Raw genomic sequence first — 72089 nt, forward strand, 5'->3', positions numbered from 1 at the left:
CCTCTGGCATTCATTCCATACGTGCACCATCCTCAGAGAGAAAAAGTTGCCCCTCAGGTCCATTTTAAATCTTTCCCCTCTTACCTTAAAACTATGCCCTCTAGTTTTTTAGACTCCCCCACCTCAGAGAAAAGACCTTGATTATTTATCCTATCTATGCCCCTCGTGATTTTATAAACCTCTAAAGAGTCACCTCTCAGCCTCCAACGCTCCTGCGAAAACAGTCCCAGCCTATTCAGCCTCTCCCTGTTGCTCAAATCCTCCAACCCTGGCAACATCCTTGTAAATCCTTTCTGAATCCTTTCAAGTTTAACAACATATTTTGTACAGCAGGGAGACCAGAATTGAATGCAGTATTCCAACACTGGCCGAAACAATGTCCTATGCAACTCCAGCTTATTCAGCCATGACTTACTAAATTACAAGTGTTAGCACATAAGTAAATATGCAAAGAGGCTATGTGCGTTCTTTACGGTATATTAAAGGGTAAAACAGGATGGAGAGCCGCTGAGAGATATCCAAACTCTTAATTGTAGTTTACAATGGGTGAATAAACGACCTGAATCACTGAGATCATGATGTATGTAACACTCCTGCCAGTGACAGAATGGCTGACTCCAGGATAGGGACACACTGATGCAAGGTGTTAGCAATGGAATAACAATCTGCAGCTGCTGTTCCAGGAAGATGGCTATCATCCGAGCTTCATCACAGCAAACACTTGCCAAGAAGGCAAAGGAAACACTTCAAAGGCTCTCTTAAAGTTTCCCTGATTAAAAATGCAACATCTTCACCCAAGATGGCCCAAACTGGAGAAGAGGCACCCATGAAGATGTCAACAATTTTGAGCATCTCCGAGAGGCCCAGATACAAACTCTGGAAAGAGGGTGAGTAAACCCTAGCATCCAAGCAATCCAGCTCCTCAAACATTACCTACTGCACATGCAGCAGAGTCTGAGGAACCAGCATTTGACTGTTTCGTTAGCTCAGGACCCACAACATGCTGGAGTGAAGAAAGGCAACCAGATGAAGAAGATGGTGAGCAACATTTCTGACTAATTCCTTATCCCTGACATTCTGAAGAAGGACCCTGAAACCTTAATTCTGTTTCTCTTTCCACAGACACTGCCACAGCTTTGGGTTTCTCCACTGATTTCAGCTTTCATTCTAACATCTGCAGTATTTTGCTTCTGTAAACACAAGAGGTATGGTTAGTAAGTTCGCAGATGACACCAAAATTAGAGGTGTAATGGACAGTGAAGAAGGTTACCTCAGACTACAACAGGATCTTGATCAGATAGGCCAATGGGATGAGGAGTGGCAGATGGATTTTAATTTAGATAAATGTGACATGCTGCATTTTGGAAAAGCAGGAGTTATATCCTAAATGGTAAAGTCCTGAGGAGTGTTGCTGAACAAAGAGACCTTGGAGTGCAGGTTCATAGTTCCTTGAAAGTGGAGTCTCAGGTAGTTAGGATAGTGAAGAAGGCATTTGGTATGCTTTCCTTTATTGGTCAGAGCATTGAATATAGGAGTTGGGAGGTCACGTTGAGGACATAGGTTAAGCCACTGTTGTAATATTGTATGCAGTTCTGGTCTCCTTCCAGTCAGGGGGATGTTGTGAATCTTGAAAGGGTTCAGAAAAGATTTACAAGGATGTTGCCAGGGTTGGAGGATCTGAGCTACAGGGAGAAGTTGAATAGGCTGGGACTGTTTTCCCTGGAGCGTCGGAGGCTAAGGGGTGACCGTATAGAGGTTTATAAAATCATGAGGGGCATAGATAGGATAAATAATCAAGGTCTTTTCCCTGAGGTGGGGGAGTCCAGAACTAGAGGGCATAGGTTTCAGATGAGAGGGGCAAGATTTAAAAGGGACCAAGGGGCAACGTTTTCACGTAGAGAGTGGTACGTGTATGGAATGAGCTGCCAGAGGAAGTGGTGGAGGCTGGTACAAAAGCAGCACTGAAAAGGATCTTGTTGGGTCTATGAATAGGAGAAAGTGAGAACTGCGAATACTGGAGATCAGAGTCGAAGAGTGTGGTGTTGGAAAAGCACAGCCAGTCAAGCAGCATCTGAGGCACAGGAGAGTCGACGCTTCATGCATAAGCTCTTCATCAGGAATGAGGGGCTGGCTCAAGGGGGCTGAGAGATAAATGGGAGGGGGGTGGAGCTGGGGCAAAGGTGGCTAGGAATTGTGATAGGTAGATGAAGGTGGGGGATGATGGTGATAGGTCGGAGAGGAGGGTGGAGCTGATAGGTGGGAAGGAAGGTGGACAGTTCAAGAAGGCGGTGCTGAGTTGGAAGGTTGAATTTGGGACAAGGTGGGGGGAGGGGAAATGAGGAAACTGGTGAAGTCCATATTGATCCCGTGTGAACAGAAAGCTCCTGCAACAAACATTGGCCAATAATATTCTTTTGCGATGTTGGTTTGGGAATAATTATGGGATGGAACACTGGGGATAACTTCTCTGTTCTTCCTCAAAATAATACCACCAGAAACGTTTACATTTACCCAAGCAAGCAGACAGCTTAACGTCTCACCCAGAGATAGCTGCTCTGATAGAGCTGTGCTCCCTTAGCACTGGATGGTTAGTCTTGATATTTGGGCTCAATCCCTGGAGTGGAATTTGAACCCAGAAACTTGTGCTGTAGGGGTAAGAGCCACACCTAACAAGTGCAAGTGTCAGTTCTCGCCCCACCATAGCTGAATGTCTGACTCAGTAAAACCACTCGAACTTGAACAAACCATGTTTCTGCTAAGTATTAACTAGCTACTCACAGGGTATGGCAAGAAAGCAAGAATATCACATTGAGACAGAAGATCAGCCACGATCATCTTGTATAGCAGACCAGATGCTATTCAAAAGCCTTTCTCTCCATTCACAATCTTCCCAGTGCCTTAAATCTCCACTTTGCATTTAACTCCCCATCTCATTACATGCAAGTGCATTTCTTGTGCATGTTTCATATTAAAGCCATTCAATTCAGATTCTGAGACTGCAATTCACTTGTTGTCCCACTCCCAACACTTGGCCATCCTGCCTGCCAACTTGCCCACTGCCTCCCTCCCGCTCATCACCCTAGCCTCTTGCTGTTTGCCATGAGCAAGGGGACAGGGTGGCAAGAAGAATGGAGGCTACTAAGGACTGAGGAGTGGGAAGGCCAGGAGATAGCAAACAGGGCAGTGAATGTGGCTGAGTTACATCAAGTCACCATAGTAATGTTGATGCTGACTTCCTGTCCCAATGCACTGACAGGGGCTATCTTGAAATGGGGTACACAGACAGATTCTACATATATGAATACAATTAAACATCTAATTGATATAAAATTAACAAACGATATCAGGGATCTTCTTTGAAATAAATCCATGTAAGCTTTGTGTTCCCAAGGGAAATAAGTTGCGATATATGGAACCTCCAACAATGGACCACTCCCTTCCTAATGTATTGAAGTACCAGTTAATTATGGGGTTAAATCGCTGGAATCCCCATTTTCTGGTTCAGAAACAGGAATGCAGCCAAACTCAGGAAATAATGGTGGCAATATTGAAGAAGGTAACTGTTAACAGCTCCTTCCCTGAGCAAGGTCTGGCACCGAAGGGAACTTCATTTATAAAATGTCTAATGATCGTAATTAATTTTTTGGGGGGGAGAACTAACAAATGTGTTGGCTAAGAAAGTGACCTTTAGATGTATCGTGTGCCTCTGATCTTGAAGTGAGGTGTCAGCCTTGTGGTATTAGCACTGTACTGTTAATCAAAGATCCAGGTAATGTTCTGGGGACCTGGGACCAAACCCCTCACGGCAGTTGGTGAAATTTGAATTCAATTTAAAAGAATTTGGAATTAAGAGTTTAATCATGGCTATGAATCCATTGTTGATTTTTGGAAAAACTCATCTGGTTCACTAATGTCCTTCAGGGAAGGAAATTTGCCATCTTTACCTTGTCTGACTGCAGACCCACAGCAATGTGGGTGACTCTGAAGTGCTCTCTGGGTAATTAGGGATGGGTATTAAATGCTGGCCGCATCCCATGAATGAATAATTTTAAAAAAAAGACCTCCAGAATTTATTTGACAAGGTTGCAGATGAGAGAATTTCAAGATGAAGTTGTGGAATCAGAGGCTGCGAGTGACAGGAGTTGGGGAATTGGTTTCTGGTAGGAGACAGTGAGTAGTTCCAATGGACATTACGCCCAACTGGTAGGATTTTTAATTGCCTAGGGAGGGTTGTGGCAGGGGAGGAGTAGGAAATGGCAATTAATTCACTAATGAGCTTTTAAAGATCTTGCTCATGGGCTGGGAGGGAAGCGAATGACATTTTCCAAAGTAGCAATGGAAAAGTAAATGTTCTGGGACTTGCTGGTGTACAGCAGGAAGCTGTTCCAAAGGGCAATGCCAATTCAAAATCTTGAAAGCATAATCAAAACTGAGGTGCTCATACAGTAACACATAGCGACTATTGTTTGAACAGAGTGGATCAAGCAGCTGTCTCTGGTTTAGACAATGAGGCTGCTAGCCTTCAGCTCTCCTGCTGTTCTGATCTTCAACCAATGGCCTCCATCTGCCTTTTGGAATCATTCTCTGGAAACAACACCAGCCTCAGGCAGCCCCTCATTGAATTTACCCCTTATCCAGTTCAGGCCTGTTGCTTATCACGGCTTCCAGACTGTCAGGGTAAGAGCCTTAAGTCAGATTCCCCACTCTGGTTTGAAAACTCAGCCCCATTGGCGTCCCCAGGAACTTAGACCAGGACCTCATTTCTCACTCCGCTTTAGAAACAGCTTAGAGAAAGGAGAAGATACTTACTGACAAGAGCAAATTCGGTGAAAACGGTAACTGGGAACAGAAAGTAACAAAGAGAAATTTGATGGGAGTCAGTGAATGAGGTGGACAGAGTTCAATGTGGGAAAGTGTAATGTTTTCTCCTTTGGAACCAGGAAAGATACATCGGATTGTTTAAAAAAGCCCCCTGACTGCAACTTTCTTCAATACTGTTACTCATTGTTCCCAAGCCATCACTTTCTCTGATACTATGACTCCTTATTTCTGACTTCCTTTCCATTGTCTACAATCACTCTTTCAGCTGTTAGATCTCTGCCTCCTGGAACCTGTCAAGGGATTTCCGATTTTAAAAAGGCTCTTGAAATCTCCTCTTTTCTTTTAACCCTGCCATTCTTGTTCCAATATTAACACCTTTCTCTATTTGAGCCCTACTTAACATTTGCTTTTACTCCCCTGTCCCATAAAGACATCATTTGATACTAGGAGCAGTACAGACACTCGCTATTGTTGTTCAAGAAGTTTTGTGAAAGAAACAAACGACTGGAGCACGCAATATAAAGAAGAGTTTATTTTTAACAGGAAAAAAAATGTAGCATTAAAATAGCAACATCCCCTCTGGTATAACACAGTCAACACAATTATCTAGATGTCTTGGATTTACCTTAGCATTTGTGTTTGGACACCTTTGTTGTCTGAGTAAATCCTAATTCATTTCATAACATTCGTGAAATGACTTCCTTTCAGAAACAAACTAGGATAACAGCTGAAAAATATATATTGCGGCTAGTCAAAACAATGACAGCAAAGGAATCCTCATGCATTCCCAGGAAAAAAAGATTAAATAACTCAGATACTCTGAACTTCACTCATCGTTGGATAAGGCTGCATTTCCATTATGGTCAGATAGACATAATGTGCAATCAGATCCACAATTCAAAAATGGAGTTTGCTGGAAGTAGCCAAAATGCTAAATTTAAAACGCAGTGATTCTATAGTACTATGCAAGACAAATATGGAGTCAGAGGCCAACTGGACTTTTTACAATTTGTTGGATTTTCAATCAGAAGTCTGAATTTGGGAGGGGAGACCTTTAATGTCATGGGATTGGGATTTGCTCCTCTTTATTTTCCTTACGATGGGGACAGAAGAGAAAAGATCCCTCAAGAATCAGGTTCTCAGCTGTTGAGTGATGGACTGCCATGTTTTACCTTTCTAATCATACCCAACATCAATAAGTACTGGTCAGGACACATGAGGGATAGGAGGGTGTGCTGAAAGTTATACCAAATAAGGTGGAAGGAAGCTCATGTAGAGCCAGTATCAATCAGTTGGGCCAAATGACCTTTCTCTGCGCTGTAACCCTTTGTAACTGCAAAGTCTATTCTAAGGGGAAGGGGCAATAGACAACTACTTTCATAACAATACAACATGGTGAAAGTAGAAATATATATGAATGTTACATTCTTACAAATACTCATACAGGATTACTGATCATGAGTTCAAAGATGAATGCAAGCTTGGAACTTCAGCGTGTGAGTGTGATCAGTCTACTGTGTGTAAACTTAACTGTAGGTTAACTGTGTAAAAATAAATACAAAAAGAAATCCAAAATCTGTTACACATCTTTCACATCCTCTAATTATCAGAAATGATTTACATATCCATCTGAATCTAAGCAATCTACATGAAAAACAGGGGGTGACCTTTACACTGATGCAACTTATTCCCCAGATTTTAACAGCAAAACATGCAATTAACATACCATTATTAAAATGTAACAAAATCTAATTATAAAACATGTAAAAAGCATAAGCACTAAATGCCACAGAACATATATCCACTGCTTAGAAAGTGTATTCTTTGGCTAACAGAGTAATATAAGGACTTAAATTGTTACAAACTGTTTCTACTCAACCAACTTCCATCAAATAAACCAACTTTTGAATTCACCAAAAAAAAAGAAAAATTATTGCTAAGCTCAAGTTATTTAAAAAATATAACCCGGTGAAAGGGCCATATTTCCCTCTTTTGCAGAGAATAGTAACGTCACAAAAACAGCAATTGGACAACTCTGTCATCAAAGTTAATTTACTCGATCAGGGATTGAAGGCAAGTTGCTAATCACAACATACCTATTTTGCTCCTATTTACATAATATGCAAACGTGCAAATCTCGAAAGCTTTTATTAGGAACTCACTCATGGGATGTGGGCATCGCTAACTAGGCCAGCATTTATTGCCCAACCCTAATTCCATACAGTAGCTAAGAGTCAACCACATTGGTCAAAATGACACAGCCAACATGGACCAGGCTAGGTTTCACTCTTGGCACACGCTAGGAGTGGATCTGATGCCCAGAGACAGGAATAGCACCAGTTGCTGCCTTACTGCTTACAAAAGTGTGAAGGCCGTGGTAAGTATACCAACAAAGCAGTGAGATATTTTTAGTTCTCTTCAGGCAGTGAATGACCTACGAGGAGAAGATCTTTGGAAGCAGGCAATGACAAACATATACTGGACACAGAGATTACAGCAGCAGGTCAGCATCACCAGTAATGACTGATTTATTGACCTCATGATAAATAAGATTTGGGAATATCCCTGTAACAGGTCCCATGATTTGAAAAAGCACAAAGAAAGGAGTACCATGATCAGCATAAAGGTCGAGATAAGGTTTAACAGTTACTTTTAACTGTGAAAGTCTCAAGATTGGATGCATTTTAGAATTCAGCCAAAGATTGGGAAAATAATGCGAGAGAGTTCATTGCCAGGGACATAGAAGCTGATGGTAAAAGCTTCTAAAATATACAAAGAGAAAAAGAGCAAAAATAAATGTGGGTCCTTCACTGGGGAATTATAAGGCAAGCAAAAAATTGCAAAACACATGCTTTGGTCGGGTTTCACAAATAATCTACCAGAAATCTTAGGGAAGCAGAGGTCCAGTGAGAGGGTGGAATGGAAGGAAATCAGTATTAATAAGAAAATGGTGCTGGGGAAATTAATATGGTTAAAGGCTGACAAGTCCCTACAGTCTGAGTACTGAAGGAAGTGGCCTTCGAAATTTGGATGCTTTGGTGGTCATCTTCCTTCCAAATTTCAATATACTTTGGAGCAGTTGCTACAGACTGGATGGGGACAAATGGAACCCCACAATTGGAAGGGGGAAGGGGAAAGAGGAAATAAAACACAGATTAGGTATAATACAGGCCATGTTGTAGTGAGAAAGTACATGCAGTGGTGGGGAAATGCTAGAGTCTATCATGATGTGGAGGTGTTAGACTAGGGTGGACAAAGTTAAAAATCACACAACAGCAGGTTATAATCCAACAGGTTTTTTTTTGGAACTACTAGCTTTCAGAGCACTGCTCCTTCATCAGATAGCTGTGGAGCAGGATCATAAAACACAGAATTTACAGCAAAAGCTCACAGTAGTGACACAAAACTAAGGAGGATTTTGAGGTGAGGAGGATGCAAGAAGGCCACATGGTAATGTAGACAAAACTTGTGAGTGGGCAAACGCATTACTGATGCATTACAACATAGCTAAATGTTACAAAGTACACCTCGGTGTGAAAAACAGAAAGGAAGAGTATTATTTAAATGGTGATATGTTGGGAAGTGTGATTGGAGAGTCCTTGTCAATGAAAGTAAACGGGCAGGTGCAACAAAACAATTAGGAAGGTAAATGGTACAGTGGCCTTCATCGTAAGAGTACATGTGTTCAGAAGTAAGGATGTCTTACTATAGTTGTACAGAGCTTTGATGAGACCACATCTGGAATTATGCACAGAGTTTTGAACTCCCTTCATAAGAAAGGATATACTTGCCATAGAGAAAGAGCAGGGAAGGTTTACTAAGCTTATACTAGGAATGGCAGGACTTTTGTGAGAGCAGAGATTTGTTCAACTCAGCCTGTAGTCACTCGAGTTTAGAAGGATGAGAGGGAGATCTGATTGAAATTCTAACAGGGCTGGACAGACTGGATGCAGGGAGGATGTCTTCACTGGCTGGGGAATGAAGGACCATCGGTTGCAGTCTCAGGATATGGAGATGACTTTTTAGGACTGAGATGAGGAAACATTTCTTCACTGAAAAGGTAGTGAACTGGTGAAATTCTGTACCACAGAAGGCTGTGGAGACCAAGTCACTGAGTATATTCAAGGAAGAGACAGACATGTTTAGATTTTAAAAGCATCAAGGGATACGGAGAAAAAGCCGGAAAATGGCATTGAGATAGAGCTTAGCCATGATCATATTAAAACAGCAAAGCTGGCTCGAAGGGCTCAATCATCTGCTCCCACTCCTAGTTTCCATGTTAATGCAGTAAAATTGGTTGTTAAATAAATAACTGCAATGACAGATGGCACACTGACTTAATGTGATATGCAAGAAAAACATAAGTGTCCAAATGATTAATAGATAAATGATCTATCATACAATACCCAAATGGAGGATTGCATTTAGACGCTAATAATGTCTTGCCATCTTCATGATAAAGGAAGAACCTGCTTGTTAGGGACCACATCTGTCACAGCAGCAACTATGACTCCTGTAATTCCTGCCTCGCTACAGGCATCTTTCTGATTGTGTTGCCCATGTGCAAGGACTCACTGATCAGGAGCTCAAGTCTGAAATCCTGAATGGAGCGTTTACCAGCTGACACACACAGCCCAGCATGTCCACAATTCAGATCAAGGAAGAAGTCAGCCCCAGTTATCAGTACTCAAGGTTTCCCTTTAAGGCTAACCATTTAAATTCATTTTAGCTTGGAAGCAAGATGCAGAATCAAAACAGAAGAGGAAATTGATATCTTCCTCTGCCCCGCTTTCACTCTACTATGATCTCACATAGCATTCCATTTTTATGTCTTACAGCCAGAGGAAAATATGGTCCTGAGAAGAGTCTAGAATCTCACAATTGTGTCTTCAATGATAGATTTTGCCTTTGAAGGCTATCCTCGTGTAACAGTACTGTTATAGCCTATTCTCATAGATAGTAGAGTAAAGCAGCATAGACAGTATCATCTTGTCACACATCCACATGATGCAAAGATGCTTACACTAATGAAAGATGTAATATGGTTTGCTAACAAAAATGAAGATATGTGTTTCAGACAGCGGGACTGTGCATTGAAACACATGCTTGTTTTTGGTTTGGTTCACTTTGATTGTTTCATGACCTACTTCTACATTTCTGTTACAGGCTTGGAGCCGTCACTGCAGAAATACGATGATTAATTCTCTACTAGTCTATAAAACGTAAGGAATAGCAATCCAAGTCTTGACACAGCGTGAGTTCAACCTGAAGCGACAAAGCCAATTCCTAAATGTGTGTTATATTCCTTCAGGTGGTCCATACGAAATAGATCATTTCAGTTTTATATCACAGGAATGAACAGTAGTCTGATTACAGAGCACACACATAACATTAAACCCATCTCCCTTTTACATGGTGAGAAACTGGTTTTCTTTTCAATCATAGCTTGTACCTCTTTATTGCGGTTTTCAAGGACAGCATATACTGCATCTCCCTCAACATCATTCAGGAGGCAGACAGCAGTACAGAGGTTGATGTAAGCAAATTTACAAGGCATTGCACTGCAGAGAAAATTAATATCCATCATGCTATCTACCTTTTAAAAAAAAATCACTTCTGGGATGTTGTTGTAGTAGCATTTATTGCTTTCATCTGTTATTGCCCAGGAGGATGTGGTAGTGAGCTGCCTTCTTGAATCACTGCAGTCTATGTGGTGCAGGGTCAAAGCTGTAAGAAATCTATCCAGCAGAGTTCAGAAAGACTTTAAAAGGCAATGCTTAAAGTAGACAGAGAACAAGTAGTGACAATGCAGTCTCCACCTTGCCTTGTATGGTCACCCACTCACTGGGGCTTGACTCAGTTGCTAAGCAGAATGCCTAAACCCAGTTGCATTCAGAAAACAATCCTTTTCATTTCCAGCTTAAATGCCACATCAACAGGACTTTCCTCCCACTGATCCAGTGTCACTCAGAGAATGGAAAACAATCTCAGCAAGTTGCAGTTTTTAAAAAGAAATTTGCAAACTGTTGGCAGAGAGACTCCTTTCACCACAGAGATCTTCCATATTGGGAGCTCACCTGTTTATATGAAGAGAAAAGATAGGTTATTAGGATTGGTATGATCGAAAATTAGGTGGAAAATCAACCATCCTCACTTTGCTAGAAGTGTTTTATAAAAGTAATCATTCATGTTAGTAACATGTTGCCATTTTCCCTATATTAGTTCAGAATGATCACTAGACAGAAAAAGTGAGAAATAATCTGTATAATATACACATATATTGCACAAAGTCTCTAGGTTAAGAATTCCTCAGATGTCTATTTGGTGTGGATCATTAGCTGCATTGTGAAGACTCTGCTCATTTCTCATAATGACATTCTAACGAAAGGAAGGGAAAATATTCACGAGTTTGTCAGCAGCAAGATCACACCAATCCCTTACATGTGTATTTATCTTAAACTTCTGATGAAACAGGAAAATATATCACTTAATCTTCACAAGCTCATTTATATTCTTTCCAACTATTACCAAAGGTTTCACACTGACTAACACCAATGCCAATGGCTTGCACGTTAGAAGCTTTAATAAGAAGATTTGAAAGTTTATGAGTTTGCAAAGTGGCACTGATCCTTATCTATCAGCTGTACAGTGTTCAAGTTTAGGGTAGTTAAACCCCCAACCCACACGGAGAGATGGATTGTTAAGTCCAGGGGATATGAAATGAAAAAAAATCCATAATTTTACCAGAAAAGTGTTCTATAAAATTAATTATTCATGTTAACAACATGTTGGAAAATAGATCACTGTGTCAACAAAGAGCTTTCATTTGAAACTTGTCATTCAATTTTTAACTGGGGGCAGTGGGGTGGAATCTGAATGTATGTTTTGGAAAACAGTCAATGGCCGAGTGGAAAACCAAGCCAACATCAATACAGGGACCCATTGGAAGTGTTACAGTTGCAGTTCAGAATACTAATTGAGCTGATAGTACAGTCCAAAATAAAACTGAGAATTTGAACTGAAATGTTCCATTTTACATAGAAATTGTAAAGAGTTGGTATCTGTGACTGGTAAATTGATTGTTTGTTGTCAGGTGGTTATGTACTTCTTGGAGTTTAAAAAACCTTCCAGAATCTATGACTCTATAAAACATGATCAGAGTATCACATAAACAGCATAAGGTACTCGGTAAAACTGGGAATGGGACGTTACGTGTAGTAACCCTTTTATAGTGATGACTGTCTCCTGCACGCTGTGAGCTGAACAACAGTTACAACACCATGTATTTTATTTTATCACGGATTGTGGCTGTCACTATGAGATCACCACTTATTGCCTATCCCCAAATGCCTATGAAATCTGTGCAGGGGCTTTAGAAGCATGAACATAGCTGGATTTTTGCCTGAAAAGTTTGATTCAGATCCACAAACGGGTCACGAGAGGAAATTGGGAAAAAAAAAGGACTGGAAAAAAATCCAAAGTCTTTAATTGATTGCAGATTTTCCAAAGATCCCACTCAGGTACAGTTAAATAATTTTAAAAAAACAAACTGTCTTAAGGTGCGGAGGCTTGGGGGGCCCCGCTTGGGTTTGCAAAAGTTTGATACACAGCCTGTGCTGCTCCTACTTCAACAAATTTGCAACACGTTGACAAAACAATGGAAGCCAGAATCGAACCCCTGTTTGTTTGGAGTGAGGCCTAAACTGTTTGCTGCAGGCTAGGTGCAGGCATCAGTGCTTTTGTATTAACTTATGGATATAGGTATCGCTGGCTCGGTCAGGATTTATTGCATGGCCCAATAATTTTCAAGAAGGTGGCAACAGTAACCTGCCTTCTCTAACTGTGAAGTCCATGTGGTGTGCATACAGTCACAAAGCTGTTGGAGTGGATACGACACAGGATAGTCGTGACATGGAAGCAAACTTCCAGGAGGTGATCCATGCATGCTTCTGTCATTCTAAGTGGCAGAGCTTGCAGGTTTGGAAGGTTCTGCCATTGGATTCTTGGTGAATTATTGCAGTACATCTTTGTAGTTGGTACCATTGATGCGTCAGTGGTAGGGACAGTAGACTCTTAAGGTGGTGAATGGGTTGACCATCAGGCTTTATCCTGGCTTGGGTATTACTGGAGCCCAACACATCCAGGCAAGTGGAGAGTTGTCCTGGTCATCCTTTGTAGATGTGGACAGGCTTTGGGACAATGGGAGGTGAGTTACTCATTACAACATTTCAGCCTCCAACCTGCCTGTGTTTCCACAGTGCTAATGTGGCTGGTCCAGGTTACATGAGAGAAACTGTGATGTGATCAGATGACACATAGAGCTTAGGTATTAGAAGCTTGCACGTTAGATTAGATTCCCTACAGTGTGGAAACAGGCCCCTTGGCCCAACCAGTCCACACAGACTCTCTGAAGAGTAATCCACCCAGACCCATTTTCCTCTGACTAATGCACCCAACACTACGGGCAATTTAGCATGGCCAATTCACCTGACCTGCGCATCTTTGGAGGAAACCGGAGAACCTGGAGGAAACCCACGCAGACACGGGGAGAATATGCAAACTCCACACAGTCAGTGGCCTGAGGCTGGAATCGAATCTGGGACCCTGGTGCTGTGAGGCAGCAGTGCTAACCGCTGAGTCACTGTGCCGCCATTGTTGGGGGAGGGGCAGTTTAAGGAATCCCAGATTTATTAATCTTGGAGGGAACAAGCTAACTTTTGAGTTGAAAAAAAAAAGTAGCTTGCCCTCAAAGAGAAAAACATAGCCAAGGAACAAGATATTCTTAGACCAAAAGCAAAGCATTGCATTTAAAGTGTTCGTGCCCAATGATGTACCCAGTGGCCTCCTCCATCTTGTCGTTTCTTGTCTGGCCATTATCAACAAGCATCGCTGGTACTACTTGACTAATTGTACATTGTCTAGGGCATCTCTAGGACAATTACAAACACATACACACATGGATTGAAAGCCATACATTTTGTCGGTGTTCTCTCTGCAGCCATGCAAGGTGTTAAAATGTCGGTCCATTGCTGCCATCTTGTTGGGCAGTCTGCCTGCTCTCAGCTGTAAATGCATCCTCTGCACGGAGGGTGGAGGCGTTACTGGAAAATGCCGACTGGTTAATGGTGACCCTCGGGATATAATGCTCATAGGGATTTTCTAACGACTTGAAGAACAAAACAAAAGCAGTGAGTAAAGACCGATTGATTAAGGAAAAGTTAAGAACATGCTGAGGTTACAGTGCAAAGGGAGTTGAGAGAAAATAAAACAATTTTGTAAACTGTTGGTTGTAAATAATTAATGCAAAACAATTATCCATGCACAAATTAAGCCTGCATTTTGTAAAACAATTGAAATTAAAACTATTTCAGCATACCTGTTATTTGTGATTTCTCTGTAAATCTGCATAGTTTAGTTACAGGTATTAAGCTGCCATTTTCTTCCTATGTTTACTTGTCAATTGATTCTCCTTAGAATGTAATGATTCCTTGCTGGCACAGACATCAAGAGATCTCACTTGGTTATTGCCCTGGTCTAATGCTGGACAGTTAGTAATCGCAGACATTCCATTGTAGAGAGTGGGAGGCTGAGATTCATCACAGCTAAGTGTCATCCTGCCCTTACCTGCTGTCCAAACTTGATCACTGCCAGCAGAGTTGGAACTCCGGTGTTTTATTCCTCTCCCTGAGACACTTGAGGAAACCCTCCCACCTCCACGGCAGGGGTGGTAGACACTGGCTGAAAACCAGATGTACACACAGCTACAAATGGGATTTTAAGGTGTACTGAACTATATGCTCCTTGAAACAGCACGGTGACTCAGTGGTCAGTGCTGCTGCCTCACAACAACGGGGAGCCAGGTTTGAATCCACCCTCAGGTGACTGTGTGGCATTTGCAGATTCTCCCCGTGTCTGCCGGGTTTCCTCCGGATGCTCCGGTTTCCTCCCAAGTACAAAGATGTGCAGGTTAGGCGGATTGGCCGTGCTAAATCACCCATTGTGTCCAGGGATGTGCAGGCTACCTAGGTTAGCCATGGGAAATGCAGGGATAGGGTAGTGGGATTGGTCTGAGTGGGACGCCCTTTGGAGGGTCAGTGTGGACTCGATGGGCCAAATGGACTGCCTCCATCCTGTAGGTGGAGAATTTCTACAGTTCTGACCCCGGCTTCAAAGAACGTAGGCTGTTGTTGCTGCTAAAGCCCTTTTACTGCTTACCCTCCCAGTCCAGACTGTGATTGGCACCATCTCTACACTGCACTCCCCACCACCAAATTGGTAGTGTCAATGCCTCCCTTACGCAAAGGCACATTCAATGTCAGCTGATCCTACACCTGTTGGTGTCACCACCTGGCCAACCTGATGACCAATACTGGTTGCCTCTCACTCACTGAGAACGCTTCCTGCTGCTGCATCGTCAAAATCCCAGCACCCAAATCTCCAGATTGGAACATCTGCTTGTCACACAAGGCACCAGTCTGCGCCCATCAAGTGTGAGATCAGAGCCCACTAATCCATCAGGCCTCTTTCAAGTCCTTCTCAGACAGGAAATCTAAACTTGTTTAAAAAAATAATCAAGACCAGTTTACTTCCAAACTGGTTACCATGGATAAACTACCCATACATTTGTAGTTAATAAATCGATTCAATTTATAAACAGTTGTGCACTTAAGCCAGCATGCACATTTATTCCAATATCCATTGAAAATGTAAAAAAAACTTACACTTTTTGTCTTTACTATGAAATGAAAAGGTGAACAATTGGCAGGGCCCCCATCTTTTGGGTCAACTAGAGCTACTGCTATTAACTGAAAACTGTGTTGGATGTAACTCTTGCTGCAGTGCTTAACATCAGATATAATCTGCTAGGTCAGAATCTCGGTGTACTAAGGTGAAACAGAGAGGAATACCTGAAAAAGCTGACATTAAGATTTTTTTAAGAATGGAAGCACTTGTTTTTTTGAGGTCGGATATCCGACACTAAATATTGAGACACGTTTGGGCTTCACTTTAACAGTATTTTTTTGTTCCTTGCTGGCAGGAGTGACATGGGGATGAAGGGTGAACAGAAAGGCAAAGAAACAACAGCCCAAATCAGGAAGAGTAACTCAAGCCTTTGTCAAAATAAGCAGGAAACATACAATTATCATTCTGCTGCATTAAAAAAAATCCTTGCAGAAATCTCAAACTGAGTTCTACACTGTCGCATAACACAAGCAAGAGCTCCCAGTGTGCCCATATGTTGATGCAGGCTTCTCCACTTTGTGCCTAGTTGTTGCTCTGTAGAATTTATCGTGAGATGCATACCCAAGATTCTGGTCAATGACAAAATGCTGTGCTACATCAACGCGCCTTTGGTCTTCAGCAGGTACATGGCCATCCTCAAAAGACAATGGTAGTATTTCAGGCTGAAGTGTCAACGTAAATAGTTACCACGACCTTCCCTCACTGCAAAGGTACATCAAACCCAAGGCTGGTCAAATAAACACAGCAAATAAGCACTTACCCAAGGTCATGTAAACCCTTCCAGCTCACAGCTATTCTATCAGTAGTACACCTGACTAAATATCTAATCCCACTGATGTTATATGCTTCGTTTAAAACAGCAGGGGAAAAAAAATGACAGACAAGTTTTTTGCTAAAAAGTTCTTTCCCTTGATAGAATAAATTCTAAGAAATTTCTGCAGGTGTACAAAATCTTGTAGCAGTTACATCTCAAGAGGGTGCAACATTGTAGCAGGGATACTTTTGGAGACTCATACTTGTATAGCTGTTCATGTTCTTGTTTGTTGCATAGCATTGCATTAAATATTGAATAGCAAGACAGAGAAACCTGCTCAATGTAATTGGTTAGATTACGAACTGTTCCCTTTATTGCTTTTTAATAGTGCTCCACCTCCAAATGTAAATAGCTTTGTGGGACTGCCTTTGGTTCCACTTCTATTGATTGAATTGTCATTCTTCTTCCTTCCTTCACTCTTCCTCACCTTCAAGAAACACTTTGGTGACAGTGTCAGCGATCAATGAATTGTGACTCACACATTTACATTGCCAGTGGCCAGTTCTATCTTCAATCCATCTTCTATCTTCTCTCATTACCCCTTCGCTGCCACAATCAGTCTCGTCCAAAAGCCACGTTTGGACAAGTTGAGACTACCTCCTGTTAAACGTCAAGAAGTCTCCAGCCAACTGCCTTTACTGCTAGCCAGGTACCTCCCACCATTTTCTTTTGGAAGACCTCTATCATATTTTACCATTTCTTTACTTGGCCTCAAGACAAGAAAACAGCCCCTCATCCTGCCCACACAAAGGCTGCTTAGACTGCAGTGCAATATCCCTTACCTTCCCACTTACCTCAGCTCACCAGCTACAATAACAGTCATCCACTCCTTTATCACTTCCAGGCTTAACCATTCCTGCCCACCTCTGTTTCCTTCAGCTCATCCAAACTCTTCCTGCCCACATTCTGCCTCCATCAAGACTTGGTCACCAATGACCAAGGGATGGTACGGTGGCTCCGGAGTTAGCACTGCTGCCTCACAGCACCAGGGACCTGGGTTGTATTCCAGCCTTGGGTGACTGTGTGGAGTTTGCACATTCTCCCCTTGTCTGCATGGGTTTCCTCCCGGGTGCTCCGGTTTCCTCCCACAATCCGAAGAAATGCAGGTTAGGTGGATTTGGCTATATTAAATTGACCATACAGCTTAGGGAGGTGTAGGTTGGGGGTAAATGTGGAGTATTAGGGTGAGTTACTCTTCAGAGAGTTGGTGTGGACTTGTTGGGCCAGATGGCCTGTTTCCACACTGTAGAGATTCTATGAATGACATATGACCTTACTGACGTGGACTGGCTTCAGTGCAAAAGCTCTCAGATTTCTTCACAGTCATACTAATGTCCTTTAGGGAAGGAAACTGCTACGATTACCTGGTCTGGGCGTACACGTAACTCCAGACCCACAGCAATGTGTTTGACTCTTAACTGCCCTTTGGGCAATTGGGATGGGCAATAAATGCTGGCTTAGCAAGCAATGCCCTCATTCTGTACATGAATTAAAAAAAATTCCTCTTCCCTACCTCAAGTCCTACAACTCTCCAACTCTCCAATCCTCTTGTGGCCTTTGTGGTTCACCTCATCCCTTCTGGTAAAACTCACCACTGACAGGTGCACCATTGTTCCTATAATCCCCATTCTGCTCACATTTCTGTTCTCATCCTCAATCCTTTCTCCTATAAGCTATTCATAAATCCCATCTCTTTAACCAAATATCAGGTCATCCCTCCCAATATCATCTGCTTCATCTTGGGGTCCATTTTCTCCTATCATTCACTTGTAACACATCTGTCTTTACAATGCTACCCAAGGAATAAATATTGATTATGGATAATTTCCCTGTTCTTCATTGAAATACAGCAAGTCAGCAGGTTCTTTCATATTGGCTCCCATAGGTGGATAGGGCTTTGATTTAAAGTCCATAACCAAGAGGCAATATTTCTGACAATGCATCATTGAAGTAAGACTGTGATGATTGTGCTCAGACTCTGGAGTAAGGATTAAACCAGGAATCTGACGCAAGTGTGTTATCTACTGAACCACAACAGACACTTAGGGGAGTGTCAGATGTTATTGACTTTTTCTTGTTTAGTGCCATTAAATTGAATTACTTCAAAAAAACTACAAAAATGAAACACAGCTGGAAACATTTCAAATTGTGATGACAGCATGACAGAGGATGCTATTTACAGAGGACAGTGCCGTTCCAAGACAACTTCAGAGGAAAGGAATTGCATCAATGAACCGACTACAGCTTCAAGATTAGAAGACAAAAGTCTCATCTTCCTACACACACCAGGTCAAACTTAACAACAAACCTCTGCAGCAAAGGTTCCTGACAAGTGCTGACAGATGATAAAGACACAGGAGTATCACAAGATGACAACAGCAGCTAGATGCCAACATTGATAATGTGGGGAGAGAAATAGATGAAAAAAAGCATAATTCTTGTGAACCATTAGAGTAAGTACAACTCATTGAAAAAGCATCAGTCTTCAACATTAACTCAAACACTGTCAAAGCCTGGCTCTTTCTGAAACAGTTAATTAAAGTCTGTAACTGGACTCTAAATTTGTTCAATCCCACAGATAATATACTGACATCATGCAAATTTCCTGTGTTTATGACAAAGACTCATTTTGTGGACACTATAAATATTTCAGTGAATGTTTTGATACAGATTTTGTTCCTAATTGAGAAAGTTTACTATGAATGTGGAGTTCTGTTCCAACATCAACCTGGTGTGCTGAACCGACCTGCTGCCAAATACAATTTATGAACCACAGTTGATGTTTGCTGTGACGCATTAATGGTTACATGCAGACAAACCTCCACCCCTCAATCATTTTATCTGTGAAATCCCATACATTCTCTGTTAATATATTTGGAACATTGAGGTGAATTGTCAGTGCTTTACAGATCTAGAGTATTTTAATGCTTACCCATAAAATTCTTTAAAATTAATTTTTAGAAAGTTAATTGATTTAATGGCATTTTGTCACAAGTGTGCACTTCATCATCAGTCATAAGTAGCACTAAATATCCGTTTTCACTTCAAAAAGCACAATTAGTAGCTCAGAGGTTCCTGAACATGGCAGAACAGAAAAGAAATACAGCCAATAGTCAGCCATTAATTATCTGAGGCAGTTTGTCAGTTATATGACTTCAGGGAGTCAGTTAGCTCAATTGGCTGGATGCCTGGTTTGCACCCAGCCAATTCTTGCACCAGCTGAGGTCAACATTGAAGGTCGTGGCCTTCTCAAACCTGCCCCTCACCTGAGATTAAACTCACCACACACTAATGAGTGAGCAGCCCCCTGGGTCTACGGTGGCTATAGCTCTGCCTAAATGGTGAACAAGGACCTGGTTGGGGGGGGGGGGGGGAGAATTTGCATTTCAACAGTGCCCTCATCACCTCAGAATCTCCCAAACCTCACTGAAAGTTAAAAAAAAATTAAAGGACCAGTCAGAGGAGGTGCAGAAAGAATGTTTTCCCTGGACTAGAACCATGGGGCACCATCTCAGAGTAAGGATCCAGCCATCTGGGTCTGAGGTGAGAACACAGAACAGTACAGAATAGGAACGGGCCCTTCAGCTAAACATGTTGTGCCAAACAGGACGCCAAATTAAACTAATCCCTTCTGCAAGCCATTGGCCCATATCCCTCCATCCCTTACATATTCATGTGCTTATCTAAAAGTCCCATAAATGTTCCTATCATAACTGCCTCCACCTCCACCCCCGGCAGCATGTTCCACACTCCTACCACTCTCTGTGTAGAACAATTTGCCCCTCACACCACCTTTTATCTTTTCCCCTCTCACCTTAAATGCATGCCCCCTAGTATTAGACATTTCAACTCTGGGAGAAAGATTCTGACCATCACCCTGTAATGATGCTGCTCCTTTAACAAGGTAATGTTGTCCTTGTTTTTTTTTTTCAGTGCAGTCATAAAGACACAAGTTCTGGGGTGACTCATTCTGATGGGTTTTAGGGCCATTTTGATTATTGCTAACAGATACTGCCTCAGGAAAAAGGCTTTCAAGTTTTAAAAAAACTGTTGTCCTATAAAAGGAGAGTGGCCAGTTCTGCCAGCTCAGCTTTTCTCTGGTTTGTTTTTTTGGCTTTTGGTCTGGCTGTTCAGAGCAAGCAGTCCATTTTGAGGCTTCTGGTCAAAGAAACAGCTAGATGGAAAAAGGTGTTCTATGCTGAATCTCTCTGCCATCTCTCTCTCTCCTGTAAGACCCCATGTTTGATTTTACCTTTTTTGCCAAGGGATGTTTATGGAGATTGTTGCAGGAATTTGAAACAGCATCATTAAGTTGGGATAGTCTGTTGGGTTTTCAGATGGATTAAGATATTCAGTATTCTGTTCTCTTTTGTTTGTGTTTCATTCAGTAATCTTCAAATAAATTCTGTTTTGTTTAAAATTTAAGGGTTGGGCCAACTGCATCACTCCTGGAAAATCTGCTGTACACCTGCTTAAAACAACTCGCAAAGTAAGGGTCTGGGCTACTTCCCCAAAATGTTTTGAGGGGGTCTAGTCTGGTCCATAACAAGCTCTACCTATTTCATCATACAAAGGGTGGTGAGTCTTTGGAATGCTTGTCCGAGCAGTGTGTGGAAGCTCAGTCATTCAGTACATACAGAACAGAAATAGATGGATTTCTGTGGCACGGTGGCTCAGTTGTTGGCACTGCTGCCTCACAGCACTAGGGACCCAGGTTCGATTCCCCCCTCGGGTGACTGTCTGTGTGGAGTTTGCACATTCTCCTCGTGTGTGTGGGTTTCCTCCGGGTGCTCCGGTTTCCTCCCACAGTCCAAAGATGTGCAGCTCATGTGAATTGGCCATGCTAAATTGCCCATAGTATTAGGTGCATTAGTCAGAGGGAAATGGATCTGGATGAGTTACCCTTCGGAGGGTCGGTGGGAACTTGATGGGCTGAAGGGCCTGTTTCCAAACTGTAGGTAATCTAATCTAATCTAAATATTAATGACTTCCAGGGAAATGGAGATATTGGGAATACTTCACTAACAGGATGATCAACTGTGAGCTGGATTGGCAGAGTGGACAGGAGGGGTTGAATGATCCATTTCTTTTATGTTCCTTTGTTCAAAATGTTTCATAGCCAGTTAAATATCTTAGAAGTCACTACTGATAATTAGGAATTTGCTGCAGCCAATTTGTGCAAAGCAAACCCCTGCAAACAGCAGTAAGATTACAAGGTAAAAATAATCAATTTTGGTGATATGATTGTGGGACTTCCCTGCAATTCTTCTGTTGTGATCTTATTGAGGTTTATGAAATCATGAGGGGCGTAGATAAGGTAAATGACAAGGGTCTTTTCGCCACGTTGGGAGAGTTCTAAACTAAGGGGCATATTTTTAAGGTGAGAGGAAAAAGATTTAAAAAAGACCTTGGGATAGGTTTTCTAAAAAAAAGAGAGTGGTTTGTGTGTGGAACGAACTGCCAGAGAAAGCGATGGATGCAGTTAACATTTAAAAGACATTTGGATCAGAACATGAAGAGGAAATGTTTGGAGGGATAAGGGCCAAGTGCAGGCAGGTGGGACTCGTGGACTGTTTGAACCAAAAGGGCTGTTTCCATGCTGTACGACTCTGTGCCAATGTGGTGAGATCTTTTACATTCACCAGAAAAAGATCTTGTTTTAAATCTCTTCCAACGGCACCTCAGTGCAGCACTTTATTAATTGGCAGAATGCGGTCTCTTCCAGTTTCTATTGTATGCTGATCATGTTGTGGTAATTTTAAATAGAATAGGCAGGTTGGGAGTTGCTAATTGTAATCAGTCATTAACTAACGTGCAGCTTTCTGCAAATTTAATCTTTCTATTTTATTTAAGCACTCACTCATTTTGATATAATACAAAGGCACCAAGTCAATCTTAGATGTTGCTCTGTCTTTTGAAGGCATTAAGGTACAAACTCTGATGGGGAGGTCCGTGCTATGTTCACTTAATGGGTCTTTTTTTCAATACAGGAAAGCATTAAACATTCATATGAAAAATTTGCCAATAACAGCTTCTACTTTCTAACTGGAATACTACTCCTAGATGACCTCTGGCATGAGTCAAGACTGAATCTGGACAGCAAGGGCATTATTTAACAACTGAGGCCAAATTCAACGAAACTCAAACTGATTCTCTCTCAACATTCAGAAACGATTTGCATTGCAGCAGTTTACTTTGGATAAAAATCAGGACCAAGACCGTGGACTTCCTGACTTCCTCTAGCCTAGAGCAGGGTCTAACTGGAACATGGCTAAACTGGAATAAGTTGAATAGCAGATTTTAGAGAGAGAGAGAGAGAAAAAAAAATCAAAAGAACTGTGGATGCTGGAAGTCAGAAATTGCTGGAAAAATTTAGCAAGTTTGGCAGTATCTGTGGAGAAAAATCAGGGTTAACAGTTTGGGTTCAGTGACCCTTCTACAGAACACCAAATGTCAAACATTACTGATTTCTGAATTAACTGGGATTATTTTTGTGTGTATGCATGGCCCAACAGAAACTCCAGATGTGATGGGTTCAAACATGTCACTTTTATGAATATAGCATATCTACCAGTAGAAAGGAGTATTAGCACTTTTGACCCTATACATCAGAGAACGGTGCTACAGAATGAACATGAGCTACAGTGTGATGGAAGTAAAAGAAAAGGCATATTTTCTGCTGCTCGATTTTCTTAGATTTGCTTTTTAAAAGCAATACAAGTAGACTCTAGCTCTCCAGTTGCAGCCAACAAACTCTCTAAACTTTCAGCTAATGATTAACATGTTAATTTTTATTTAAGTGCGCAAGTTCTGGTAAATCCACAATGGGACCATATCAATAATAAATTCAAAGGCAGTCTTGTATAGAAATAGCTTGTGACTCACATTAACCAATCACACCTCTTTTGACCATTGTTCTGTTACGGTACATTGTATAACGAGCATCCAGACACAGGGGAAGAAACCTTGTGGTTGATGTTTTCAAAATGCCAATAAATTGAGATAACTTACGTTGGTTTTGTTCATCAATGCCATTTCAGTCGGCTGGTATACACTGTTCCGAAGCTGTCCATTGTAACCAGTATAACCTGTGTAAGGGGATTTGGGCTTGTTTGCTGGGAAAATAAATAGACAAAGTCACACTGTATTTTTCTGAGAAAAACAATCGCCCACTTTATTTTAGAAGTCATTTGGCTCTTAGTAATTTTATCTCAAGTAATTTAATCATTACAAGTTCAATTCCCAAAATGTGCCAAGTGTGTTGAACTCAGTCTGAAGTAAGAGTGACAGGCATGCTGCAATTGACCCTGGTATCTTTCAAGTCTGAAAACTGCCCAGACTTTCCATGGGATAGTAATCCATCAGCCCCTGCTGAATGCTGGGGTCAGGGTTAGTTGTGATCCCTCTGCCCTTTGCCAGCACACCAGTATTCATGACAGCAGCTTTGAAGTAGATAACGACCACTTGGGTCGGTTATCAGAGAATACCCAACATTTTTGCTTTCATTAGGAAGTGTCAGCAACGCTGAAAAAGCCATTCTTAATTGTCCACAGAAGACAGTGATGGGTTTTCCTCTTCAAATAACTTAGTGGCTTACAAGGCCACTTCACAGGGCAGTTAAGAGCCAACTGTGTGGGACAGGAATCACAGATGGTGCTGGTTTCCTCCCCTTAAGGAAATCAGTGCACTAGCTGGCTTTTTGCAATTATTCCAGCAAGGATTCGCTATCACTTTTAGGGAAGCTAGCTTTTAACTTCCAAATTTTAAAGAAATTTGAAAAATGCCACGCAACCTGAATTTTTGAATTAGGTTGAGTTAGGACAATCAGACTAACAATGTATAAACCAGCAGAGTTAGAGGTGGGTTTTGTCATTACCTGCTCACTTTGGGTTAATCTTTTCTGGTATTAATCATTTAGTTTAAAGTATGGTTGAAGTGTTCTGTTTTTTGATACAGGAGTCCTGACCTTTGCTGAGGGGCAGGGGAGCAGCTAGAGGAATTGGTAAAAGCAAATGAGAAATCTTTTGCAGTTAGAATATTTTAAGGTTAAGATGTGGTCTGCTCTCATTTCCACTAGTGCTATTTAACTTGCTAATTTCAGCACTGAATGAATTACTAGCCGTATTTAAAAAACAAATCCAAATAGACAAAAGTCCTGACTTGGCTTTGCTTTCTAGATTTTATCCCCTCCCCAACTTTCCCTCGCTTGCTCCTTCCACAAATTTTGCAGATGGGAAGTCAGAGCTGTGTCCACATTTCTAAATTCCTTAAAAAAGACCACCTTGGGGGTTACATTTCCAAAAACTGGATCGTTCACCTCCTTTTAAAGATGGAACACTTTACTCCATCCTGCAGCTCAGTGTAAAGCTTATCTATACATGTTTGCACAGCAAGAAACTCTGGGACTTGAACTTGTAAAGTTAGAGTTGGAAAACATTATTCAATAATGTGAGACATTAGGTTACTACTTATTGATTAAAAGATAAATGAATAAAACGCTTGAATACATTTCTTGTTCATTCTGAATCCCCAAAGACCCACTTCTCAGGGGAGGTGGCAGGGTAGTGGTAATATCACTAGACCAGTAAGATAGAACCCCTGGCGAATGACCTGGGATTGTGAGTTGGAATCCTGCCATAGTAGATGGTGAAATATGAGCTTAATGAATAAAATCTACAGTTAAGAACCAGCTAACCATTGTCAAGTACTTTAAAAGTTCATCTGGGTTCCTTAACGTCCTTTAAGGAAGGAAATATGTCACCCATATATGGTCTGGCTTACACATGACTACTAACCCATGGCAACCTATTTACCTGCAACTTAGTTTGTTGCTGTGTAGACATTGGAGATCCTTGCATGGAGTGGCTTTTGGAGGTGGAGCCCATTCATTGGCATGCATGGAGCTTCCTCATGATTGCACAGCAATGTGATTGGCTCTAAACTACCCTATGGAAAGGCTCTACTACACCACTCAGATCAAGGGGCAATTTGGGATTGGCATAAATGCTTGCTCAGCCAGCAACATTCACAGTCCATGAACATATAAACAAAGCAATCTGTGCCCTCTTGGTCCTGGACAATGTTCAAATCCATTGCACAGCAGAAGCTACAATTGACAAAAAGTATAAGGCAAGTTTCTGCCACTTTTCACTTTTAAAGCTGCTGTTCATCATCATTATCCACTCTCTTTGCTAACCCAACCTTGTGAATAGTGTCGACTCAATTACCTGTAACAATATTGCTAAATGTGATCGCTGCCAAATGCTAGTGTGATTACTGAGACTGGTAATAATTCTGCTGGGAATGTGGTGAAACTGCTTGAGACTGCCTGAAAAATCAAACCTTCCATCTGCTAAAGCCAAAAGAAGTTCAGTTAATTCATAATAAAGCTGCTTGGTGCCAAATTCCTAATAGGGACAGTTCTTGTCAACTGAAGAAAAGTAAGCATTTATATCTCTAAACTTCAAATGACTCAGAACATAATTGATCTAACCTGAATTGGGTTCATCCATTGAGAATGCTTTGTTTTCTATGTACATGTGTTGAGCTTGCTGCTCCTTTAAGATGGTCTCATAACCCACTCCTCTTGTTGGATACACCTCTTCGACATAATGCTGCTCCGTACTAGCTTTTGTCAGATGGCAGATCTCAGGGATGATGTACATAAAGACAAACACCCAGGCATTGGCAACCAGTGCAATAGAGAGTGTTGGATCATTCCAGGTTTGATTTCCGACTTTCTTATTTCCATAAACATACATTACAATCCACACAATCCAGATGGCGATGGAGAAACTAACTGTGACAAGGATAAATACACCATGTTTCTTCCAATGTTTAAAATGACCCCACTGAGTGGACACAGCAAGACCAAATGTAACTACGATAAGAAACATAACGTAAATTAAAGCCATGGCAAAATCCATATTAGCAATATTGCAAGGATCTCCAAGAAATGCAGAACTGGTGCCATTATTCCTTACAATGGTGATTATTAACCATTCAGTATTTATTATTACTTCCACAAGGGTGAGAGAAAATGCCAGGATAAAAATGTGCCAGGCTTTAGGACCATTGTTTTTTCTGACAAGCAAGTTCAGTCTGAAAGAGTGTGCCAACATGCAGGAAAAGCAGATTGCAAACAGAACGCCAAACAAGAACCTTCTGGAAGCGCAGGTTGCGAAGTCCTTATTGATAATGAAATCAAAAACCAGGCAAAAGAGCCCGAATGTGCCAAAAATGAAAAAAACCTGAATTCCAATGGTACTCTTCCTCTTGCTGTCTTGGACAAAGGGTATGCTCGCTAATAAAACCAGTGTCAGCACAAAGCAACTTAGAATGCCAGCACTGGCTAGAGCTTGTAACACAATCCCCCAGACAGCTGATAAATCACAAAGGTTGAAGTAAAGTGAGTCGAGGCTAGCAGCACAACCCACTGGAGCGACGGCTGCAGCCACAGGGAGGAGACTGATCCACAAAGGAAGCTGCAATGTGCTCAGCCTCATCTTTAACTCAAGTTGGTCGATCTGAAAATGGATTTCGTCACGTGCCTAGAAGAGGAAAAAGCAATGGGTACAGGTTATCAAATTACACTGCACTCTATCATCGGAAGATTGCTGGATTCAGTCTAACATCAGTGGTCAGTGAGAAAGTGTGCCATTGTTTAGAACATCAATGTCAAGTGACATTTTTGACAATTTTAAAATAAAACACATCACAACAATTCAATCTGGACAACAGGATAAAACAACTTATTGCACACTCAGGAATGCTTTCTTGTTACTTTTAAAAGAAGAATTTTTGCCATGTCAGGTTCATTTTGAATGAAAGTACTTTTGAAAACCGAGATTCCCTGTACACAAGGTTTCATGCACAGGAGTATAATAAGGTTATCAAAAGAGTATACTGCTGGCCTTTTGTTCTTTGTTTACTCCCCTGCTATATTTCCCATGCTTCTTTTCTGAGGGCTGGTGACTACACGTGATTATGGGCTTTTGCCCGAAACGTCGATTTTTCTGCTCCTCGGATGCTGCCTGACCTGCTGTGCTTTTCCAGCACCACTCTGATCTAAGCTCTGGTTTCTAGCATCTGCAGTCCTCACTTTTGCCTGATTACAAAACCAGTCTACATTCAATGGATCAAACATGAAACTAATATTCTACAGAAATTTGAGCTGGCTGCACCAGTGCTCAAATTCTGATTGTTCAAAATGAGATGTTGATCTTGCAGTAATTTACAAACTTTTTTTTCCCCGTGCAAAACATTTTACCAAAGGACAGTGCATCTTCTGGGAAATCCAACGAAGGAAAATCTCCCTCACTGTGTCCCGCTGCTGGGATTTTTGAAATTCCAGCTTGGTTATTAGAATCTCCAAGAATGAAAACAAAAACAAATGTTTATATATTTATAGTGCTCATCCCAGTCTGTTACTTACTCATGAGGTTTGCTTGATTTCCCAGTCGCTTGACAGGAGAGAATGTTGTTTATAATCATAGTTACAGTATCCTAGTGAGTGAAATCCCTTCCTGAGTGACCATCTCCAGATCAACCAGCAGCCTCAGTGAGTGGTGTTACAACCATCAACCGTAGCACTCTGAAGGCTGAAATTTGTGCTGCTTCTTTCATCTAATCAATTCTAAAATCAAAACGTAACCAAGTTGCAGTGTTCAAAATATAGAGCGGATTTTGACATTGAGAAAGTTGATAGCCCATTATATACCTTACCAAGATCAAGGCAAATAAAATGCATGAAGAAACATAACCTGGCTACCAATCTAACAGAACAGAGTCAAGATCTACCTTGCACAATCTAGCAGCCCAGAAGTAGGCCATTCACCAATCGTACCTGTGCTGTTTCTTCGAAACAGCTAACCAATCAGCTGCATTCCTCGGCGCCACTCCATAGCCTGGATTACATTTCCCCCTTATGTTTATATCTAATTTCCTTCTCAAAAACAATTCAGAGTTGCACACTTCCAATTTGTCTCCAATAGCCCGTGTGTTAAATGCACTAAGTCTGAAGCTTTTAAATACTTTTTTTGGCAAGTTCGAAATTTGAATTATTCCATCATTCTGAGCATTTTACAAGTCAGTAAAACAAATCCTAATGTCATGACATTAGCACAGCACAGTCTATGAGATTGCACATATACCACAGAAAACAAGGACACGGAAAAAAAAGACAAAAAACATTCAGACCTCAGTACATCACACACATTCACTGAAAAGGTGTTGTATTGTATAACTCACAACTGAATAAAACTGATGGACATCTTGTTCCCAGCTTTAAGCTAGTTACAGAATCTGTGCTTATGTGATACATCGACATCTTGTTCTACACTTCATTAACACTTTTGCTTGTTGATCAATGAAAAGGAAGATGAAATAAAAATATCAAATGTCAGTAAAACAGTACATGACTGAACAAAAACAATGAAAATTTTGTTTTCCTAGACTTCATTGAATCATAGAATCCCTACAGTGTGGAAACAGGCCCTTCAGCCCAACAAGTCCACACTGACCCACTGAAGAGTAATCCACCCAGACCCATTCCCCTACTCTTATTATCCTTATTTACCCTTCACTAAAGCACCTACTCTGTACATCCCTGAAGACACTTATGATATATTAGACAAAATGTTAACTTAAACTAGTGAAAATCAATACCTGCAGCAAGTATATAACAAATGGCCTCAATGCACAAGGATTCAGTAAAGGAAAAATTATTCACAAACAGACTGGTGACTTGTATTCAGTCACAGTCACAATCATTGATTAAAAGGTATGCATATGTAAATAGTGAAGAACAGGGTGAAGCTTTGGTGTACTTGCCTAATAGTGCAGTAAGAGTTGAAAAATGTGGTGCTGGAAAACACAGCAGGTCAGGCAGCATCCGAGAAGCAGGAGAATTCTCCTGCTCCTCGGATGCTGCCTGGCCTGCTGCGTTTTTCCAGCACCACATTTTTCAACTCTGGTCTCCAGCATCTGCAGTCCTCACTTTCTCCTAATAGTGAGGTAAGAGAAGCACAGCAGATCAGGCAGCATCAGAAAAATCAGCATTTCTGGCAAAAGCCTTTCATCAGGAATTTTTGCTCAAAATGTCAATTTTCCTGCTCCTCGGATGCTGCCTGACCTGCTGTGCTTTTCCAGCACCACTCTAATCTAGACTCTGATCTCCAGCATCTGCAGTCCTCACTTTTGCCTAATATTGAGGTAACTCAGTTTGTCTTAAGTTTCACTGATGATGAATCATTATTCCTAGGAACAGAAGGCCATTCAACCCATTGAGCCTGTTCTGACATTCAATGAGATCAAGCAGATCTGTGGCCTGCCTTGGCTCAAACCCCCAAAACGCTTGCTTAACAAAAAAAACTTTCTACCTTACTGTTAAAACTAACAGATGACCCAACGTCAACTGCCATTTGTGGATGAGATTCCAAACCTCTACCATCCTGTACGTTTAAAGTCCTTCCTTACATCTCTTCTGAATGGTCTGGCCCTAATTTTTAGACAATGTCCCCTATTTCTAGAATCCAGAACTAGTGTTTATTTTTATCTACTCTTGTCTTTTTCTGTTAGAATCTTGCATATTCAAGATCACCATCCAGAACAAAGCAGCCCGCTTGATTGGCACTTCATCCACAAACATTCATTCCCTCCACCACCGATGCTCAGTAGCAGCAACGTGTACTATCTACAAGATGCATTGCAGTAGTTCACTGAAGATCCTCAGACTGCACCTTCTAAACCCACGGCCACTTCATCTGGAAGAACAAGGGCAGCAGATATATGGGAATACTCTCACCTTCAGGTTTCCCTCCAAGCCACTCACTATCCTGACTTGGAAATATAGTGCCTTTCCCTCACTGTTGTTGTGTCAAAATCCTGGACTTCCCTTCCTAAGGACATTGTGGGTCAACTCAGAGCATGTGGACTGCAGCGGTTCAAGAAAGCAGCTCACCACCACCTTCTCAAGGGCAGCTAAGGATGGGCTACTAATGCCGGAGAGCATAAGATTTTTATCAGCTCACCCCCTAACTTTCTAAATTCTAGAGAAAACATAGAAACTAAGCACTGGATTGGTACATCAGTCATTCTCTTGCTTCAGAGCTGGAAGGGTTTGAGTTCAAGCTCCACTGTGGGATTTCAGCACCAAATCATGGTGCACTTCAGTGCCGGACTGAGGCAACACGGCATCTTTCAAACTGAGGCTCTCTCTGTCTATTCAGGTGGATGTAAAAGCTCTCATTGTGCTGCTGAAGAGAAGTAGGAACTTCTCCCAGTGGTCTCAGCACTTATTACTTTGGCATGTATCTCTCTTTGTTGGACATTGCTGTGCACAAATTGGCATGTTTGCCTACAAAGCAATTACCAATGTATTTCACAAGAAATTCACTGTTTGTAAAGCACTCTGGGATGTTCTGAGGTTATTAAAAGCATGACAAACATTCAAATACTTTCTCGTTTCGAAGAGTTGTAAAAACAGCAGGAAGGTTTCCTTCCTGAACTGGCAACACCAACGTCTGTTTATAAAGGGCTTTTAACGCAATATTCCAAGGTGCTGCACAGGAATATTGCTTTAAAAAGAATGACACCGAACTACAAAAGTAGATAGGCCAAAGGCTTTGTCTGAGAGGTAGGTGTTAAGGAGCAAGTTAAGGGATGACTGAAGAGGGACATGATTGAGGTGCATTAAATTAGGAGGGGCACAGGTGTGATACATAGGAAGGAACCTTTCCCTTGGTGGAGGGATCAGTGACTGAGGGCGTCATATACAGGCAGGAGATTTAGAGGGGATGTGAGGAAAAAAAAGTCCTTTTACCTAGGAGGAGGTAGGAATCTGGAAATCACTGCCTTGTAAGAGTGTTGGAGACAGAAAGCCTCATAACATTGAAGAAGTATTTAAGTATGCAACCATGATGCCAAGGCATACAAGGCTATGGGCCAAGTTCTGGAAAATGAGATTCAAATAGTTGGGTGCTTGTTTTTGACTGGCATAGACTTGATGGGCTGAAGGGCTACATGAGAGCCAGAGGTTTTGAGAGGGAAATGCAGAGTTTGGTGGGTTGGAAGCTGAAGGTACAGACTCCAGTGGCAGTGCGGAATGCCTAAGGGAGCTGAGAGCTGGGGTGCAGGTAACTGGGAAATTTGTCAGACTGGTGTGGATTTCAGAGATGGGGAGGTGGGGGGGGGGGGAAGGGGAAACTGCCCCTGAAAATACCTGAGAGAGGCCCTCAATACCCACAAGGCAGGAATGAGAAAGCTGGACTAATGCAGCAGGAAGCAACCCAGGGGAAGTGGAGAACCGGCTGGGAGGAATGCACGTTAAAGGCGTGCTGAGCCCCTCACTCTCCCTGTTCCTTTGAGATCCTTGTCTGTGTGTGGACTGTCTACAGCGAGAGAGAGGCACCCACACAACCTTAAGACTTTCGAAACTCCCAGCGTGAGCACAAACTCATACCTTACTCCCAGAAGGGTAGACTCTACAAAATAAAACGAAGCCGCTGCATCTTTGACCCTGAGTCCCTGATCGGAGCACATTGCGATTTGACAAAAATTAATCCCATCTGGAAAATGTACACCGCGGGGTTCGTTCAGGCTGGGGGGGGGGGAGGGGGGCATTCCTTACTGCTACACACACAAATACAGAGACACAGACTGAGCCCGGGCTGAGTTGGAGCACCCCTCGGCTCTTACCTTCGCCTTGTCTCGCCGCAGTCCCAGAGCGTTCCTTCCAAATACAACGAGCCAGGAGTCTGAGTGGGAACTGAGAGCTTGCAACAGACTGAAAGCCCCGCTTCAGTGCACTCCCTGGATTACAGTGCACTCAGCTATTAGCCCAACGCACTGGCTGGCTCTACTCTGCTGCTTGTGTGTGTGTGAGTGAGAGAGAGAGAGAGAGATCTGATTTGTTGTTGATGTGGGAAGGATTTTGAAGAGTTAAGGTAAATCTCCCAGCCACAGAGTGGGAGTGACTCTCTGCAAACTAACCCTGTGTATTGACCTCAGCATGACGTGTCCCTCCACTCGATTGCTCATCCCCCTGTTTCAAATAAACACTTATCACCACACACTGGCCGGGAACTTCCTTCAGAGCCATGTCCCGGGACTGTCTCTCATTCACGATCCTTCGGCAATCTACCGACTGCTGAAAACAATGTGAGTTTGAAACAGTGGGAAAGTAATGGTGTGGTGACAATGTCCCCGGACTAGTCATTCGTGTATCCCCAGGTTAATGTTCCAGGGGCATGAGTTTGAACCCACCATGTTAGTTGGTGACATTTGCATTGAATACAAGCCCCCAGTTGCACCTATGAAATGCACTCGGTTGTTGGTACAAGCCTAAAACAAAAATAGAAAAGCTCAGCAAGTCTGGCAGTATCTGTGGAGAGAAATCAGAGTTAACGTTTTGGGTCGAGTTCCTCAGACCTGCTGAGCTTTTCCAGCGATTTCTGTTTTTCTTTCTGATTTGCAGCATCCGCAGTTCTTTCGGTTGTTAAAAGTCTGTCTGGTTCACTAGTGCCTGTTAGGGAAGTAATACTGGATTAGTGGTGCTGGAAGAGCACAGCAGTTCAGGCAGCATCCAACGAGCAGCGAATTCGACGTTTCGGGCAGTTTCCAGCATCTGCAGTTATTGTTTTTACCTGTTAGGGAAGTAAGTCTACCCTCCATGATGTGACTCCAGATCAATGTCAACGTAGTTGACCTTTAACTGCCCTCTGGGCAATTGGGATGGCTAATAAATGTTGGCTGATTCCAGTGATGTTCACAGCCTGTGAATGAACTATAAAAATATACTTAGGGTCATCAGCAACGCTAAGTTCAGTTGTGGTTTGAATTGGACTTTTTCTTCAGTTCAAAAGCAACATGCAGCGAAAGTGGCACGCACTTTACCCTCAGAGTTCACCTACAATGTTTTCCCCCCTCTCCAACTTTCCTGGAAGGTTCTGATGCCCTACTGGGCTTTAGGTTCTTTGATTGTGTCTGAGCGAACACACCTTGTCCAATTGTTCAGCAAAGTGCCAGCAGACTATAGTGAGTGTCGGAGATGTTAAAACACAACTACTACTGTCATCAACTCAAAAGCAAGACCCTGCCAAGTGCTACAATTCTGAAATCAAAATGAGAAATTACTCAGCCGATCAGGCAGCCTCTGTGGAGAGAAACACCACTAACATTTCATATTTGATAAAACATCAATCTGAAGCATTGACACTAGTCCTCTATCACCTGACTTTCACATACACGTGTTTGCAGTAGGGATTAACTGCATACCAGTTAGGCATACTCGACCAGATGAAATTGGAGAAGAAGTAGACCATTTGGCCCCTTGAGCCTGCTCTGCCATTCAATAAGATCATCAGGAGACTGGAAGACCACAGTGAGCCAGGCAGCATCAGGAGGTGGAGAAGTCAATGTTTTGGGTGTGTAACCCCCCTTCAGGCCCAGGACCAGAGTCCTGAAGAAGGGTTACACACCCGAAACGTTGACTTCTCCACCAGCCTGATGCTGCCTGGCTCACTGTGTTTTTCCAGCCTCCTACATGTCTACCTTGGATTCCATCTGCAGTCATTTTTGTCTCTAATTAAATAAGATCTTGGCTAATCTGTTTGTGTTGTGAATTCCACATTCCCATCTATCCCCAATATCTTTGCATTCCCAATCTAACATGAATTTGTCCACCAAATTGAAAGGTGAATTTATTTCTGTTTTCTGCCAGTCAGCCAATTTTCTATCGATGCAAATATGTTCACCCCACCTCCTGAGCTTTTATGGTCTGCAAATCAAATGGAGTAGCCTTGGCATTCCATTCTCCAACACTAGGGGAGCTAAAGCCAATTGTAGCTTCCTAATTGAGATTATTAATTCATAGGATATGGGTGTCAGTGGCTCAGTCTGCATTGATTGGTTATCACTAATTGCTTGGGCAAGGTGTTAGTGTGTCACCTTCTTGACCCTCTCCAGTCTATGAGGTGACAGTCTCCCACAGTACTGTAAGGTACGGAATTCTGGAATTTTGATTCAGTGATAATGAAGGAACGGTAATGTATTTCCAAGTCAGGATGGTTCTAATGGCACAGTGGTCATATGCCTTCCTCAGAGTCAGGAAGGCCAGATTCAAGTCCCACCTGCCTCAGAAGTGTGTAATAGTATCTGTGTGAGCTGGATGGGAATTTGGAGGTGATGGTGTTCTCACATGCCTGAAGCTTTGTTCTTTCCCGGTGGAAGAAGGTACAGTTTTTGGAGGCTCTGTTGAATGAGTCATGGTGAGTTTGAAGATTAGAACATACCTCTTATTACTGTTTATTTTTCAAGCATAACACTGAATTACATTTTGACAATGATAATTCTTTCTTATTGTATATTTTTCTTTAAAAAAAAGACATATTTTGGGACCTGTAAAGGCATAGATGGTGCAACGTCTTTCCAATATAAATCCAACTCAAGCTAACACTTCTGTCTTGGCTGGGCGTGAGAAACTCTAAATGCATCTGGAGAATCTGCTAGTGGATGTTGGACTCACAGTATAATGCTACCTCTAATGCAGAACTCGGCTTGTTCACTCAGAGAAGTCAACAGCTCACACAATAAATCCAACAATTTGAGTAGGAATGGAAGGTGCTACTTTAATGATGTGAGGCCCATTATTCTCAGAGAGTTCTGAATGGGGCTTTGATGGTAGTGCATTGCAGCTCACTCAAGGAATCTGAATTATTGTGGCAATGTGCACTTTTATATACAGGTTGTACATTGGAGCTATGGATAGTGATGTTAGAGGCTGCAATTTTCTTCCCATCATTTAGCTGACCAGGATGACTTTTCTCGTTCTTACTACTTAACATTGGTGTGTGTTGGATGGATTTGAAGATTAGTGCTCAGCCTTCATCAGTCACAGCTTCCTTAAGAGGTAAATGTCCTCCACATCTAACTGATCTGAAAGTGTTCAGTGCTGATATTGAATGGAATTGTGGTGTTACTTATGCAGCACTAAAATTCTTCACTGTGTTAGCATAAATGCACACATTAATTTTAAAAAAAGCTGGAAATCCACATTACAAAAGAATAAACCTCACGATAGAAATTTCTGCTTCACACAGGAAGCAATATAGCGAAAGGAAAGCATAAATATGGAGCCTGTTCTCCTAAATCCGTGTACAGACTCTCAGGAGAGGGCTACACTATTTCTTCAAAACCTACGGAATCATATATCTGAATTCAGAATTCACAGTGGTCATGGAAAGACTAACAAACATAAAATATAATGCGATAAACAATTACAACTGAAATAAATGTTTCAGGTACTCGCAGAATCTGTGAAGTGAGGGTGATAAGATTAATCTTGAAACAGAAAATTTACTAAAACATAAACCTTTCTCAAGATTTCCAGGTTTTGCAATATTTCGCTTTTTGTTTTATTAATAGTAACATCCTGGGGGTTACCATTGCGCAGAAATTGATCTGGACGATTCATATAAATATTGTGGGGACAGAAGGTAGTCTGAGGCTAGGAATCCTGGAATGAATAATTCACCTCCTGACTCCCCAAAGTCTGTCCATCATCTACAAGGTATAAGTTAGGATTGTGATAGAATGCTCCTGTCTTGCTTGGATGAGTGCAGCTCCAACAATGCTCAAGAACCTTGACACCATTCAGAACAAAGCAACCTGCTTGATTAAAACCCCAGCGATAAAAATCACTCCCTTTAACTCCAAAACATAATGATAGCAGGATATACCATCAATGAGATGCACTGCAGTAACTCACCCAAGCTTCTTCACAACTCCTTCTAAACCTGTTATCTCCATTACCCAGAAAGACAAAGGAAGCAGATGCAAGGAAACACCATCACCTACAAATTCCCCTGCAAGCCACACACTACTCTGACTTCAAAATATATCAGTGTTTCTTCACTGTCACTAGATCAAAATGTTGGAACTCCTTCCCTAATAGCACTTTGAGTGTACATACAGTACATAGACTGCAATGTTTCAAATGTGTGGCTTACCACTGACCTACAAGCACGATTAAGGATAAGCAATAACTTCTGGCTGCAACTTGGCAAGAATGGATAAACTTTAAAAAAAGGCACAAGTTAATAAGCTGACTTGAAAAAACTTAACTGTTTCTAAGCTTTATAAACAGAGGAATAGAGTACAAGAGCAAGAAAGTTATAATTAAATTTTAAAACACCGATTTGGCCACAACTGCACTACTATGTCCAGTTTCTGGATTAGTGGTGCTGGAAGAGCACAGCAGCTCAGGCAGCATCCAAGTAGCTTCGAAATCGACGTTTCGGGCAAAAGCCCTTCATCAGGAATAAAGGCAGTGAGCCTGAAGCGTGGAGAGATAAGCTAGAGGAGGGTGGGGGTGGGGAGAAAGTAGCATAGAGTACAATGGGTGAGTGGGGGAGGGGATGAAGGTGATAGGTCAAGGAGGAGAGGGTGGAGTGGATAGGTGGAAAAGAAGATAGGCAGGTCGGACAAGTCCGGACAAGTTATGGGGACAGTTACTGAGCTGGGAGTTTAGAACTAGGGTGAGGTGGGGGAAGGGGAAATGAGGAAACTGTTGAAATCCACATTGATGCCCTGGGGTTGAAGTGTTCCGAGGCGGAAGATGAGGCGTTCTTTCTCCAGGCGTCTAGTGATGAGGGAGCGGCGGTGAAGGAGGCCCAGGACCTCCATGTCCTCGGCAGAGTGGGAGGGGGAGTTGAAATGTTGGGCCACGGGGCGGTTTGGTTGATTGGTGCGGGTGTCCCGGAGATGTTCCCTAAAGCGCTCTGCTAGGAGGTGCCCAGTCTCCCCAATGTAGAGGAGACCGCATCGGGAGCAACGGATACAATAAATGATATTAGTGGATGTGCAAGTAAAACTTTGATGGATGTGGAAGGCTCGTTGAGGGCCTTGGATAGAGGTGAGGGAGGAGGTGTTGGTGCAGGTTTTACAGTTCCTGCGGTGGCAGGGGAAAGTGCCAGGATGGGAGGGTGGGTTGTAGGGGGGGCGTGGACCTGACCAGGTAGTCACAGAGGGAACGGTCTTTGCGGAAGGCGGAAAGGGGTGGGGAGGGAAAGAGGTGGTGGTGGGGTCTGTTTGGAGGTGGCGGAAATGTCAGCAGATGATTTGGTTGATGCGAAGATTTGTAGGGTGGAAGGTGAGCACCAGGGGCGTTCTGTTCTTGTTACGGTTGGAGGGGTGGGGTCTGAGGGCAGAGGTGCGGGATGTAGACGAGATGCATTGGAGGGCATCTTTAACCACGTGGGAAGGGAAATTGCGGTCTCTAAAGAAGGAGGCCATCTGGTGTGTTCTGTGGTGGAACTGGTCCTCCTGGGAGCAGATCCGGCGGAGACGGAGGAATTGGGAATACAGGATGGCATTTTTGCAAGAGGTAGGGTGGGAAGAGGTGTAATCCAGGTAGCTGTGGGAGTCGGTGGGTTTGTACAAAATGTCAGTGTCAAGTTGGTCGTCATTAATGGAGATGGAGAGGTCCAGGAAGGGGAGGGAGGTGTCAGAGATGGTCCAGGTAAATTTAAGGTCAGGGTGGAATGTGTTGGTGAAGTTGGTGAATTGCTCAACCTCCTCGCGGGAGCACGAGGTGGTGCCAATGCAGTATTCAATGTAGCAGAGGAAGAGGTGGGGAGTGGTGCCGGTGTAATTACGGAAGATCAACTGCTCTACGTAGCCAATAAAGAGACAGGCATAGCTGGGGCCCATACGTGTGCCCATGACTACCCCTTTGGTCTGGAGGAAGTGGGAGGATTCGAAGGAGAAATTGTTAAGGGTGAGGACCAGTTCGGCCAAACGAAGGAGAGTGTCAGTGGAAGGGTACTGTTAGGGATGTCTGGACCATCTCTGATACCTCCCTCCCCTTCCTGGACCTCTCCATCTCCATTAACGATGACCGACTTGACACTGACATTTTGTACAAACCCACCGACTCCCACAGCTACCTGGATTACACCTCTTCCCACCCTACCTCTTGCAAAGATGCCATCCTGTATTCCCAATTCCTCCGCCTCCGCCGGATCTGCTCCCAGGAGGACCAGTTCCACCACAGAACACACCAGATGGCCTCCTTCTTTAGAGACCGCAATTTCCCTTCCCACGTGGTTAAAGATGCCCTCCAACGCATCTCGTCCACATCCCGCACGTCCGCCCTCAGACCCCACCCCTCCAACCGTAACAAGGACAGAACACCCTGGTGCTCACCTTCCACCCTACCAACCTTCGCATAAACCAAATCATCCGCCGACATTTCTGCCACCTCCAAACAGACCCCACCACCAGGGATATATTTCCCTCCCCACCCCTTTCCGCCTTCCGCAAAGACCGTTCCCTCCACGACTACCTGGTCAGGTCCATGCCCCCAAACAATCCACCCTCCAATCCTGGCACTTTCCCATGCCACCGCAGGAACTGTAAAACCTGCGCCCACACCTCCTCCCTCACCTCTATCCAAGGCCCTAAAGGAGCCTTCCACATCCATCAAAGTTTTACTTGCACATCCACTAATATCATTTATTGTATCCGTTGCTCCCGATGCGGTCTCCTCTACATTGGGGAGACTGGGCACCTCCTAGCAGAGCGCTTTAGGGAACATCTCCGGGACACCCGCACCAATCAACCACAACGCCCCGTGGCCCAACATTTCAACTCCCCCTCCCATTCTGTCGAGGACATGGAGGTCCTGGGCCTCCTTTACCACCGCTCCCTCACCACCAGACGCCTGGAGAAAGAACGCCTCATCTTCTGCCTCAGAACACTTCAACCCCAGGGCATCAATGTGGACTTCAACAGTTTCCTCATTTCCCCTTCCCCCACCTCACCCTAGTTCTAAACTTCCAGCTCAGTAACTGTCCCCATAACTTGTCCGGACTTGTCCTACCTGCCTATCTCCTTTTCCACCTATCCACTCCACCCTCTCCTCCTTGACCTATCACCTTCATCCCCTCCCCCACTCACCCATTGTTCTCTATGCTACTTTCTCCCCACCCCCACCCTCCTCTAGCTTATCTCTCCACGCTTCAGGCTCACTGCCTTTATTCCTGATGATGGGCTTTTGCCCGAAACGTCGATTTCGCAGCTACTTGGATGCTGCCTGAACTGCTGTGCTCTTCCAGCACCACTAATCCAGAATCTGGTTTCCAGCATCTGCAGTCATTGTTTTTACCTCTACTATGTCCACTTCTAGATTCCAGACTTTGGGAAACATGTGAAGGTGTTAGAGAGAGTACGGAAAATGTTAGCAGAATGGTTCTGGGGTGATGGACATTATTAAGAAGAATAGAGAGAATTGGAGGGTTGGGTTTTTTTAGGGTTTTTTTGGAGAGTTGGATTGTTCTCCTTAGAGGAGGGAAGGGATTTGAGAAAGGTATTGAGAATAAGAGGTGTCTGGACAGAGTAGTTCAAAAGAAACTGTCTTCATTGTGAAAAAGGTCAAGGAACAGAGGACATAGCTTTAAAGCGATTGGCAAGAGAATCAAAGACTACCTGAGAATAAAAACTTTATAATGCAGTGAGTGGTTCAGATCTGGAATGCTCTGTCAGCGGTTAGCACTGTTGCCTCACAGCGTCAGGGAGCCGGGTTCGATTCCATCTTCGGGCTTCTGTCTATGTGGAGTTTGCACATTCTCCCTGTGTCTGTGTGGGTTTATTCCTGGTGCTCCGGTTTCCTCTCACAGTCCAAAAATTTGCAGGTTGGGTGGATTGGCCACGCTAAATTATCCATAGTGCCCAGGGATGTGCAGGCGAGGTGGATTGGCCATGGGGTTACAGGAATAGGGTAAAGGGGTGGGTCTTGATAGGATGCTGTTTTGAGGGTTGATATGGACTCAATGGGCCAAATGATCTGCTTCTACATTGTGAGGATTCTATGCTTCTATTACAAAGTGGAGAAAATTGATTAAATAACGGTGTTCAAAAAGGAAGTTGGATATACACCTGAAGAGGAATGTGCTTACCCGACTACAGAGAAAGGGCAAGGGACTAAGGCTATCTGAGTGGTTTCAGCAGAGAGCTTGATAGATCAAATAGTCTTGTTTTTGCCCTGTAACCATTATGCCATTCTGTCCTATAATCTATGATGCTCATTAGTTGAATCTATTATAATTAGCTTGTTATTTCAACATTTTCAGTATTTTTTTTCCCAGGATGAATCAGATATTTCTATTTAAACTGGTTGTATATTTGGACAAACAAACACGGAGGGATGGCCTATGAGATTACAGATAATGATAAGAAACTCTTTTGGTTGATTTTGCACACTGATAGAATGAGGTTTCACTTTGCAGACATTACTTCTTCATTAATGCTGCTGGGAATCTAAGAGTCCTGAAAACTTTAAGACTATAGCTGAAATTATAAGGCTATCCCTATGAGGTAACTGTGACTGATAGTAAGAGTCAATATTAAAGAATAGAAAAATAATTCTCACACACTGGAATTTAAAAATACACATATTAAAGTATTCCAAACATTCACCAGAAATAGTCAGGCAAAGGTTGACAAAGTTAATCAGTTAAAAATGATTCAACACCAGGTTATAGTCCAACAGATTTATTTGGAAGCACAAGCTTTCACAGCACTGCTGCCTGGAACACAACCACCTGATGAAGGGGCAGTGCTCCAAAGCTAGTGTTCCAAATTAACCTGTTGGACTATAACCTGGTGTTGTGTAATTTTTAACTTTGTCCACCCCAGTCCAACACCAGCATCTCCAATCAAAGTTAATCAGAATCTTCATACCTGATTTTTTAAAAATAAAAGATAATGAAAGAGGCTGCCTCATTAGATGCTTTCCCCAAAGCCCAAATTACATCATTTGCTGCAGCAGCAGCAATTTCATTTGTTTCTAAAACGTGTTCCCTTACAAGTAATTAACTCCAAACGTACCCTGCGGAGAACACAGCACAATGATGACTTCTACCTATTAAACAACAAAAGGAATTGCAAATATTGCAGTTTAAACAATTCATATAGAATATAGAAAAAGTCTTAAAATGAGAACCATACCCTTGGGAAAGTACATGCCATTGTATTTCTAGAATAGTTTTTATAATAACAAATGTATTTTAATATTACGCTTTTTGAATAATAGCGCAATACTATAGAGGCGTCATGGATTTGTATCCCTACCAGTAAATTTTTTTGAATGAAACAAAGTTATGCCGTTGTGTTCATATCATAGAATTTGATGGTTTGACTCTTACGAGTTAGATTAACATGATACACCAACATAGTACACTGTCACACTGAAATATGAAAGTATCTACAATGTATGGAGTGATGTAGCTTATAGTCTGGGCTTTTTTGATGTAATATTACATTTTAATGAATTAGAGTGATCGGAGGTGCAGTGTAGTGTAAAGAGCTCAAAATATACCAAGGGGAGTTTATATGGAACAGGGAAGAAGAACAATCATAATCTCTTCTTTAGCAGATTATCCCCATCTCTTCCTCCCACTACGGTTGCATCTATAGCCTTGACATTTCACTAATTAATTGTGTGACAACCTCAACACATCAGAATAGAATTTTTCTATTGCAGCAATGAAATAAACATAGGCTCAACATCTTATAAGAAGATAACACTCCTTCACAATAGCCAATGTTCCAATCTCAAGCACTTCTGGACACAATATTCGCACCCCCCTAAGCGAGAGAGGTAGTGAGAAGGGGAAATATAGTATCGCTAAATATTCTTATTTTAAGCCAAGGAGGTTTTACTTGGCCTATTTGCACAAACTGATTTCTGAGTCTACCATAAGTTTTGTAAGCCACTTCAATAGTTTTATTGTGGGATAGTACAATATTCCATCTAACACTTCCTACTCAAATTACTGGATGGTCAATGTTTGACCCTTCAACTTCTGATTCATTCTCAAATTGTTCTGAAATCATATTTTACTCCCTATAACTTTTACCACTGTAAAGATACATTTGTTCTGACTAACCTCCCTGACATTATATCTCTTTAATACAGATGGTAGGGGAAAGATTTAAAAGGAACCTAAGGGGCAACATTTTCACACAGAGATTGGTGCGTGGAAAGGAATGAGCTACCAGAGGAAGTAATGGAGGCTGGTACAGTTACAACATTTAAAAGGCATCTGAATGGGTATATGAATAGGAAGGATTCAGAGGGAAATGGGCCAAATACTGGCAAATGGGACTAGATTAATTTAAAATATCTGGTTGGCATGGATGAGTTGGACTGAAGGGTCTGTTTCTGTGCTACACAATTCTATGACTTGCTGGTTTTCCCTCCTGTCTAGAAACTTGACAACATAATTTATATGATTGAGGTCCTTTTTGATTTAATAAGGTCCAGTTACTTTTAGTGGTTCCCTAAAGACAAGGAATGCCTTATCTTCAGCAAACTTCTGAGCTTTGGCCTTTGTATCTGTATATCGAGCACTTTTCTTGGTGAACTCACACACTGTAGTTTGTTGTTACAGAGATGTGGCATATAGGTTGGAAGCGCAATCTCTGAGCATTGGTTTATAAATTCTTTATAAGTTAATTTAAGAGATCCATGTCCATATATCAAAAATCAGGTCAAAAGAGCTGAATTCTGTGGACTCATTAGGGGCATCCCTAATGGCAAACAGTAACAAGGAAATCCCTTTATCCCAATCATAAGGACATGCCTGACAATCATGCTTTTTAAACTTTGATTCCATCCTTCCAATGGTTCTTGAAATTGTAGGTGATAAACTGAAAATGTATGTATTGTTTTGTTTACAACCCATCATTCTTCCTCAAATACTTGTGATGTAAAATCATAGAATCCCTACAGTGCGGAAACAGATCATTTGGCCTAACAAGATCACACCAACCTTCTGAAGAGTAACCCAGCCAGACCCATTACTCTACACTTACCCCTGACCAATGTACCTAACCTAGACACCCCTGAACACTATGGGCAATTTAGCATGTCTAATTCACCTAACCTGCACATCGTTGGATTGTGGGACGAAACCGGCGCACTCAGAGGAAACCCACACAGACACGGGGAGAATATACAAACTCCACACAGACAGTCACCTGAGTTTAAAACCTTGATCAGAATATTTTGCTTTGTGTAATCCATATCTTGTTGAACTAACATTTGGCTATTATTTATTACCTTTCCTTTCCCCAAAGATTCTGTTCTGGAAATCTTGCTGAAACATCAATAATTATTAAGAGACAGTGATTTGTATTCCTTCTTTTAGGTAGGAATCTTTCACAATCGATTAGGACTCCGGTAAATGGTTCATTGAATGCAGATCTCAGATTGAAGACACAAGGTAAGTTGATGTTTGGGGGTTCCCCACTTCCTGACATGTATGTCTGGCAAAATTTAACTGCATTCTTGCATAATCTTGGTCGATAAAAATGTGTTTTTGCATTTTAATCTGCATTTTCCTAATATGTAAGTAGCCTGCTATTGGAATTTCTTATGACCCACTTGTAAGATTTCATTCCGATACCCAAAACGGAATTATCACCTGATGGGGCCCATTTTCCGTACCTAGTTGCCCTTAAGAAGATGATAGAAAGCTAGAGTCTGTGTGCTGCAGGTTGACCCACAATGCTTTGGGAGGAAGTACCAAGATTTTTAACCAGCGACGGTGAAAGCAGGGCATTTTATTTCTAAGTCAGGACGGTGAGTGGCTTGGAGGGAAGCTTGCAGCTGGTAGTGATCCCATGTATCCACTTCCCTTGTCCTTCTAGATGAGGTCACGGGATTGGAAGGTGCTGCCTAAGGAGGAAAGGGCAGTCAAAGGTTTTGAGTACTCATGTACAGTTGAAGAACCAACCAGTAGTCACCCCTGCATTGCAGGTGAAAGAACTCCTTATTATAAGTGCTGGAAGCCAGCAAGCTAATAAACCAGTCAAAAGGAAACAGAGGAACAGAAGGGTTCTCTTGTTTTGAGTGCTACCAGTGAACCAATGTCAAAAGAAACAGCATAAAATGATTTCAACCAACTTACAAAGCCAAGAATCCCGAAATTGACTGTTCAACTATTAACATTCTACTATCATTTCTTCATGAGCGACCTTCATGAGAGAGAATAATCCATATACTTTTTTCACCTTTGACTTGTTGTGGACTCCTTCCTAATCTGTGTATGATGCATTATTATTTCTTTTTGTGTTTAGTAACTAATAAACTCATACTGGATGTAGGTTTGCTCGGTGAGCTGGAAGGTTCGTTTTCAGATGTTTCGCCACCATATTAGGTAACATCTTCAGTGAGCCTCCGAATGAAGCTCTGGTGGTGTAGCCTGCTTCCTATTTATATGTTTGGGTTTCCTAGGATTGGTTGTGTCATTTCCTGTGGTGACACAATTTCCTGTGGTGACATCATTTCCTGTTCTTTTTCTCGGGGGTGGTAAATGGGATCAGGGATCCAAGTCAACGTGTTTGTTGATAGAGTTTCAGTTGGAATGTGATGCTTCAAGGAATTCTCATGCATGTCTCTGTTTGGCCTGTCCTAGGATGGACATGTTGTCCCAGTCTACACCACCAGTGCTTCCTTGGCAGGCTCACTGAAGATGTTACCTAATATGGTGATGAAATGTCTGAAAACAAGCCTTCCAGCTCAGCGAGCACACCTACATCCAGAACCTCAACCTGAGCTACATATCTTCTCAAAACTTGCTAATGGACTCATTCTTTCGTCAACTAGAGAAAGTCTAGTTAAATTGACTCTTTTTTAAAGCAAAGGTTCATTTGATTTAAGAGAGATGCATCCACAAGGGAGGGATCCTTAGTAAATTAACCATGTTAAAAACAATTGAGAGGAGGTGAGTGAATAAAGAAGAGAAGCCCATTCATCTTCCTAGCTGTGCACTTGGTAACTTTTGATGTCCAAATGTGGAACTGTGATAACCTCACTGGAGTCGGGCCTTGATAAATTGGGGGTCAAACCACCATTTGAGCCCACAGGTGAAACAAAAGAATGAGAATGAAACTCAATTTTAAACTAAAAACGGTAAAAGGCATCCTCAAATTTGCACTGCCCCAGTATCGAAAGTTGATGCCAGCCCATCCCTGGCAGAATTAGGCAAAGTTACATTTGAAGATTTTGAAGTTCTGTACTTGGGATTAGAATTCTTCTCGCAACCTGAAATTTTAACAGGGTGTGACCAACAGTTTACAGGTGGAATCTGAAGACAATGAAACAGATAAAGTTATGGTAGAGGGACTAAAATCAGAGCAGCAACAGTTAAGAAAAAAAAATGAGAAGGACAGAGAGTGAGGAAAAGGAAATAGAAGGAGAGAAAGAAAAGGAAAAAGAAAGGGACGGAGGGAAAAAAAATGGGAAAAGGAGGAATGAGCGTGGTGAGATGAGAAAATATTACAGGAAAAAGGCAGGAAAAGGAGTTTGAACTAAAGACAGCTTCAGCTGAGGAGCAGGAACCCCACTGTGTCTCACGAAGATAACTCTGGCTCAGACCTGAGAGTGGAGATAGTTCAGCTTGCTCATTTAATTCTGAAGGAGGGAAAAAGTAAAAACTTTCCTTATTATTGGAGAATAAGCTTTCAGGGAAAGCATATGAAGTTTCCTCCCCCTTGATTGAGGAAAACACCACTGGGGTGAGGCAGGAAAATAGGCAGCGGTCATCAAAAAATCCCTACCATCCGGAGACCACGTGACCAGACACACCTGGAAATTGAAAAACCTCATGAGCTTTCTTTTAAGCAGTGAGGGGAGGCACTTAAAACAGAAACCCATCATAAAAAACCTCCATGAGATAATTCTCCTTGAGGAGTTCAAAACTCTATCCCCTTCTCAACAAGAATATGCTTTGAGGCATCATTTAAATGCATGTAAAAACATTTCGGAACACACCAACACCCACTTACAAAACACAGAAACTGAAACTAAATCCTTCTCTTCTTAGCGTATACAATGTAGAAGTAGAAACCAACCTTAAAGCTCTGCATAGTTTTCTCCACCACTCGACAACCCAAAGTCCCAAATGATAATATGAAGAACCTTTGCTGTAGTTGCTGTAATCAGTTGACGGAGTCTGGCATCAAGGAGCTCTAACAAAATTGGAATCGATGGGAACCAGGGAAAAACTCTTCTCTGTTTGGAGTCAGACCTGGCTTCAAGGAAGGCGGTGTGATTGTTGGAAGTCAGTCATCCCGTCCACAGGATATCTCTACAGGAGTTCCACAGGATATGTCCAGAGTCTAAAAATCTTCAATTGCTTCATTAAAGACCTTCCGCCAACATAAGATCAAAAGTGGGGGATATTCATGATAACTGCATAATGGTCAGCATCATTCACAACTCCTCAGATCTTGAATCAGTCCATGTTCCAAATGCAGCAAGACCTGGACAATATCCAGGCTGACAACTGGTAGATGTTGCAATGAACATCTCCAACAAAAGAGAATGTAACCATTGTCCTTTGAAATTCAGTGTTATTACTGTCACTGAATCTCCCATTATCAACGACCTTACCATTGACTAGAAACTGAATTGGACTAGACATATAAATACTATTGACTATAAGAGCCAGTCACAGGCTAGAACTCCTGCAGTGAGTAACTCAACTCCTGACTCTCCAAAGCCTGTGCACCATCTGCAAGGCACAAGTCAGGACTGTGAGGAAATAATGAATGAGTGTAGCTCCAAAAAACACTCAAGAAACTTGACGTCATCCAGAACAAAGCAGTTTGCTTCATAGACACCACATCCAAAAGCATTCACTCTCTCACCATTGGTGCATAGTAACAGCAGCATGTACCAAGATACATAGCAGAAATTCTCCAAGACTCTTTATATAGCACCTTCCAAACATTACCAGTACAATCTAGAAGGACAAGGACAGAAAGTACATGGGATCACCACATTTACAAATTCCCCTCCGAGCCACTCACCATCTACTTGGACATATATCATTGTGCCTTCATTGTCACTGGGTCAAAATCCTTGAACTGCCTCTCTAACAGCCTTGAGGGTCTACCTGCAGCAGTTCATGAGGGTGGCTCACCACCACCTTTTCGAGGGCAACTGGAGACAGGCAATAAATGCTGGCCTAGTCCGTGATGCTTACATTCCATGAGCACATAATAAAAAAAAGTTACAACGATTGTGCCTTCTCTTTATGTGTATTCTGAAATTAATGTCAACTATGTTGATTTTACTTTGTTTGTTACAATAAAAGTCTTAAGATGTTTCTAGCCTATACAGGAATCATCATGTAATCTCCCAGGAGAAGTACTGAACATAGTGCAATATCTGCTGTGCCCTATACAACTTTGACATGACAGATAGTATAAAAACGCTAAACAATGGGAACCAGAGTTGAGGGACTTGAATGTCCCAAGATACATTGCTTTGAGCAGATAAGGAAGTCTTTGTGTGATTTTCATGCTCATCGTTATCCATTGCTCAGGCAGCTCTGCAGAAGTGGCAACTCAACCAAGCTCTCTTTACCCTCAACAGTGTTTTCTTACAGGAATCTTTCAAATCTTATAAGACCGAATTATTATGAAACCATCCCATTGATGATTGAAAAGTTTAAGCTATTCTTAGGATTTCCAAACTTGCTTAAAAGCTAGAAATGTTTCTTATGTTTCAAACTTGAACATTCATAAGTCCACTTTTGATCAGCAATAATAAACACTACAACTCAAGCTCCAACAATGTAAAACTTTGAAAATATTTTATAATTGTCACAACCTAAGACTTACACAAACATTTAACTCATTGAAAATCTGAAATTTCTTCTGGCAATGAAATATTGTGATATTGTGGTATCGGGAAAATACTGACAATGAAGGACACCGATCCAGCTGGAGCAACATTCCGATACTGGGACAGGTTAAAGAAGGATAAGCTCGGGAAGTACTGGAGGCCTGGTATTCATCCACTGGTTCGATAAACAAGTACATTGAAATAGACCCCATTTACAGCCCACTTCAGTACGAAAACAGAAATCGAACCACCCGCCCCCTAGAGATAGCACCGTAAACATTCAAGGCAGATCACAACAACGGTACTTCATCAGGAGGCTAAGCTTCACTGAAGGTGTCACGTAGGAGGGAGACAAAACGTTTGCAAGAAAACTGACCAGCTCAGTGAACCAACCAACAGCTTTAACCACAACTCGAACTACAGACCTTCACTAAAACCAGCTAATAACCGGGGATTTTTCACTCTGCCTTGCTTATCTCAAATCTGTCACAACTTTGGAGACTTCTGTTGAACGATTATTAGGTGAGAGGATTTTGTAAACAAAGATTTGCTGTTGCTTTTGTACAAATGTGTTTGGCAGGACACAGACCCTGACAAAGTGAACTCAACCGTACCGTAGTTCGACCATGTCTCTGTGCTTGTTGCCAAACCAGTTTTATTTAAGAATTTATGTCACTGGAGCCCTTCCAATGACAAAGTACAAAGTACAACTTCTGGTATTTCAGTGCCAGTGTTAAAGATAACGAAAAGAGAAAGTGCTGGGGAGACTTGGGAGGTCTGGCAGTAACTTGTGAGGGGGGAATGCTTCAAGTCCAGTATGACTCTTCTTCAGAACTGACAGACACTGGAAATGAATGTTAATTCCAGGGCAGGAGAAAGATACAGAATAAGTCTTAATGCTAGGTGTGAATAGTAGAAAATACTCAGCTCTGCTAAAAGCAATCCCATGCAAACATGACACTGCAGGGATGAACAAACAATTGAGGAAAGTATTGGTTATAAGGATGTTACTGTCAAACCCAGTCAATGTCAAAGTTGGGATCCCTTGGTGCTGTTTTAAAAAAGAGTAGGAGTGTTATCCCAAGTACATATATCCCTCAACATTACAAAAACACAGAATTGACCACAGGTTTATGGAGTTTGCTGTGTGCAAGCTTACAACCATATTTCCTAAATTACTTCATTAGGTTTAGTGCTTTGGGACAATCTGCAGTCACAAGAGGTCCTGTAGAAATGCAAGTTGATTTGTTTTATTTTGGAAGTTTTCATCATTTCAATTGTGGTGCCAAGTAACAATACCGTCATGTTGTTTTGTAGTGATAGACACTGAGGAATATCAGGGAAGAAATGTCAGCTGTGCTATCCCAACCAATGATTAAGCACTACGATACTGTGGCTTTAAGAGGTGTATTTTGTCCTGTTTTTTTTTCACCTCATAATACTCCCAGATACCTCCTCTGATAGTGATGCATATACCTCACCAGCTCTATCTCCCAACTTCATCTGGATCAACAATACCTACATGGTCACTGGCCATTTCATTTGTTTAGCCACTTTCTGAAATGAATTGAAAAAAGGCTTCTACATCTTTCCTGTCGAACTTTGGCAACAACATTTAAGCAGATGCGTTTGGCAATTGTGGGATTGCTCTCCATCACTGTCCTCATCATTACTTCTACCTTTCCTCTCTACCTCCTTCATTTTAAGTCAACTTTGAGGCTTCAGTTCTAACCTCTGAAGTTCAAAAGCTCTTTCTTTCTCCTGTTAGGGCCATCCTTTCTACTTCTTTCTCCTAATTAAAACTGTTTCATTTAGATTAGCTTCCCTACAGTGTGGAAACAGGCCCTTCAGTCCAACTAGTCCACACCAACCCTCTGCAGAGTAACCCTCCCAGACCCATTTCCCTCTGACTAGTGCACCGAACACAAAGGGCAATTTAGCATGGCCAATTCACCCGACCTACACATCTTTGGACTGTGGGAGGAAACCGGGGAAATCCACGCAGACACGGGGAGAATGGGCAAACTCTACACAGAGTGTCACGGGATTCGAACCTGGGACTCTGGTGCTGTGAGGCAACAGTGCTAACCACTGAGCCAAGCTGCTTTATTTGCAATCAAAGTTTAGCCATTTCCAATTATTCCGATGGAATTCCTGGCAATTTTAAATGCTGCATAAGTGCCTAAGGCAAATCTAACTCCAGTTTGTTTGCCAAAATTTTGCCTTTCTCACTTTCAGTAAAACTTCCGAAGTGACTTCTTCCACTATCTACCCCCCCCCCCGCCCCAGGAAACTCTTAGTGACTGATACAGCCATTATTACAGAAGGTACACTCTATGTAAACCAACTGAATGCAACACCCAAAATTAAAACAAAAAATCAACAATGTTGTGAAACTTGAAAGGGTTCAGAAAAGATTTACAAGGACGTTGCCAGGGTTGGAGGATTTGAGCTATAGGGAGAGGCTGAACAGAATGGGGCTGTTTTCCCTGGAGCGTCAGAGGCTGAGGGGGTGACCTTATAGAGGTTTACAAAATTATGAGGGGCATGGATAAGATAAATAGACAAAGTATTTTCCCTGGGGTGGGGGAGTCCAGAATTAGAGGGCATAGGTTTTGGGTGAGAGGGGGAAGATATGCAAGAGACCTTTTCACGCAGAGGGTGGTACATGTATGGAGTGAGCTGCCAGAGGATGTGGTGGAGCCTAGTACAATTGCAACATTTAAAAGGCATTTGGATGGGTGTATGAATAGGAAGGGTTTGGAGGGATATGGGCCGGGTGCTGGCAAGTGGGACTAGATTGGGGTTGGGATACCTGGTTGGCATGGACGGGTTGGACCGAAGGGTTTGTTTCCATGCTGTACATCTCTATGATTCTATGACTCATGACTTGCTGCGTTGGAGTCCAATAACCCTAAACCCAACCTGGAATGAGAGATTTTGATCCCAGGCGAATCCCCGGTTTGTTATGGACCAGAGAGAACCCCTTCAATATATATTTAGAAGATATCTTAGACCCTAACTTTTGCTTATTTTAAAGGCAAATGCCATGTGTTGCATTCTGGATGGAATTTGATTGGTTGAACTACAGTCTTGAAATAAAACACACTCTATTCATACATTATAGTTAAAAGACAACAAATGAAAGACGAGATCAGAATAACTTAACTATATTAGAAAGCTGAACAGAACAGATTATTCAGGTCCCTCACAGCACCAGGGAGTGTCAGGCGACCATCTGTGTGGAGTTTGCACATTCTCCCTGTATCTGTGTGTGTTTCCTCTGGCTTCCTCCCTCGGTCCAAAGATGTTCAGGCTAGGTGAATTGGCCATGTTAAACTTCCCATCGTGTTCAGGGATGTCTAGGCTAGGTACATTAGTCATTGGAAATGTAGAGTTATAGGGTAGGGGAATGCGTCTGAGTGGGATACTCTTCGGAAGGTTGGTTGGGCCAAATGGTCTGTTTCCATGCTGTAGGGACTCTGTGTTATGCTGTGGTATTTCTGTACAGGGCAAGCTCAATTAACCGAATGACACAGGCAGGGAGTATTTTGTTTGGATAATCAAATGTTCGGGTAACACAGTTTACCCAAGCATTGGGACCTTGAAATCTTGTTTGGATAATCTGAAATTCGGATAATCCATGTTTGTATAATCGAAGTTGTACTGTATATTCATTTCCAGCAGAATCATCAGCGGAGACTTCAATGAACAACAGTATTAAACACCATTCAATTAGCATCTCTCGCCACCCAGTGGCAGTTTCTGGAAATGAGGAAAAAGCTCTGAAAGAGCTGGCTCTATGCCAATTCTAAACAATTACCCTTTCAGTTCCTTCCAAAATTCTAACATCCTCTATCAAAATGCCTCTTAAACTTCTAAATTCCAGGATACACAGACCTTGTTTCTGTAACTTCTCATTATCTAAGTTTTGGAGGTCTTGTCTGTACTGCAGTCCTTTCACTGCCAATATATCTTTTCTAAGATGTGGTGTTCAGGATTATACATAATGGTTCAGTGCTTTGAATAGCTGTAGAAGGTAAACATCCTCACATTCATATTCCAGACCTCAATTTATAAAGGCCAGCATTCCATTAACCTTTCTGACCATTTTAATTATTTGTGTATAAGGACCCGTAAATCTCTTTTAATCTCTATTGGTCAGAGCATTTCACCACCGATAAAGTATTTAGATTTATATTGTTTGGTCTAAAGTGTATGAACAGACACTTGCATCAGGCACAGTTCAGCTATTCACCTCATTGATCAGCTTCTTGAATATTATTCTTCAGGTTACGCCATCTGTTATATCACTGACCTTTGTATCATCAGGAAACTTGGATATATTAATTCTTTAAAACTATATAAAATATAAAAATATATTAAAACTAAATTCTTTTTTACAAAATCTGCCTGCTGTTCCACTGTAGTTTTAGCAGAAACTAGTTTTGACCAGTTTGCTGTTATCAGGCACTGTCTCAATCTGTTATGGTTAACTTTACCAAAATCTAGAATTTATAGCATTAATTTAAATTATTCATATAGGACTGGTAATCATATTGTAAAGGTCCTGCTAATCACATGATTTGTGACCTTAAACCTAATCCTAACATTAATCCTAATCCTAATTTATTAAAAATAATTCTTGGATACTTTAGTACTTTCTCTAAACAAGAACATTTTAATGGAATCTTTTAAACAATTGCAATTATCTTTATTGTCCAGCAGGTGACCCCACAACATACCTATTGTAACATCAAAGGCTATTGTAAATACATTTACAACCAAGTTCCTGATGAGGTTCTCTAATTTGTTCAGGTTCTGGACAGGATACCCCAAACCATCCAGCTCCTGAATGAGGTGGGATATACTGGCTCCCCTTGGTTATTAACCTACCTGCTGGAGGACAGGAAAAAATTCTGGCTGTAAGAGCTGCTCCCTGTTTTGAGGTATTTTAGGTGCTGGAAGTGATTTCTTCAAATTCCAGGAGCAGCAATTATTGTTTTATATGCTGTTGCATTGTTTTTGAACTTTGGAAAAAAAAGTCAAAACAACAAGCAGTTTTAAAAGGGAGAAGAGCAGACAAAGGAAGCACATGGTGAGGACAGTGCAGGAGAGAGAGAGAGAGAGAGAACCTGCACAGTTACTGCCTTTGCTGTTTTCGAATTCATGTGTCGCTGGACATCGGAGTGCATCTGGGAAAATTAACTCTATGACTCTATGTTGGGATAGTTACAGTAACATTAATTTAAAAAGGATCCCTTCCTTTGTAAATACCTTCCCCCAGACCTAAATGAACAAAGGAGCCAATTTAACCAGACTTCCTTGAATTAACAGAAAGGGTGAATGAATTAGTGAAGAAATGAAATTTTTTAAAAAACACAACGCCTTTACACACAAATTAGAAATAAGATATACCTCCAAAAAGAGCAAAGTAATGGAATTATCAGTTTCTGAATTCTTCATGAAAAACAGATAAGGTGATGTTGCAGTCCTGATTAATTGGCAACAGTAGTGATGATATTAGCAGTTGAGTAGTTGATTTTGAGATTCTTGGTTTTGATGAAAAATCTGTTGCTCTGAGTTCTTTTGATAGTAACTGAATTCTACCATTCAGAGTGAGAGAGAATCTTTTGTTTTAGAGGTGTTTAAAAATGTGTCCTTAAAGCAGTGGCTCTCGTAGCACTCTGACCTCCCACACTTGAATGTCCAGCCAACAACACACACAGACTAGTGACACAGTCGGTTTTTAAGCCTTTTCCTTCATACACTCCCAGAGGGTAAAGCAGCAGATTCTGAGGGAAATGGCTGTCTGCTGAGAGAGGGGATGACCAGCTCCCTCGGTATCACTTCTGATTTAGCTCCTCCCTGTTTGAGGTTTTCCTGTCACTTCATAGAGACTAACTTTCCTTGGAATTCACATAGGACTTTACTGAATAATCACTGAATTTTCATCCACAGTTTTTATTTCCCTACTGTAGTCCTTTTGTTTTTAAAAGAAGCACATTTAGGAATTGAATGTAACTAAATGCCTGTGAATTCTCCACGGTTCTGACCAAAAAGTATTTTTGATTTTCATGAAATGATGTCATTGGTAAATCCCTAAAATCAAACAAAGAGTGGTGGAAATCTGAAACACACAAAAACAGAATTGCTGAAGAAACTCAGGAGGTCTGGCTGCATCTGTGGAGAGGAAGCAGAGTCAGCATTTTCAGTGCAGTTCTGAAGGGTCGTTGAACTTGAAATATTAACTGTTTTCTCTCCTGAAATGCTGCCAGGCATGCTGAATTTCTCCAGCAATCTGTTTTTGTGTGTTTTGGAAAATCCTGAAGCATTTTACAGCCAATTAAGTAAATTTGAAGTGTAGCTACTGTTATATCAATGACAATGTGATAATTACTAGATAAGCTATTTCAGTGATGTTGATTGGGAATGAATATTGGTTGGATACCAAAGGTGAACTCCCTTTTCCCTGATAAGAATGCGACGGGATCCAGAAGCACTCATTTACATATCTTGATTAAAAGATGGATTCCATTCAGATTGCACAGCATTGCCTCAGTGCTGTAGTAAAGAACCAGCCCAGATTTTGTGGTCATGTCTTTTCAAAGGGACACAAAATTCTTGTTTAACACCTCTTGAATATTGCTGAGAAAATAACTACAATATATAATTTGTAGATCGCAAAGAGGATATCCCTTTGCATGTTTGCAACAGGCAAGACACTAACTATATCAAACCAGCAAAACACAGTGTGCAATATTAGATGTGAGTCTGCAATTTTAACAGCATTTGTTAAATAAACCCGAGTACATTAAAAATTATGCTGACAGCTAATTTAAGATTGTCAGTCTGGCTCGCAGTGTGACCCACTTATATGTATAGTTCAGGGTCAATTTAGCTCTGTTGACTAATGCAAAGTGATGATGTCAGCAGCGTGGGTTCAATTCTCACACTGGCTGAGGTGAGCATGGTGCATTCTCCTTCTCAATCTCTCCCCTTGCATGATTGATTTTTTCTCATCAATCATTTCATAACCATCATCTTTTGATTCCATATGTTTATTGAATTCAAATTCCACGATGACAGGATTTAAATTGTGGTGCTCAGAACATCACTGGGTCTCTGGATTAATAGTCTAACGATAATGTCACTAGGCCATTAACTCCCCTCATGAAGCTGAATGAATGCTTTATGGATTAGATCCTTCATCAAAATACTTTGGTAAATTCTAATGAAATTTTAATGTCAAGTATACTTATCTCACTTGAAGGTACTAATGGAGCACCTCGACCTTTCCACAATGTTCTAATTTTCTTTATCACACTCTAGTATGTAACAGCTGTAGAAAACAGTGTGTTGCCACCAGAACAGGATATAATATACAGCAGCTACCTTTCACTCACCCTTTATTCACAGCTTTGATTTCCATTCAAATTGGTTCAAGTTTCTGTTACTTACAGGAAAAATGCACAAGGCCGTATGTACAGATGGGATTTTGTGATAAGCCCTTTGTGTTAGCAGAACGAGTGGAAGATCTTCAATGTGACAAAAGTTTTATCTGAGCACTCAGTTATGTTATTCATTCAGATAAAATTGGAAGATTTCTCCAAGGGATTTTATTCTGAAAGACTAAAAGAATTACATTAAGTGTGTCGAAAGGAAGATGTAAGAGAAATGGTTGTCAACCAAAATTGCAAGAGTTGAGAATCTGGGATAATCTAGCATTTTAAATTCATTCAAAGAATGTGAGCCTCATTGATTGTGCCACCATTTGTTGCCCATCCTAGCAGCTCTTGAGAAGATGGTGGTCAGCTGCCTTCTTGAATCACTGCAGTCTACTCCTTGGAACAACAAAGGCTATTTCCTGCACTTCTGTTCCCCACCTTCTCATTAAATCCTGAGTAACCTCCTTCCTCTGAAAATTGTTTGTGAAAAGCGAGACAGTACCATTCATTACAGTTACCTAGTGGATAGCTGTGTCCCCACTATCCTTTAACCTATGGGATGAACCAAATAAATGGGGTGAATCCTGGCACAAAATGGACTCTCTGATGAACCTGTTTGCTCCATCTATGTCCCTGTCGAGTGACGGTAGAAAACTCGGTTGTGAATGGTACAATTGGAATGCCTCCATTTACAATCATTTAAACCTCTGTGGTGACGGATAAATAGGACTTCACTGAACTGACAGGAATTTTCTAATATCAGAGACCCTTTCGTCATTTGGAAATACTACTTTAGAGATAACAAACACCTCACCACAAATTATGTGTTTTATTTCCATAAATGACCAGACATGATAAATAGTAGAGGAGAAAGTGAGGACTGCAGATGCTGGAGATCAGAGCTGAAAATGTGTGGCTGGAAAAGCGCAGCAGGTCAGGCAGCATCCAAGGAGCAGGAGAATCAACATTTCGGGCATGAGCCCTTCTTCAGGCTCATTCCTGAAGAAGGGTTTATGCCTGAAACGTCGATTCTCCTGTTCCTTGGATGATAAAGAGTAGCGCAGGATTTGATTATTTCTGAAAAAAAACACATATTTTGTTGAAGCTTTTTATTTTCCATTCATTGGGACATTTCTAAGAATGCCATTGTAAAGGAGAACTATATTTCCTTACCAAATGAGTAAAGAGTGTTGATTGGTTGGTTGGTAAGAGGCCTCCAATTGGTAGAGGCTTTGTCACGGTGAATGCACCAATTGGGTGATGACTGACAGTTAATTGGAAAATTTTGTTCAAAATTAAACCAGGAAAGTTAACTTGGATTGGCCAAGGCATTACCTGAGAAATTAACTGGAGAATGGCTGTCACCTATTTGAATAAGTTGAAACAGGCACAGCATTGGTGCATGTTCTTTCTGCCTGTGAAGAGCAGGGCCTGTGTATTAATACGTGTAGTTTCCAATAAAGGTATAGAATCCCAAAGTGCAGAAAGAGACCAGTCAGCCTATTAAGTCTTTACCAATCCCTCGAAGAGCATCCACCCACTCTACCATGATGCATTTCCCAAGCTAATCCATCTATCCTGCACATCCCTGGACAAGATTGGGCAATTAGTATAGCCAATCCACTTAGGCTGCACATTTTTGGATTGTGGGAGGAAATCAGAGCACCCGGAGAAGACCCACGCAGACAAGGGGAGAATGTACAGACTCTACACAGGCAGTTGCCCAAGGCTGAGAATTGAATCCAGGTCCCTTAAAGGCAACAACGTTAGCCACTGAGCCACCATGCTGCTCATAGTTGCCATAGATAAAGTCGCCATAGTCTTACCAGACCATAAGGCTGCTCTCTCATTAGAGAGAGATGACTAATGCTGGTTTAAATAGACGGGTTCACTAGTGTCCTTTCAGGATGGAACTATGGTTGACTCTTAACTGCTGTCTGGGCAATTAGGGATGGGCAATAAATGCTGGCCTGGCTAGTGATACCCACATCCCTTGAATGAATAAAGAAACGACACTGCTTTATACAGATGCTGACAAACCTAGTATGTATTCCAAGCATTGTGCAATTTTATTTCCTTTAGTACATTATTGTGAGTTCTTGTGAGTATTTTATTTAGATTACAATTTTATACCAATTACTGCTATTATCTTAAAGTGAGCTGTGGGAACTATTGCAGAAGTATTTGCGAAACTATTTTGAATAACTTTTGTGTGTACAATTAGAAATTGTCAGCACAGCTTTGGGGCAACGGTAAAACCAATTTTTTTCACCCTCAGCACTTTCTTGTTCTGTATCAGTTTACTGCCACTTCCTGCTTCAAAGATTGAGTTCTATTGTATTTGTTTGATTTTGTTTTCTTCCTCGCCAACTTTATCCTTTCCTTCCCTCCTCAAGCTGTTGACCTGCTGTTCCATCACCCCTTGGGCGGCATGGTGGCACAGTGGTTAGCACTTCTGCCTCACAGCGCCAGAGACCCAGATTCAATTCCCACCTCAGGCAACTGTCTGTGTGGAGTTTGCACGTTCTCCCCGTGTCTGCGTGGGTTTCCTCCGGGTGCTCCGGTTTCCTCCCACAGTCCAAAAATGTGCAGGTCAGGTGAATTTGCCATGCTAAATTGCCTGTAATGTTAGGTGAAGGGGTAAATATAGGGGAATGGGTCTGGGTGGGTTGCTCTTCGGAGGGTCGGTGTGGACTTGTTGGGCCGAAGGGCCTGTTTCCACACTGTAAGTAATCTAGTAATCTAACCCTCCTCCAGAACGCGTCATTTCTCCAGGGACTCTATGATAGGCCGATCAACCAGAGAGACACTGCAAACTGCTCCAAAACTGCCTTCCCTTGGAACCCAGGTTTGGCCAATGATTGATTTGACAGACTATTCAATGATTCCAGAGATTTGAGCAAATCATCAGTGCAGTACTGAGGGAGTGCTGGACTGCCAGAAATGCCCTTTCTCAGAGGAAGTATTAAGGACAAAATTCCCTCTCCTCTGTCACATAGACCTAAAAAGATCCCATGCCAAAATTTGGAAGAAGAAGACCAGGGTTCAGAAAAGAATTGCAAGGAGGCTGCTGGGAATGGAGGGTTTGAGTTATAAGGAGAGGCTGGCTAGGCTGGGACTGTTTTCACTGGAGCATAGGAGGCTGAGGGGTGACCTTATAGAGATTTTTAAGATCATGAGGGACATAGATAAGGTGAATGGCAGGTGTCTTTTCCCTGGGTTGAGGGATTCCAAGACTGGGAGGAGGGCATATTTTTAAGGTGAGGGGGAAAGATTTAAAAAGGACACAAGATGCAACGTTTTTACACAATGAGTGGTTTATGTGTGGATTGGGCTTCCAGGGGAAGTGATAGGTGCAGGATCAGTTGCAGTGTTTAAAAGTTATTTGGAGAAGTACATGAATAAGGAATGTTTGAGGGATTTGGGCCAACAGCAGGCAGGTGGGACTTGTTTAGTTTGGAATTATGGTCAGCACGGACTGATTGGACTGAAGGGTTTGATTCTGTGTTCTACAACTCTACTCCTCATATTTTCCAGTGTCTATTAAATTTATGGGATCTTGCTCTTTGCAAAATGGGCGTCAGCAACATTGACCACATTTGGAAAGCTTTGCTGTTAAGTTTTTTGGGACATTCTGGGATATAGCAAAGTGCCTTACAATTGTGAATCTTTTTTTGATCGGCTTCTCTCTGTATTGTTAAAATTTCAAAGATGTATTGACCACAGGAGCAAGCCTAAACTCAGTGCAGGAATGACAAGATGATGAATGAAGGGAGAAACATAACAAGAGGTCTGTTGAAGAAGGTCAGGAACATAAAATCATTAAAAAAGGACTGGAATTGTTCTTCATCAGTGACAGGGTGAATGTGAAAACCAATGTTTGTGCACCTTAGAAAATTAAATAGCAAGAGAATAATAGTATATGAAACGAAGGATTTGAATGTAATGTGTAAGGATGAAATGATGCAAAAATAAATTTGGCAGAACAAGTAATAAGTTATTAACGGGAAACCATTTCTCTTTATTGTCTTGACATATTTTTTATGTTACAGTTTACTCAGATACTATCTCTGTGTGGGAGGTAATGATTATTTCCGGCTACTAAGACAACAGGTGAACTGTAAAATAAATAACATAAGGTTCGATCTAACAAAACAGAGAGCAAACTGGGATTTGCACATTTTCTCGTTGAATGGAAAATTAAATTTTGGTCATCAGTCACATTGGTGTGGATACCTGCCCTACATTCGGCAACAATCCACATGAAGATGTGCAACAGAGTAGAATCATAGAAATGAATCTCTACAGTGCAGATAGAGGCCATTTGGCCCATCAAGTCTGCACTGACCCAACGAACAGTATGCCACCCAGACATACGCTTGCATGCTATGGGGCAATTTAGCATCTTTGGACTGTGGGAGGAAACCGGAACACCCAGAGGAAACCCACACAGACACGGTGAGCAAACTCCGCTCCAAGAGTGGAATCAAGCCCAGGTACCTGATGCCACGATGCAGTCATGCTAACCACTGCCTTAGTATTGTGGGGTTACCTCTCCACTCCTATTATGCAAAATAAAAATCTAGTTTCAAAAGGTTAACCTTACAACAGAGGAGGTATGAAGAACTGAAGGGTTGAAGTCGAGTAAATCAAGGAAAAATGTTTCAAATGACTTTAAGTTCCATATCCAGTGTGCAACATTTTCAGGTGACTGGCAAAAGAACCATTGGAGGAAAGAATTCTTTCCATGAGGTGACATTAATGCACTTTCTAATCCGATGATGGTTTTTGATTCAACAGTTGTCCAGAAAAGTAAATTGGACAAATTTTTGAAGGAGAAAGATTTGCAGTGAAATAGAAAAGGCATTGCCAAGGAGTTTCACCAAGCTCTTTGAAAGGGCTGGCACAGGTTTGATGGGCTGAATGTCTATATTTTGTGAATTTGAATTTGGTGCCGGTGAAGTGAACGAAGTGGGTAAGAGGACAGAAAAGTCAGCCGGCACATTGAAACCAATGTAGGAAGAACAATCGTGGCCAATTTCCACAGATTCTTTCAGGTGGGAAATGGATGAATGACAAAAGTAAAATTACAAAGCGAAATGACAAATTGCACACAAGCAAAGATGAAATAGTACAGATGCTGGCGATTTGGAATAAAAACAGCCCACTCTTGTTCCTTGTATGTTCATAAAATCAAAAAGTGCCAGAGAAACTCAGTAGGTCTGGCAGCATTTGAGGTGGGAGAATCAGAGTTAACTTTTGAGTCGGTTATAACTTCTCTTTGGAAATCCACTTTGGAATTGCCTATTGTACCTACCAGTGGCTGACAGTCATACTGCAGCAACCTCCTGTTACTCATCATTTTGACAGATGCTTCATTTGTTTAAGATCACTGTGTACAAAAAAAAAGTTAAAATCACACAACACCGGGTTATAATCCGACAGGTTTATTTGGAGACAATAGCTTTCGGAGCGCTGCTCCTTCATCAGGTGATATGTCACAACCACCTAATGAAGGAGCAGTGCTCCAAAAGCTAGTGCTTCCAAATAAACTTGTTGGACTATAGCCTGGTGTTGGGTGATTTTTAACTTTGTACACCCCAGTCCAACACCGGCATCTCCAACTCATTACGAAAAAAAATGAAGAGCTAAAGCTCAAACATGGCATTACTTAACCACGACTTCCCAACTCAACATGCACTGACTTTCACGGAATGAAAGGATGAAATATGATTCAAAATTTCTTCTTGCCTCTTGGTTCTCGGACATTCTGAAGTACTCTAGAGTCAATCAGTTAGTTTTGAAATGTATTCAGTGTTACATTTTGGGTAATGTGTAAAGTTTGTATACTGAAAGATCCCTTGAACAGCAGTGAAATGAAAGACATTTTAATCTGTTTTTACTTGAGACACAAGTATTGATCAGATTGACAGAACAGTTGCCCTTCTCTATTGCAATTTATGACATGGAATAATTGAAATGTTTCTGTTTCTTTTCTCCTTTGGTTTGTTATGGTTTTCTCCTGGTGAATTGTGTCTCACTAACTTGATGGAATTTTTTGAAGAGGTGACAAAGACGCTTGCTGAAGGCAGAACAGCAGACATTGTCCATATGGACTTCAGCAAAACATTCAACAAGGTTCCGCAGGGTCGACTGGTTAGTGAGGTTAGATCACATGGGATCCAGGGGGAGCTAGCCAATTGAATACAAAACTGACTTGAAGGTAGCAGACAGAGGGTGGTAGTGGAGGGGTTTTTTTTGGACTAGAAGCATATGACCACCAGTGTAACACAAGAATTGGTGCTCAGTCCATTGTTTTATGTAGTTAATATAAATGATTTGAATGTGAATATAGGAGGCATGGATAGTAGGTTTGCGGATGACACCAAAATCAGTGGTGTAGTAGACAGTGAAGAAGATTATCTCAGAGTATAACAGAACTTTGATCAGATAGGCCAATAGACTGAGGATTGGCACATGGAGTTTAATTTAGATAAATGTGCAGTGTTGCATTTTGGTAAGGCAAATCACGGCAGGACTTATACACTTAAGGGTAAGGTCTTGGGGAATGTTACCAAGCAAAGAGACTTAGGGGTGCAGGTGCCTAGTTCCTTGAAAGCAGAGTCACAGTAGACAGGGTGGTGAAGAAGGCATTTGGCACACTAACCTTCATTGGTCAGAACATTGAGTATAGGAGTTGTGGCTGTACAGGACATCGGTGAGGCCACTTTTAGAATACTATGTACAATTCTGGTCACTCTTCTATAAAAATGATGCTGTTAAATGTGAGAGGGTGCTGAAAAGAATAACAAGAATGTTAGCGGGACTAGAGGGTTTGAGTTAAAGGAAGAGGCTGAATAGGCTGGAGCTTTTTTGGCTGGACCTTTGGAGTCTGAAGGGTGATCTTATAGAGATTTAGAAAATCATGAGGGGCATGGATAGGGTAAATAGACAAGATCTTTTCCCTAGGGTGGCATAGTCCAAAATTAGAGGGCATGGGTTTAAAGTGAAAGGGGAAAGATTTAAAAGAAATCTAAGGGGTAACTTTTTCATGTAGAGGGTATTGCATGAATGGAATGAGCTGCCAGAGGAACTGGTGGAGGCTGGTACAATTACAGCATTTAAAAGGCATCTGGAAGGGTATATGAATAGGAGGAGTTTAGAGGGAAATGGACCAAATGCTGGCAAATGGGCCCAGGTCAGATTAGGATATCTGGTCTGCACAGACAAGTTGGACCAAAGGGTCTGCTTCTGTGCTGTATGACTGTATGACGATGTAGCAAGTTTTAATGTTTTAAAAGAATTTTCTTTAAGATTTCTCTGGTTGATATGTGCTTCTTTGAGAGAGAAGATAAATTTACAGCATTGCACCATTTTTACTTTTACATATGTTTTTATCTTTGAATATCTTGACTGACATAATCTTATTTTATTTTTATTTATTTTCTGATCATGATTTTAGATTTCCTTTCCACTTTTCCTGATTCAAAGATATATTTCCTAGTTACTGAAATTGTATTGAGTAAAAAATGCGGCCATTTTAACTTTACTCTCCATATCAACCCAAGTCCATTGTCTTTGTATTAAGGTTCAGAAACCAATCTCAGCTGGAAGCAAACACCAGGAAAATTGAGTTACCTCAAGTTCCCATCAAATATGAGATCGGATTGCAGTGGGAGTCAATATCAGTAATTTGCAAAATCTCCATTGAGCCATTATTCAAAAGCTGTGTGAGGACATTTTTGTTGCTATTATCAAATTATGTGTCAATTGGATATTAAAGAATGGTGAAAACAACATTACTTCATATATGTCTCAATTAGGTGATGCATATTTGTTCATATTACAGCATTTATAGTCTTAAAAAGACATTAAAATAAAGTTGCCTCTTTATCTATCAAGAAAGTGAAATATCTTTCTTGCTGAAATGTGAGTAGGTGAGACTAGGTTTGCTTTGTGGATTGGCTAGTGACCTACAGTTCAATCCCAAGAAAGGTTTCTGATTCACGGCCTACGCCTCTCAGTAAACATGACTTTCTTCAGTGAAATTTAAATCAGTTTTACTGATTTACTTTATTAAATTACTGAGCGTTGTTGAAATGTGTGAAGTTTGAAATTGCACACACACGCACATATAAAGAGTATGAAAGGATTATAATGAAATAATTTATCATTGGGCCACTTTCAATTCATATCCCTACGAAGTTCAAAGGTATAGAGGTGACAGCAGGTGATAAATTTTGTGTGCATACCTGCAGAAATGATAGCTGGATATGAAGAATGATGCAATGTTTAATGTAAAAAAATAGTGATACAGTTGAAGGAATTTTAAGAAATTGGCATTACAATATAATCAATCAATGTACAATTAGCTGGTTTAGAGATGCTGATATTTGTTCGAAAGATCCTTTCTATTAATACAAGAAAGTGAAGAACTGTTTGCAATCGCATTGTTTGTTATTATATAAATTATTTGAACTTTTCTGCATGTTTCCTTTCGACAGACACTAAAGCTTTGTTTTACTCAAAATGATGCTTAAAACATGCATGCACTTTGCTGAGCTGTGTTCATCCATTTTTTAGAATCTGTCTTTGATTCTATCACTGGGTCACTGGTGGTTTCAGTGAGATTGTAAAGATTCTTCAGCAGATTATGGTGAAGGTTATTAATCTATTATTGTTGTATGGGAGTTTGGGTTCTAAACTAGAAAAACAATGTATCGCTTAAAGTTGAAATTATGTCATTATTTTGTGTATTATGCAGGGGTGACTGTTTTTAGAAAGAAAAACAGAAATTGCTGGAAAATCTCAACATGGTCTGACAATATCTGTGGAGAGAAATCAGAGTTAACATCCAGTGACCCTTATTCAGAACTGTTTGTAGCTTCACTTTAGATTTGTTCTGTAAGTGACACATGGTGTCTGGAGAAGTGTTCACTTGTATTTAAATGAGGTCTTTAAATGCTTGAGGTTAATAGTTCAGTGTTTTAGGAAAGAAAGAGTCACGGAGTGGTTAAAATAAAACTGCTATTGCAAAACAATAAGAGTTCAGTTCCACAGAGTGTCAGTACAACCCAGAAGAAGTCAGGCAGTGTAATGGTCATTCAGAGAGAAGAAGTCTCTAACAGAAGAAGTATTCACTGTCTCGATACAGTCTGGACAGAGAGCTGTCCTGGCTAACTGAGAAATCATTAAGGCAAAAGTACTAGAAACAGAAGAAGGGGGCATCCTTCAAGCTCTTAAAGGCATGAGTTTAAGGAACACATGTTAAGCTGTAAGTGAGTTGAGTTTCCATCTTGTTTATGGGTCTCAGGAAGATATACCAACCAAAATGGAAACCAATTCCAGTTGTGCCAACTGAGCAGAGGGCTTTAGTGTGGAGACAGAAGTAACACTTCACTGGGGGTGAGGTGTCCATAAAGTCCCTCTGATAGTCATAAGTGTTAAATTTTCCTTTCTGATATATGTATTAAGACCATTTGAAATAGTTCTTATTTGGTGCAATTAATATTCCCTCTAATTTTTTTGGTGACTGTGCGGAACCCTCAGTAATCTGGGTGGAGCAGAAGTGAAATGACAATTTTTTTCACCATGTTAATTAACCATTAAGCATACATATTTATATTGTTTTGCAGTTGCAGGCATTCCATCTGCTAAAGTAAACATATTTGGTGGTGGGGCTCAGAGGTCTGAAGACCTGTTTTGTGGTGATGCTATATACACCATATGTTATACACAATCAAAAGATGATGCTAACAATTTCTTCATTCTTTTGTTGTCACCTTCTTGTACCTGTCTTTGTTTGCTCTCTATTGGTCATATACTGCATCCAGGTTGATATCTAGTCTAATGGCTAGATATTGCTTCCAGGTTGATATCTTGTCCAGATGAAATGTATGAGTTAATTCCAAGTGATCCATCTCTAACCGCTTTCTAGATTTAGAGTTAATCGAGTTCATGAGGCCAAATGCTCACAGTCAAACCTTCATGCCTGAAATATTGCACAAATGTTCAGAAAAATGGATATTGCAAGAAACTGGTCGCTTTGTGGGCCGATCTTCAACCAGATCACTCAATGTCTGAATGGGAACAGACTTGACCTTTCCCACAACCATAACTTTGAAATCACAATATACCTCACACATCTTTGAGGCCACACTCTCATCACCATTTAATACACGAGTGGAATATTTCAATATCTATCGCAAAACACTGTCTTTTCCAAATATATGTACTGATACAATCCATGCCACTTCCATAATTTCTCTTCTGGAGATCTGCCGTCCAGGTGGTCACATAATAGTTGTGATGTGATTATAGCAATGTCAACATCACAGTGTGGAGCAACCCAAATCTTCTTAACCTTCACACTCCAATAAACACGTTCACTCAGGTCCTGAGGCTTAAATTTATTAAACTTGGACTTTGCAAAACGCAAAACTTCTATTGTTGTCAACCAAGTCCTCCGAAAGAAGATTCCAGTGTGACTCCAGTTCACCCAGAACCTTGTTCAGAGCTGTCGATGCGATGTGATATTGTGGCTTTGTGAGAAATGTCAGGCAACATTCGTTTATTGGATCATTTTATTCATTCCTTTGTGTTTGCACATCAGCTGTAAAGTGCTTTGACAGCCAGCTCACTTCATTGGAAGGTTGAAATGCATCACATTCTGTGACTTTGACAAATTCTTCAAACTGTCCTTTCTTCCCAGATGGTCTGCTGAGCATTGTACACAGTGTTCCTAGAATAACTTCAATATTTTGCATTACTGAGACCTGCTTCTAAGTGTCAACTATTTCCAGACTTTTTTTTTGTCAGAAACGCAATGCTGTTCCAATAAATGTTTGAGTTCACATTGTAACACTGTGGTACTCCATTTTTCTTTCTCAGAATCTCCATCTGATGTGAACATCACCATCTTCTATTGCCACAAAACTGCTGGATCAAAAATGGATACCCTGTCACAATCAGTCAGGATTAAAATTCCTGCAGATGGCCTTGTAAACAAGTTCAGATTCTGGTCAAAACAAAGTCAACATTTCTTGCACCAAAGTGTTTGCACTTTCATCCTCTAGCAATGTATGAAATCTTTCTAGCTATTGTGCCTATCTGATGAAGCTGATAACACTCTACAAATTCTAAAGTGCAATTTTGGCTGTACTATTGTCAGTAATCGTTGTGTACTTCACCCCACAATTATCAATCACTTACACAGAAAGTATCACATCACATTCATCTTTACTGCAAGTATGATATAATCAATGTGACCTTATACCCGAAACAAAAACAGAAATTGCTGGAAAAGCTCAGCAGGGTCTGTGAAGAGAAATCAGAGTTAGCATTTTGGGCACAACGACCCTTCCTCAGAACTCATCAGATTTGGAATAATCTTTCTGTGCTCTGTGCCCAACTCATAATCTCCTGGTGTTTAGATTAGATTAGATTAGATTCCCTACAGTGTGGAAACAGGCCCTTCGGTCCAACAAGTCCACACTGACCCTCCGAAGAGTAACCCACCCAGACCCCTTTCCCTCTGACTAATGCACCTAACACTATAGGGCAATTTAGCACGTCCAGTTCACCGGACCTGCACATCTTTGGACTGTGGAAGTAACCCGGAGGAAACCCACGCAGACACGGGGAGAATGTGCAAACTCCACACAGACAGTCACCTGAGGCTGGAATCGAACCTGGATCCCTGGTGCTGTAAGGCAGCAGTGCTAACCACTGAGTCTCCATTCCATCCAAAGTGGAGATGCTGGGGATTGAACCCGGGGCCTTCTGGCAAGCATTTATGAAATTCCACTTTTCGTTTGGCTTTGTAAAACCATGTGCTCCCATGTGCATCTTTTGCCCCAAATACCTTTTTAGGTAGCCCAGTTTCCAAACCTACCATTTTTACCCTGAGATGAGCTCAACTCCAGCATTTGCTTTAGAGCAAATAGCACATAGGACATCATTTGTTTCATGATAAGTGAGCATTTCACCCATGTGTATTGTCTATTTCAGTGTTGAAGATGGCATTTTGGTTTGGATGGTCTCAGAAAAGACATTTTTTTTTAAAATGTGCACGGAATTTCTTTCTTTTACTTTTCTTTCAGACACATTTCATCAACAAAGCACCTTATCAAGAAAGTAAAGTTTAAAAATACAAAGGAAACAGTAACCTTGATACTGGATGTTACATGTTACATCCTTCTGGACAGCCATTGGTTTCCTGGACCGCACGCTTCCTGGTCCTGCTGGTTACTGTCTGTAAACTCTCTAGGCACGGTGTCCCATTCCTACAACTTTCAGTTGGAGCTGACATGGCCTAGCCTCTTCCTGAACCGACCTCCAACAAACCCAAGACCACCACCACCTCAAGTACAAAGGATTGTGGAAGCACCAACATTTACAAGTTCCCCTACAGGCCACGTATTATCCCAATTTAGGTCTATATTGCCATTCCTTCAATGTTGTTGAGTCAAAATCCTGGAACTCCCTTTCTCACAACAGTGCGGGGTGTCCTTACACCTGAAGGACTTCAGAGGTTCAAGAAAACCACCTTCTGCGGAGTAGTTAGGGATGAGCAATAAATGCTGGCCTGGTCATTGATGCCCACATCCCATGACCAAATAATTTTAAAAATATTATGGAAAAATCCCAAAATCATATTCTAGAAACCCTTAAGACTTACAAGGGTCAGCAGCAAGCCTCAAAGATTGAGAAATGGCATTTTGGTTGGATATTAGTGATATCCCATCCAGCAAGTTACAAGTGGGAAAATAATGACATTGAATCAGCACAGCAGTTGGAGGATTAAAACGTCTGTGGAAGAAAGAATATAACATAGTTATGTTTTTCTCATGTGTGTAATAAAGCTTTGTGGTCTTAAAAGTGCATTTAGTTAAAAGTACCGTCTCAGAATCATAGAGACATACAGCAAGTAAACATAACCTCCTCTAGTCCCGCCTGTCAGCACTTGGCCCATATCCCTCCAGACCCTTCCTATTCATGCCCCCATCCAGCTGCCTTTTAAATGCTGTAATTGTACCAGCCTCCACCACTTCCTCTGGCAGCTCGTTCCATAGATGCTCCACCTTCTGTGTGAAAGAGTTGCCCCTTAGGTCTCTTTAATATCTTTGCTCAATGACTGACCTCCATGATAAAGACACAGACCATTCTTGGTTTTTAAGTGCGATTTCACTCCGGGATCTGACTTGTCCTGTATTACTAACAGTTGGATTTATAACAGGATTGAGAAAGCATGGTGATTTTAAACAAACGTGTGTATGCACATTGGGAAGATGAGAACAGTGCAATTTACTGTGGAAAAGATTGAGGCAGCTGCCAGGCACTTTTACATACTTAAATTGATAGTAGCAACAAGGTGTTAATTATGCTTTAAGATACAATCATATTTTGTAATTGATGTTTACCAGTTAGTGGCCATTACCCTTTGGTATCTGCCCTCCCCTTCCTGCATTGCTTCTGGGAATAGACAATATTAATGTATGAGCATAGTGTCATTGTGTTTTTCACTGAAATGTCAGTTAGCAGGAAATATGCACTCATTATCTAACTTGTTTGTATGAAGTGTTGGTAATCTCACAATTTAAACCATTATTTAAAGTATCAGAAGGCACTGATGGAGCCCAAGAAGTGTGTAAATAAGGAAAACTGTTCCTATTCACGAAAGGATCAGGAATGAACATACACAGGTAAAAGGTGGTTTGCATAACAAGTGAATGTAATGTGAGAAAAACTTGTTGCCATTCAGCCGGTATGTGGGGAAACAGCAGCAGAATGGAATAATAGAATCTCTACAGTGTGGAAACAGGCCCTTCAGCCCAAAAGTCCACACCAACCCTCTGAAGAGTGACCCACCCAGACCCATTCCCCTATTACTCTACATTTATCCCTGACTAATGCACCTAACCTAGTTAAAAATCACACAAAACCAGGTTATAATCCAACAGGTTTGATTGGAAGCACTAGCTTTCGGAGCGCTGCTCCTTCATCAGGTGGTTGAAAGAGCGGTGCTGCAAAAACTAGTGTGCTTCCAATTAACCCTGTTGGACTATAACCTGGTGTTGTGTGATTTTTAACTTTGTGCACCCCAGTCCAACACCAGCATCTCCAAATCGCACCTGACCTACACATCCTTGAACACTATGGGCAATTTAACATGGCCAATTCACCTAACCTGCACAATTTTGGACTGTGGGAGGAAACCAGAGCACCCAGAGGAAACCCATGCAGTTATGGGGAGAATGAGCAAACTCCACACAGACAGTCACCCAAGGCTGGAATTGAACCTGGGTGCCTAGTACTGTGAGGCAGCAGTGCTTGCCATTGAGCCACTGTGCCACCCCATAAAACAATATGGAACGCTTCACAAATTTGCGTGTCATCCTTGCGCAGGGGCCATGCTAATCTTCTCTGTATAGTTCCAATTTTAGTATATGTACTGCCGAAGCGAGTCTTAACTCACAACACTCATTCAGAGAGCCAGTGCAGACACAATAGAGTGAATGTTTTTCTTCTTCGTTATAACAATTCTGTAACTCTAATATAGCAGGAAATAGCTGGGTCCTCTTTCTGCTGTAGATGTTAGGACACATCTTGTTATTCTCTCAAACTACTTGCAGGACCTTATTGTTGTATTGGACTCTGGGCACCAAGTACTGGCAGCTGCTGGCTGGGGGTGGTTTACTGTCACCAATCATCCTTTTTACCCTTTTAATACAAAAGGAACATCAGGTTAAACAGCCCACTATCCTCTTTTCAATGTTGCATCTAACTAACAGTGGAAGAGGATAGTCCAGTAAAGAGTCTTAAGAAGAGGTACTTGTCTTATAAATCAAGATCTTGTTTATTTCATAATAGCATAGATACAGTTAATATCAACTATTTAGGTGTATTTACAAACATCAGCTATCTGTTATGTCAAATCCTCATGCAAGATTAACAGTTTCTTCACCCAAAGACTGTGTGACATCAATGGAGCAAATGCAACTCCAATGTTAACTCTTTAAGAAACATTACTTTATACAACATCCCTCATAATTAACAATCTAATATTCACGAGTATAATTCTTTTCACATTTGCAACTATAAAAATCGCATGACAAGTCTTCACAAATATTGGTAATCTGGAAGTGCATAATTCTTTCAGGATGCATTCCCTTATGACTTGAAAGATTGGTAAGTCTTCAGTTTGAGCACTGTTGACTTTGGTTCTGATTCTCTGCAAATCACTTCTCTTCCAGAGGATTTTCGATCTTCTGGATGTCCTTCCCGGAGACTGTTATTCCTGCTGAACCTGGCTTTCACCCATTACCTTCTCTGGAGGATCCTTAATCTCCTGAATTTCCTGCACAGATGAACTCTTCACTACTCACCCAGGTTATTGTTCCATGACATCAATTGTGGATCTTTAATGAATGTTCATCAGAGAGTACTGTCCCTCTATTGAAATAATTTTTTCTTCCCTGTAGTTGCCTATTTTCTCAATCAGGCAAGGTTTTTTGATTTGAAGGGGTTTGTTTTATAATATCTTGAATATTCAGGCCAGACAAATTCTTCTTCTTGACCAGTTCTGAATCAATAAGTGTTAGTCTAGCTTCAATGGATTCATGTGCAGCTCCCCTCCATTTTATTCAATGAAATCATGTCCTTCTGTCTGCTGATATGTCTTAGTGAAGTCTACAAGCTCTTTGCTTCACATTGTTGATGAGTTTGAATCTTTTCAGTGGATGTCTTTCTGGTGAACTAGAAATTTCCCATTTTTGTCACTGCTATCATTTTCCCTGGCACTGAGCATTCTTCTCTGAGTGACAATGGATTACAGTGTTCATCAGTAAAGATAGGAATGGAAAACATTTCCACTAATCTTGTAAAATTGGTGATTTCCTTCTTTTTGACAGTGGGAAACAATCCTCTCAATGTTGGTGAGCTCACTAGATGCTATATTCTCTTTGGGTGCTGGATCACTCTAGGAAGTCCAGTAAAAATCTTCTCCTAATTGTTCCTTGACTGGTTAGTTGCCAATGGTTTATTTCTGAGCCAGTGATTCTTGGTGAACTGGAATAAATCCTTCTGCAATTACCTAGATGGTGAGGCCATGACCTGTGTGCAAACTGAAAAGTGAGGAGCTCTGATTTTGAGCCAAATGCACATTTCCAATTCTTGTACTCTTGTACTGTTTGAGTTGCTGTGCTAAAATATTAAAAGTTGCATACCTAAAATATTAAAAGTAATTGTACTTGGATCATGTTGTTTTTTCTTTGTAAGTTGTAACTTCTGTTTCTTTACCATGGTGTCTGACCAGGCAAGATGGTGGTACTTGAAATAACTCCACAGAGGCTGGTATCCCATCACCAAGACAGCCTTTATTTAGCTCTTATTGGGGAGAGTCATCAATACTGCTCCAGTTCCTTCAGAGCCAACTCACAGAATGAACAGAACCTCTGACACTCTTGCTCTTACATGTCAGTCGGGGCTCCCTAATTGGAGCAGATTAATAGCCCCAGTCAGGGAACTCATATTCTATGAGCTCCATGTAGCTGACCTTGTTACAATC

General features: G+C 41.4%; 1 protein-coding gene, 1 long non-coding RNA gene and 1 other non-coding gene across 3 annotated transcripts; 1 reads left to right on the forward strand and 2 right to left on the reverse strand.

The window, feature by feature from the left end:
• Window positions 1-5335: 5335 nt before the first annotated feature.
• On the reverse strand, window positions 5336-32464 carry LOC140464064 (G-protein coupled receptor family C group 5 member C-like). The gene is made up of 5 exons (XM_072558730.1): window positions 32075-32464; window positions 25872-26928; window positions 23390-23493; window positions 13796-13987; window positions 5336-10898 (listed from the first exon to the last, which is right to left on the reverse strand). The coding sequence occupies exons 2-4, from the start codon at window positions 26881-26883 to the stop codon at window positions 13832-13834; spliced, it is 1272 nt and encodes a 423-aa protein (XP_072414831.1). The 5' UTR covers window positions 26884-26928; window positions 32075-32464; the 3' UTR covers window positions 5336-10898; window positions 13796-13831.
• LOC140464065 (uncharacterized) lies at window positions 32456-44966 on the forward strand. The gene is made up of 3 exons (XR_011954849.1): window positions 32456-32536; window positions 43588-43662; window positions 44857-44966. It is a non-coding gene; the product is annotated as an uncharacterized lncRNA (long non-coding RNA).
• Window positions 44967-69883: 24917 nt separating this feature from the next.
• On the reverse strand, window positions 69884-69990 carry LOC140464249 (U6 spliceosomal RNA). Its single transcript, XR_011954894.1, has one exon. It is a non-coding gene; the product is annotated as a U6 spliceosomal RNA (small nuclear RNA).
• Window positions 69991-72089: the final 2099 nt, after the last annotated feature.

Source organism: Chiloscyllium punctatum, chromosome 39 (genome assembly GCF_047496795.1).
Source record: "Chiloscyllium punctatum isolate Juve2018m chromosome 39, sChiPun1.3, whole genome shotgun sequence".
Classification (NCBI taxonomy): Eukaryota; Metazoa; Chordata; class Chondrichthyes; order Orectolobiformes; family Hemiscylliidae; genus Chiloscyllium; species Chiloscyllium punctatum.

What these genes read in the sequence shown, in the direction of transcription:
- LOC140464064 (XM_072558730.1), bottom strand. Translation starts at nt 26,883, where the DNA reads ATGAGGCTGAGCACATTGCAGCTTCCTTTGTGGATCAGTCTCCTCCCT. An exon ending in AATGGATGAACCCAATTCAG is followed by an intron (nt 23,494 to 25,871) that starts GTTAGATCAATT and finishes TTATTTTCCCAG; the next exon opens with CAAACAAGCCCAAATCCCCT. An exon ending in CATTGATGAACAAAACCAAC is followed by an intron (nt 13,988 to 23,389) that starts GTAAGTTATCTC and finishes TTGTTCTTCAAG; the next exon opens with TCGTTAGAAAATCCCTATGA.